At 35.6% G+C, this 72,089-nt stretch overlaps 1 protein-coding gene across 1 annotated transcript; it reads right to left on the minus strand.

Moving 5' to 3' along the window:
- Positions 1 to 18,362: 18,362 nt before the first annotated feature.
- Positions 18,363 to 43,753, minus strand: LOC121212288 (uncharacterized). Its single transcript, XM_041084741.1, has 4 exons — positions 43,500 to 43,753; positions 43,154 to 43,346; positions 42,004 to 42,113; positions 18,363 to 18,513 (listed from the first exon to the last, which is right to left on the minus strand). Exons 1-4 carry the CDS (start codon positions 43,751 to 43,753, stop codon positions 18,363 to 18,365), a joined length of 708 nt encoding a protein of 235 aa, XP_040940675.1.
- Between the last annotated feature and the right edge of the window lie 28,336 nt (positions 43,754 to 72,089).

A 72,089-nucleotide genomic window follows, 5' to 3' on the forward strand; every position in this document is an offset into this window, starting at 1 on the left:
GCCACGATATCTATAAAACAGTTGAAAGACACACAATGTAAGCTTTTAAAAGCTTAGTAAGCCTTATATAAATAAACTTATCACATAACACAATTATAAACCAAGCCAATCATGTAATTCATGGCCAAAATACTATCACTTACTACATAGTTCATATACAATTCACATAATCCTAATTCATTCGGTCATATAACATATTTTCTCATGCTTATTTCATATATCATCACTTACACATGTACTTACCTTTTACTCTCAAACATAATATAAATTTCAAACGTACTTGATTCGGATACACATTTCATATATTCATTCTTTTCTCGGAATGCCCATTGAACCCTTCAGAATCATAAGGATATGCGGATAAGTCAAAAAGCTCGTACAATGCCAACATCCTAGACGTGGTGTTACATGTAATAAAAAACGATGCCACTGTCCCAGACAGGGTCTTACATGAAATCAAATACGATGCCGATATCCTAGACATAGTCTTACACGTAATCATAAGTCGATGGCAACGTCCCAGATGTGGTCCTACAAGAAATCACATATCGGATCCTATGTCATAACATATGTATCCTAACTATTCCTATGGTTCGTACGGGGCTTTTTGAACATCGAAACACTGCTGATGCTTTCACAATTCCACATATTCATCTTCTATGTCATTCATTTCATTTCAAGAGCATATAAGCATTGATAATTCAATTCAAAATACATTTATTTGTATATCGACTTACCTCGTACGGAAATGAACAGAAACAAGCGACTATTCAACGACTTTCGTTTTCCTCCGATCTAATTCTGTTTTCTTTAATTCTTGATCTAAACCAATTCAAATTTAACTTATTCAAACTCACATTCATTCAAATCAATCCAAAAATACATATTTAGGGCATTTTACAAATTAGCCCTCACATTTTCACATTTTGACATTTTAGTCCCTAATTCATAAAATCACAAAATACACCAAATTTCCATATACACTTGCTTAGCCGAATATACATGGTGTTCATATAAGTCCATATATTTCATTTATTTCACATTTTAGTCCCTCAAAATCTCATTTTTACAATTTAGCCCAAATTACTCAAATTCATCAAAAATTCAAAGACAAAATATATTAACCCAACACATATCTTTTATTTACTATAATCAAACTTCATAAAACTCATAATTTCATCAATGACTCAACTAAAAATCATCAACAAAATTAGAAATTAAAACTTGGGCTTGATAGATTACTAAGCAACTATCACAAAAACGTAGAAATTATAAAGAAAAGGAACAAAACTCAACCTTAATCAAAGAAATCAATAGCTGAACCCTAGCTTGTATTTTTCTTTCTTTTTCTTTGTGTTTTTCGACAAGGATGAGTATAAAATGAACTAATTTCATGTTTTGTTTAATTTAATTAACATAATAAGCCATTTACTAAATTAGCCTTATTATTTTCATTATAATTCCACTAGCTAATGTCCATCCATGTCATTTCATGAATTCAATGGTCCATTTACAACATAAAGACCTCACATTTAAAAAGATACATCAAATAGGCACTTTAACAAATAGTAAAAAACTTAGATTGAGGCAAGAACAAAGTACTTGATTAGTTGGCTAGTTTCGTTGTTCTACGACCGAGGTAAGTTCGTAGGTGTTAATTTCAATATAAATGAATGTTATATGCTTTGATATTGCATAAAATGTGTTTATGAGATTGCATATAAGGTTTGAATTGTGAATACGACTATACGAAAGTGTTCGACGGTGAAATCGACAAGCGAAACTTCTCAGTTAAACTTTAAGTACAGTGATGATGATAATGTAATGTCATTAAGTAAATTTACAGGCTTCAGGCCATGATATCTGCACTTCGTGTGCGAATAATACCTTGATTTGGCTACGGGCAATGATATAGGTATTATGAGAGGATTTATCTTGATTTGGTTACGGGCCATGGTATAGGTACTTTGGGATAAGTTAATAATACCTTGATTTGGCTACGGGCAATGATATAGGTATTATGAGAGGATTTACTTTGATTTGGTTACAGGCCATGGTATAGGTACTTTGGGATAAGTTACCTTGATTTGGCTACGGGCCATGGTATAGTTGCTTATCGAATGTGATTCTTGAGTATCTGATCTCTATCCCTAATGGTTCAGCAGATAAATGAATGTCATGGTTGAGAAAGAGGTTAGTACGAGATAATACGGGTATGTACGGAACTTACTCAATTACTACATTGAGAAAGTTTAAGGAAATGGTATTTAATTATGTTTGAGACATGAATAAGGTTTGTATTATTGTAAAGATGATATAGTAATGTGTTATTTGTCTATGTTTTATAGATAATCAAAGCTAGCTCAGACTTGGGGATCGTCAGGAAACGTTGTCACACTATCTATCATTTGTTGGTACTTTTGAAGCTTGTATTTATGGTATATGGCATGTATAAGCTAGTGTCATTTTGATGTATTTTAGCTATGATATTAGACATGAGATCTGGTTTGAAAGTTAGTGTAAATTTTGGTTGGTAAGTGCTATATATATATGTGTGTGATGCCTATGATGCCTTATATGTTGGCTTATTTGATGTGATTATGTGTTGGTTATCTTGGTTAATTGTTAATTGATGTGTTAATGCTTTTGGATTTAGATAAATTGTGATAGTTTTGGTTTGATTAAATGGCATATTTTTGTTGCTTAAAGATATATTGAAATGATGCTATTTTTGGTTGATTTATGTGTTTGAGATTAGGGTGGCAAATTGGCTTTACAAATGGCCTATTTTTGTCCACATGGGTAGAGACACGGGCAAGTGTCTCAGTCGTGTACGACACACGATCATGTTACACTGTCGTGTGTCCCTTGCGATAGTCCTATAATTTAAAGTCAGTCTCCAGCACAGCCTAGACACACGGGCATGTCTGATGGCCATGTAAGGCACACAGCCATGGCACATGGGCGTGTGTGGCCATTTTGAAGGGTACATGGGCTAGACACACGGGCGTGTGGTTAGCCGTGTTGATAAACTGTAATTTATACATATTTTTATCCCACGCTTAGCACATTTATGGATGGTTTCTCCTTAGATTTGGTGAATTCGATGCTCCTAATCCTTTAATTTCATGTTTTATACTTAGGTGAGCATAGGAAGTAAAAAGAGCAAGAAATGGGCCGAAAACGGAGAAAATGGACCCGCATGGGAAATCGACATGGCCTGGACCTCCTCACACGGGCGTGTCACACGGCTATGTCTATTTGGCAGGATCGAAGCATGACTTACATGGGTAGACTACACGCTCGTGCCTATTCAATAGCCTTCACCACGGGCGTGTCCCTGCCGAGCCCAAGTTTAGTCCTATTCGGAGAAGGCCACTTTTGAGGGCTCTTAGGCATTTTACAGCCTATTTAAACACTAGAGGAGGCACTTAGAAAGGGGACGGGGAGTAGAAGCAAGGAATTACTTAAGGGAAGCCGATTGGTCCATCTCAGAAGCTGGATTCATCGTCAAGACTGAAGATCTCCCTTCAATTTCCATTCAGGGGTTTTGGATTTTCTTTATGTTTTGTTATCTTTATTCTTTTGAGATGTTTTCTTTCTTAGTTATGAACTAAACCCCCTAAATACCTAAGGGGAATGAAACCTAAGACAGATCTTTTTATTATTATATGAATTGTGTGATAAATATTTGACTTGTTCTCAATTATGTGTTCTTAATTCTTTTTTAATATTCCAGTATATTGATTCAAGTTAATGCTCTTATTCAGAGGAGGAATAGACCCTGTTTAAGAGTAAATTTTTCATAATTAAGCGGAGTTGACTGCACGCCTAGAGATAGGGTGATAAGATTTTTCCGAATTAGGGTGAAACCTAATAAGGGGATCCATAGATCGAGTTAATGCAACACTAGGGTGTTAATTAGAAAGAGATTTCAATTAATCAACCTAGGGTTAGACGTTTTTAGTCTCGAGAGAGATAATAATATAAATTAGGGATTTCTACGGATCAAGTCAAATGAATAAATCATTTGATTCAGAGTCAAATAACAAGTGAAGTCTAGGTGGATTTTTCCTTGGGTATTGTCTTAATCAATTGAGTTCTCCCAAAAACTTTTCCCAATTTTCTCTTTGTGCATCCTTAGTTTAGTTAATTAGTTTAGATAAAAAAAACCCTTAATTTTAGGCTAGATAATAAAAAAGAAGTAATTACTAGTACTCTTGGTTCCTTTGGGTTGAACAATCCAGTCTTGCTAAAGCTATACTACTGTTCGATTGGTACACTTGCCTTCATCGTGATAATAGTTAGTTTTAAGAACGATTAATTATAAATTTTTAAAACCTATCGCGAATATCACGTATCATGTTTTTGGCACCGTTGCCAGGGAACTAGGATATTAGGAACACTCGATTTTTATTACTTTAGCCATTCTACTTTATTTGCAATTTAAATTTTTATTTTCTTTCCTAATTTTTCTTTTATTTGTTCCTGGCAGGTTTTTATAGTGTATGACTAGAAGAAACCCATCAGGACCATTACTATTTGATAGTGAGATCGATCGCACAGTTTGTAGATACCGAAGAGAAATAAGGTGAAGCTTAAGATACACAGAGGAAGTGCAAGAGGAGATACTTCAACCACAACCAAGGAGATTTCTGAAAACCAGGAAAATCTGCTACCTTTTGCGATTGCCGCTGATCCAGTAAATTAGAATCCTGCTCCACGTACTATGTATGATTATGCTAAACCTTCTTTAACAGGAACTGAATCGAGCATAGTTAAGCCTGCTGTTGCTGCAAATAATTTTGAACTGAAACCTAACACAATTCAAATGATCCGACAGCTTGTTCAGTTTGATAGTTTGCAGGACGAGGATCCCAACGCTCACTTGGCAAATTTCTTAGAGTTTTGCGACACTTTTAAAATCAATGGCATTTCTGATGATGCCATTCACCTTCGGTCATTTCCCTTTTCATTGAGGAATAAGGCTAAACAATGGTTGAACTCGTTACCATGAGGGTCAATCACTACTTGGGAACAAATGGCCAAAAATTTTTTATTAAAATATTTTCCACCGGCTAAAACAGCCAAATTATGTAATGATATCTGCTCTTTTGTATAGATGGATTTAAAAACACTCTACGATGCATGGGAGAGATACAAGTTCAAATGTTTCACAATGGGTTACCACTCTGGCTACAGGTTCAAACGTTTCACAATGGCCTGGATCCTTCGACTTGACAGATGATTGACGCTGCCGCTAGTGGAACTATCAATAATAAGACACCTGAGGATGCTTATGAATTTATAGAAAAGATGTCAGTGAATAATTATTAGTGGCAAGTCATGAGGATAAAGCCAACGAAAACAGTCGGCATTTTTAACATCGATTGGGTCAGCATGCTCTTTAATCAGGTTGAACTTTTGAATAGAAAAATTGAAGGTTTTCTTGGTTCTTCACAGGTTCACCCAGTAATGCAGTGCGAAGTAAGTGGAGGTGGATCAAGCAATTCAAAATACGCACCTGATAAACCATAATTTATACATATTTTTACCCTATGTTTAATGTATTTTATGGATGATTTCTTATTAGAATTGGTGAATTCGATGCTCCTAAAGCTTTAATTTAATGTTTTATACTTAGGAGACCATAGGAGATCGAAAGGAAAGAGAAACGGGCCAAAAATAGAGAAAATGGGCCAAAGTACGAAATTAACACGGCCTTGTCCTCCTCACACGGGCATACCACATAGCTGTGTCAATTTGGCAGGCTCGAACACGGCCTGAAGTAGTCGAACACGGGCGTGTACCACGGGCGTGTCCTTGACAAGCCCAAGTTAAGTCCAAGAAAAGGCCACTTTTAAAGGCTTCTACGCATTCTAAATCCTATAAATAAACTCTAGAAGAGGAGAAAAAGGAGACGGAGAACGGGGAGTAAGGAATTACTCCAAGAAAGCCTATTGATCCATCTCGGAAGCCGGATTCATCATCATGATTGAAGATCTCTCCTCAATTTTCCTTCAGGAGTTTTGAGTTTTCTTTATGTTTTGTATTCTTTATTCTTTTGAGATGTTTTCTTATTTAGTTATGAACTAAAACCCCTAAATACCTAAGGGGAATGAAACCTAAGACGAATCTTTTATTATTTTCTAAATCGTATGATAAATATTTAACTTCTTCTTAATTATGTGTTCTTAATTCTTGTTTTGATATCCCATGATACTGATTCAAGAAACGCTCTTATTCAGAGGAGGAATAGACCCTATCTAAGAGTACAATTGTCATAATTAAGCGGAGTTGATTGCGCGCCTAGAAATAGGGTGACAAGATTTTTTCGGATTAGGGTGAAACCTAATAAGGGGATCCATAAATCGAGTTAATGCAACCCTAGAGTGTTAATTAGAGAAAAGTTATTCAATCTAGGGATTAGACGTTATTTGTCTTGAATAGGGATAATAACATAACTTAGGGATCTCTACGAAACAAGTTGAATGAATAAATCGTCCGATTCGGAGCCAGAATAACAAGTAAAGTCTAGGTGGATTTTTCCTTAGGTATTGTCTTAAGTCAATCGATTTTTCCAAAAAATAATTTCCCAATTCTTTTCTCTTTCCGTTCTTAGTTTAGATAATTAGTTAATTAAAACAAAACCCCATCATTCTTAGGCTAATAATAAAATGATAGTCATTGCTAGTACTTTTAGTTCCTTTGGGTTCGACAATCCGATCTTGCTAAAACTATACTACTGTTCGATAGGTACACTTGCCTACATCACGATAATAGTTAGTTCAAGAACGAGTAATTATAAATATTTAAAACATATCATGAAATAATGCGATCAAGTTTTTGGTGCCTTTGTCGGGGAACTGAAGTATTAGGAACGCTTAATTTTTATTGCTTTAGCCATTTATTTTTCTTGCAATTTAATTTATTATTATTATTTATTAACCTACTCTTTCTTTCTCTTGGCAGGTTTTCATAGTTTATAACTAGAAGAAACCGTCAGGGCCACTACTTTTTGATGAAGAAATTGATCGCATAGTTCGTAAAAACCAAAGGGAAATAAGGCGAAGCTTAAGATACACAGAGAACGAGCAAGAAGACGATACTCAACCCCCAACCGAAGAGATGGCTGAAAACCAAGGCAATCAGCTACCTCCTGCAATTGTGGTTAATCAAAATCCTGCTCTATGCACTATGTATGATTATGCTAAACCTTCTTTAACAGGAACTGAATCTATCATAGTTAGACCTACTGTAGCTGCAAATACTTTTGAATTAAAACCTAACACTCTTCAGATGAGACAACAATTTGTTCAGTTTGATGGTTGCAGGATGAAGATCCCAACGCTCACTTAGCAAACATTCTGGAATTTTGCGATACATTTAAAATCAATGGCGTTTCTGATGATGCCATTCATCTTTGGTTGTTTCCCTTTTCATTGAGGAACAAAGATAAACAGTGGTTGAACTCGTTACCACGAGGTTCAATTACTACTTGGGAACAAATGACCGAAAATTTTTACTAAAATATTTTTCCCCAGCTAAAATGGCTAAATTATGCAATGATATCTCTTCTTTTGTGTAGATGGATTTAGAAACACTCTACGATACATGGGAGAGATACAAGGACCTTCTGAGAAGGTACCCTCACCATGGGTTACCACTTTGGCTCCAAGTACAAACATTCTGCAATGGTCTGAATCCTTCGACTTGGCAAATGGTTGACACAGCTGCTGACGGAACCATCAACAACAAAATACCGGAAGATGCCTATGAATTTATAGAGGAGATGTCATTGAATAACTATCAGTGGTAAGTCATGAGCATAAAGCTAACGAAAACAGCCAGCGTTTATAACGTCGATTCAGTCACCATGCTCCCTAATCAGGTAGAACTTTTGAATAAGAAAGTTGATAGTTTTATTAGTTCTTCACAGGTTCACCTAGTAATGCAGTGCGAAGCAAGTGGAGATGGAACAAATCATTCAGAATACCAACCTTATGGCTACAACATGGATAACGAGCAATTAAACTACATGTGTAATAATCCTCGACCCCAAAACAATCCATATAGTAACACTTATAATGCAGGTTGGAGGAACCACCCAAATTTCTCGTGAGGCGGTCAAGGAAATCAAGGACCACAACATCCTCCGGGCTATCAACTACCACCCTACCAATAGGAAAAGAAGCCAAACCTTGAAGAGATGCTCTCAAAGTTTATATCAGTGTCGAAAACTCATTTTCAGAACATTGAGACAGCACTTAAAAATCAACAAGCATCGATCCAAGGTCTCGAAACTCAAATAGGCCAGCTTTCCAAATTGATCTCTAAACAACCACAAGGTAGTTTGCCAAGTAATACCGAACCTAACCTAATGGAACAACTCAACGCAATCAATATTCAAGATGACGAAGGAGCCGTTGAGCCTGATCCAAAACCGAGGTAAGAAACTGTGGTAAGTAAAGGTCAAGGTGAGGTATATCAAAATACAAATAAACAGTGACTGTCGAATATAAACATCGTGTGCCATACCCCAACGTGACAAGGAAAGACCGCTGACATGAACAATTTGGTAAATTCCTTAAACTTGTTAAAAAATTACATATTAACTTACAATTTATTGAAGCTCTATCGCAGATGCCAAACGCAATGAAATTTTTAAAGGAGCTTTTAGCAAATAAGCAAAAGTTGGACGAGGCGTCACATGTGGAGCTGAACGCAGTCTGCTCAGCCATTTTCCAAAATAAACTACCCAACAAACTAAAAGACCCAGGGAGTTTTACGATTCCTTGTTTAATTGGTAGTTTAGATGTTAATCATGCATTAGCTGATCTAGGGGCTAGTATGAACGTCATGCCTTACAAAACGTTTAAGCAACTAGGTCTCAGGAAACCCAAACAGACTAGGATGTGCATTCAATTAGCAGATAAAACTATAAGATTCCCTAGAGGTATTATTGAAGATGTGCTGTTAAAATTGATAAATTTATATTTCCCGTTAATTTTATTATTCTAGATATAGAAGAGGATAACAGCACTCCCTTAATTCTAGGAAGGCCCTTTTTAGCAACTGCTAAAACCATCATTGATGTTGGCACAGGTGAACTTACACTACGAGTGGGAGACGAAACAATCACCCTTCAAGCTCGCAATTCTGGCAACACATTAGGAATTGAAGGTGATCATTTAAATCATTCTACTAAAACTAACCACATGATACAACCCACTTTGCAGGAGATAAGTCTGAAGGAAGTACACGAGTCATTCTCAAGTAAAGGACCTGTTGAAGTACACGAGTCATTCTCAAGTAAAGGACCTGTTCATAAAGATCAAAGACTACAAATCGAGGAACTCGATGAATGGCGGATGCACAAACCAAGAACACCCGACAAACTGAAACTACGCCAAAACATGCTCGATACCTCTCAAAATCAACTTAAGGTTGGTGATAAGGTCTTATTAGATGCCGCAGATCCCCACATTGTCACTACCACACCGAATGAGGAAATCCCTCTTACGGTACTCAGTATTTTTCCGTTCAGTATGGTGGAGGTGAGTCATCCCAAGTTCGGCACTTTTAAGGTAAACAACACCCGATTAAAACCTTATTTTGATGAGATTGATAGCAGGAATGAGGAGTATAAACTCCTCGAACCACCATGATCATATAACAGAGAGGTGAGTCGAGCTTATACTATAAATAAGCGCTTCTCGAAAGGCAACCCGAGCACTAACAATATTAATTTCTTTAAATTTTGGTATTTGACTCCTAACTTACTAATAGAAATCTTGAATACAGGTATTTTCACAGAGACACGGCCAAGCGCACAGCCGTGCTTAAGGCCGTGTGAAAACAGGGCAAAAGATTTCCCCAACACGGGCTACGATTAAATGCAACGACCGTGTGATATGGCCGTGGTCGAGTATGCCAAAACAACACGGGCGTGCGACACTCCCGTGTGGAAGAACCATGGGTGAACCGTTTAAAACAACACGGGTGTGCTATACGCCCGTGTGGAACACCCGTGGTCGAACCTGTTAAATTAACACGGGCGTGGAGCTTGCATACACGGGCATGGGAGAAGCAAACGAAGCTAGACACAGTTATGCAACACGGCCATGTTCACCAACATGCCCGAGGCACACGGACGTGTGTTAAATTTCAAATACGCCAAAATAGGAAAAACGCGAAACACACAGGGTGAAATTGGGGCACACGGGCACGTGCCATAGCCATGTGTCCCAAAATCTATAAATAGGCGGTACTATTCACTTTCTTCTCCATTCAAAAACCCTAACCCTAGCCGCTGCTACTCCACACGGCCTCCCTGCCACGCCCGTGCACTGCTTCTCACTCCATTTTTGATGCCCAATCTCTCTCCCTTAGCATTTGTTCACTCTTTTCACATCCATTCTACTTATTTTTAATGCTTATTCTTAAAATAATTGTTACTTTTATCATACTATGTTCATTTTGTTCATTATTTCTTGCATTATTCGATTATTTGTCATGCATTTTATGTTAATGTAGGTTGTTAGGAAAGCTTCATTCCTTTGTCATTCATATGCCATTATTATGCCCATCCTCATGCCCTTACAATGTCACGAAATTATGCTATCAAAAAGAATTTTTTTGGTTGAGTTTGGTTCATATTTTGGCTAAAATTAGTAGTTTAAATTCATGGCTTTCCAAATTCATGTATTTACTATTATTCCTCTTTACAAATTATAGGTATACGATGTCGTCTTCACGAGGAAAAAAAACCACTGTCCCCGCTTCAAAGAAGAGGAAGGGAGCATCATCTTCCACGGATCCAACCGCAGAAATTCGTCACCCTCTCCTGCAGTTTCCCCGAGGGCCCCAAGAAGAGCTTTTCCAAATACTTCGGGCCCGACCCTTAATTACGGGCTACTGCATCAACTGGGCTACCATAGAACAAGTCCAAATGGCTGACGCGATTTGGGCTCTCCTAACCACTGACCCTTGGGAGCTGTTCTTCGGGATTATCGAGCCGACATACCTCGATCTCACGATGGAACTATGCTCAACGTTCCATCTCCAGACCGTAATGACAAGGTATGATGATCTCGACAAGGTCCAGTTTTGCCTAGGCGGATTAATCCGTCAGCTAAGCGTCCTAAAGTTTGGTGCTACACTAGGCTTATACACAGAGGAGTTCGGGGAGGAGAATGAACTACATACTCTCAGTCGCCACATACATGTCTCTCCCTTGAAGTGGTGGCACATGTTAGCCCCTAGGACGGCCTCCTACAATCCTAGCCACTCCAAGGCATCAGTCTCCCACCATCCCTAAGGTACTTACACGCTATTTTAGCTCACACGATTTTAGGGAGGCGAGAGAGCACTGGCGTCATCAACACCCACGACGTCTACTTCTTATGGTGCATGTCGCAGGGGCACGTCATCAACCTTGCTTATTTCATTGCGCTTACGATTCAGCACCAGACAGAGTGGCAACAAAAGGGGGTCATCTCCATTGGCCCTTACGTAGCTCGGCTGGTGCAACACTTTGGGCTCTTCAACACCGCGACCCAAGAATCATCCCTCACCCTGATCGGCCAGATGTCTCCACAAGACATCTTGAGCATGCTTAGCATGAGGATGATCGAGAGGCGCCAAGGAACCTACCCTCCCCAGTATCGTCTCACCCAGTCTACCAAGGAGGAGGCCTACGAGGACATTCCTGATGATGTCCCCCCACAGCACGAGGACCCACTGACTCAGCCACTACCACCCTCTCATCAAGTTCATGCGACAGCTTCATATGCTGACATCTCTGAACACCTTACCCAATTTGAGCAGCAGTGTTTTCAACGATTTGACAACATTGATGCTACTCTTCAGCAGATTTGTCAGCACCTCCACATCCATCGCCAGTCCCACCTCGCGAACCATCCAGCGATGAAGATGTTTAAAAATACTTATTTATTATTTTATGTTTTTAATTTTTATTGAAACTACTTTTTATTTTTATTAGATTTTAGAAATTTTATTTTTAATTATTAATTTTAGTTATTTCTTTTTAAGTAATTATTCTTCCTAATATCTCCTAAAAAGTTCCTAATTTTATCACAGTTATATAGAGCTCTTAAGCTCATCATCACATAGGAACTAAAAACTCCACCGGGAAAGGTTCTCCACGACTGCCATGTCCAGATTGACCACGACCATAGCTACCATTAGATGTAATATTCTTTTGGCACAGGACTTATGGACTAATGAAACTCTACGATCGCCGGAGTATCCTCCTCCACTCTCGAACCGATTACTCTCCAAAACTCTAGTTCGAGGAATTCATCATACAGGAAGTTTCACTTCTCTCCCTTTCTTAATTTTATATTCTCATATCTATCTTAGTACATTGAGGGCAATGTACATCTTAAGTGTGGGGAGAGGGGAATTCATTTCATTATCTGAAAAATCCCTGAATACTCTCCTTGTTCTCTTGAAAAACTCTCATATCATATTTAGGATAAATTTTAATTGAATTATGATTTTGATCAATATATCTTGAATTAAAACATAGAGATTTATGCATTTATTGTTTAAACTTTAAGACATTAGAGAATCAAGCATGATAAGTTGATTTTTAAGAATTTAAAATTATAGGTTGTTTCCCCAAGTCTAGGTATTTCTTTGAATTGGAATTTATGAGTCTAAACATCAAAAAGCCATAATTTTTGTGAGATTTTTGAGCCTTTTGAGCATCTATTAATTCTTTCATGCTCACTTTTATTATTGCTTTGAGTGCGTCAGTATTGAACTGTTATTCTAGAACTTGCTTGATTATGCATTTCGAGACCACACCATTTGATTTGATATATCAAAATGATTAAGGCACTTAGGATTAACCCACTCATGCCATGAAAAGCCTACCTCCACAATTAACCATTAGTAAACCTCCTTGAGCCTAACAAGCCATTTCTTGTATTACCCTTAATATTGACCCTTAACCCATTATTGTTGAAATCCCCTAAATTTAATCCCTATTTTTGTCGAGATTTGAGTTGAAGAAATTGCTTAGCTATGTCTTGTTTGTAATAAGTTAGTCTACGATTATTAACTTGTTCTTAAAAAAATAAAAATAAAAACAAAAAAAAACTATGTATATATATTAGTAATTCCATATTCTGAGAAAAAGCTCTGTTGTACGCAAGTGAACATTAACTCTTTTTCTAGTTAGGCAATTTTTTAATTCAATCTCAATTCTAACCCTTTCTTTCAGCTTGTGCCCACACCCCCCTAACCAAACCTCATCACAACCCTCTAAAGACCTTTTAATTGATGTATCATCTTAAATTATAGTGGTGGAGATTTGATTTTCATGCAAGCCTATGGTAATGACTTTCATTATTGACTATTGAGTGCTTTATTTACTGTCCTTAAACACCTCGAGTGATTAGAGTGAATCTTTAGTAAGGATGTGAAACTCTGTGATATTCTGAATCAAAAGTAATTACTTAAGTGCAGAGAGACACCTATGTTTACATGACTAAATACTCAACTTGGAATGTTTGAAACTTTTATGTTCTTTTAGTTGAATTCTCAATGTATGATTACCTATGGATTATTTTGAGATATTACCGATAAGAATTATAGGTTGAGGAGAATTTATTGTCATTATGAATTGAGAATTTTGCTTGAGGACAAGCAAATGCTTAAGTGTGGGGGTATTTGATAAATCGTAACTTATACATATTTTTACCCCATGTAATGCCTTTTATGGGTGATTTCTCGTTAGAATTGGTGAATTCGATGCTCCTAATGCTTTAGTTTCATGTTTTATACTTAGGAGAGCATAAGAGAGCGAAAGGAACGAGAAATGGGCCAAAAACGGAGAAAATGGGCCAAAGTACGAAATCAACACGGCCTGGACCTCCTCACACGGGCATACCACACGGCCGTGTCAATTTGGCAGGCTCGAACACATCCTGAAGTAATCGAACATGGGCTTGTACCACGGGCGTGTCCCTACCGAGCCCAAGTTAAGTCCAATTCGGAAAAGGCCACTTTTAAGGGCTTCTAGGCATTCCAAAGCCTATAAATACACCCTAGAAGAGGAGAAAAAAGAGACGGAGAAGGGGGAGTAAGGAATTACTCCAAGAAAGCCGATTGATTCATCTCGGAAACCGGATTCATCATCAAGACTGAAGATCTCTCCTCAATTTCCCTTCAAGAGTTTTGTGTTTTCTTTATGTTTTTCATTCTTTATTCTTCTAAGATGTTTTCTTATTTAGTTATGAACTAAAACCCTTAAATACCTAAGGGGAATGAAACCTAAGACGAATCTTGTTATTATTTTCTGAATCGTATGATAAATATTTAACTTCTTCTTAATTATGTGTTCTTAATTCTTTTTTTGATACCTCAAGATTCTAATTCAAGACACGCTCTTATTCAGAGGAGGAATAAACCCTGTCTAAGAGTACAATTGTCATAATTAAGCGGAGTTGATTGCGCGCCTAGAAATAGGGTGACAAGATTTTGCTGGATTAGGGTGAAACCTAATAAGGGGGTCCATATATCGAGTTAATGCAACCCTAGAGTGTTAATTAGAGAAAAGTCTCAGTTATTCAATCTAGGGATTAGACATTATTAGTCTTGAATAGGGATAATAACATAACTTAGGGATCTCTACTGAACAAGTTGAATGAATAAATCGTCCGATTCGGAGCCAGAATAACAAGTAAAGTCTAGGTGAATTTTTCCTTAGGTATTGTCTTAAGTCAATCGATTTTTCCCAAAAGCAATTCCTCAATTCTTTTCTCTGTGCGTTCTTAGTTTAGATAATTAGTTAATTAAAACAAAACCCCATTATTCTTAGGCTAGATAATAAAAAAACAGTCATTACTAGTACTTTTACTTCCTTTGGGTTCGACAATCTGGTCTTGCTAAAACTATACTACTGTTCAATAGGTACACTTGCCTACATCACGATAACATTAGTTCAAGAATGAGTAATTATAAATATTTAAAACCTATCACGAAATAACGCGATCACCACTCTATGGCCGCAACAAGGAGAACGAGCAATTAAATTACATGGGTAATAATACTCGATCTTAAAATAATCTTATAGTAATACTTATAATGGAGGTTGGAGGAACCACCCAAATTTCTCATTAGGAGGCCAAGGGAATCAGAGACCACCACCTCTAGGCTTCTAACAACCACCCTAGCAACAAGAGAAAAAGCCGAACCTTGAGGAGATGCTAACAAAATTCATCTCAGTGTTAGAAACTCATTTTTAGAATACCGAGATAGCACTTAAGAATCAACAAGCATCGATCCAAGGGCTCAAAACTCAGATAGGTCAGCTTGCTAAATTGATATCTGAATGACCATAAGGTAGCCTGCTGAATAACACTGAATCTAACCTAAGGGAGCAACTCAATGGAATTACCATTCAAGATGAGGAAGGGTTAGTTGCACCTGAACTAGAACCGAGGCAAGAAACTATGGTAAGTAAAGGTAAAGGTGAGGTGGACCACAATGACCAGAAACTGGTAAGTAAGGATTTCAAACCTCGTGTGTCATATCCCAACGCGATAAGGAAATACTGCACAAATGAACAATGCGGTAAATTTCTTAAATTATTAAAGAAGTTACATATTAACTTACCGTTTATTAAAGCTCTTTCGCAGATGCCAAACGTAGTCAAATTCCTAAAGGAACTTTTAACAAATAAGCAGAAGTTGGATGAGGCGTCGCATGTGGAGCTAAACGCGGTTTGCTCAGCCATGCTGCAGAATAAGCTGGCCAACAAATTAAAAAATCTAGGGAGTTTTACAATTCCCTATTTAATTGGTTGCCTAGATGTTAATAATGCTTTGGCTAATTTAGGGGCTAGTATCAATGTTATGCCTTACAAAATGTTTAAGCAACTAGGTCTTGGGAAACCCAAACAAACTAGGATGAGTATTCAATTAGCCGATAAAACAATCAGATTTTCTAGGGGGATTATTGAAGATGTACTCGTTAAAATTGACAAATTTATATTCCCAGTTGATTTCGTTGTTCTAGACATAGAGGAGGATAGTAACGTTCCTTTAATTTTAGGGAGGCCCTTTTTAGCAACTGCCAAAACAATAATTGATGTTGGCACAGGTGAACTCACACTTCGTGTGGGAGACGAAACAATCACCCTTTAAGCTCGTAATACGAGTAACACATCAAAACTGGAAGGTGGTTGTATAAATCATTCTACTAAAACTGACCATGTGGTGCAACCTATTTCGTAGGAAATAAGTTCGAAGAACCTACATGAGCCATATTCAAGCAACAACAAACGACCTATCTATGAAGAACGAAGGCTACAAATTGAGAAACTAGATGAATGGTGGACACATAAACCGAGGACACATGATAAACCAAAACCACGCCATGATGAGCTCATTGTCGTACCAAATCAACTTAAGGTTGGAGACAAGGTACTACTAGATGCAGCAGACCCTCGCATTGCCACTTCTGAACCTAACAGAGCAATCCCTCTTACGATACTCAGTATTTTCCCGTATGGTACAGTCAAGGTAATTCATCCCAAATTCAGCACTTTTAATGTAAATAGTACTCGTCTTAAACCTTGTGTTGATAAAATTGATAGCAGGGATGAGGAGTGTAAACTCCTCGCACCACCATGACCATGCACCGGAAAGGTAAAGTCGAGCTTAGACTATAAATAAGCGTTTCTCGGGAGGCAACCCGAGCAATAACGATTATAACTTCTTTAAAAATTTTAGTTTTAACATCTAATCACTAACCGAGTTATTGAAACACAGGTTCTCTAATCCACACGGTAGGGCACACGGGCGTGCCTTAGGCCGTGTGAAAATAGGGCAAAATTTTTCCTTAGCACGGGATGCGATAAGTGGCCACGGTTGTGCGACGTGGCCGTGGGTGAGTTTGTCAAACTTGCACACCCGTGTCTAGGAACCGTGGTTGAAACATAGAATTTAGCACGGTCACGTAACACACCCGTGCCCACCACCTGTGCTCAAGATTGATAAAACAACATGGGCATGCACATTGGAACATGAGCATGGGAGAAGCAAATGAAGTAGGACACGATCGTCTGACACGGCCGTGGGCACCAACACACCTAAAGAGCCTGGGTGTGTGCGAGTCTCCAACGTGCCTAAATTTAAAAAATTGCGAAACACACAAGCAAAAATTAGGGCACACGGGCGTGCCCCATGGCCGTGTGCCCCAAAATCTATATAAACCCCTCACTATTCATCATCCTCTTCCTCAAAATCCCTAACCCTATCCGCTGTAACTTCATACGCCCTCCTGCCACGCCCGTGCGCCGACTACAACACCACTTTCAGACACTCTAAACTCCTCCCTCCATCAACATACTGCGTTTGTTCACTCTTTCCTCTCTATTTTCTTCATCTCTTTAATGATTTTTCTAGTTTTCTTTGGCTGATTTCTAGTGTTCATAGTTCCCACTATAATCATACTTATGTTTTTCCATTTTATTGAAAGGTTTCTGGAACATTTATTCTTTCTTGTGTTTCCATAGCATCTAATTCATTCATTCCATGTTGAAAAATAATCATGCTTTTGTTATGACATTTCCTATAAACTTATATCATCTAAATTGAACTAATTTCGACTAAGTATTGTTCAGTTGGTTGGATTAGTTAGTTTAACTATATTCATAATTGCTTCTTGAATTCGCTAGTTCATGTTACCTTCTTCATGTTTTCATTAAAGATATCATATCGAATCATGGTAAAAAAACTATAGTCCCCGCCTCAAAGAAAAAGAAAGGACCAGTATCCCCTTTTGGTCCCACTGCCGAAATTAGACATCCATTCCTCCAGTTTTCCTTGGGCCCCAAAAAGGAACTATTTCAGATATTACAAGCCCGACCCCTAGGTGTGGGCCGCTGCATTGACTGGGCCGCACTCGAACAAATTCAGATGGTTGACATGATTCGAACCCTCCTGACCCTCCTGACGATTGAACCGCGGGGGCTCTTCTTTGAGATTATCGAGCAGACATACCTCGAGCTCACGATGGAACTCTGCTCAACCTTTCATCTTCAAGTCGTCATGACAAACTTCGACGATCCTGGAACGGACCAGTTTTGCCTTGGTGGTCTAGTGCGCCAGTTGAGCGTACTGGAGTTTGGAATTGCACTAGGGTTGTACACAGAGGAGTTCATGGACGACTACGAACTTGACACCCTCCATTACCATATCCATTATTCTCCCTCAAAGTGCTGGAAGGACCTTGTCCCTGTCTCGGCCACCTATGATCCTAGCCGCTCTAAGGTGTCGACCCTCGCCCCATCCCTGTGATACCTACACGCCATCTTGGCCCACACTCTAACAGGACAGTGAGAGATCACCGGCATCGTCAACACTCACAACACCTATTTCTTGTGGAGCAAGGCGAACGGGCACGTCTTCGACCTTGCCTACTTCATTGCCCTCGCCATTTACCATTAGACGGAGCGACATAGGAGAGGAGTCATCTCTATCAAGCCCTATATGACTCAATTGGCTCAATACTTTGGGCTCCTCAACACAGTGGCACAATCATCCTCCCTCACTCTGATCTGTCAGATGTCCCAACAGGGCATCTCGAGCATGCTACATATGAGAATGATCGAGAAACGACATGGCACCCACCCTCCTTAGTACCGCTTCATCCAGTCCATTGAGGAGGAGGACTCAGAAGACATTACTGATGATGTCCCTCCACGCCATGACAACCCACCGTCTTAGCCACCACCCATCCATCGTCCATTTTATGCGGCGGTTTTATACTCTGACATCTCTGAGTGTCTTACTCGATTTGAGCAGCAGTATTTTCAGCGTTTTGATCACATTGATGCTACTCTTCATCAGATTTGTCAGCACCTTCACATCTAATTGCCACCACCACCTCGTGAACCATCCAGCGGTGACGATGTTTAAAAAGTTTTTATTTATTATTTTTATTTTCACTTTTATCTTTATTTATCTTCTTTAAGTACTTTTTATTTCATTTTCCTTTAATTTTAGTTTAATTTTAGTTTTTACAATTTTTATTTTCGGCTATTTCATGACGAGTAATTATGCTTCCTTATTTTTCCTAAAGAGTTCTTGATTTTATCACAGTCATAAAGAGCTCCAAAGCTCATCATCAAATAGGAACTAAAAACTCCACTGGCAAAGGTTTTCCACGATGCCATGTCCTGCTCGAGCACAACCATAGCTACTACTAGATATAATACTCTTTTGGCACAGGACTTATGGACTAATGAACCTCTACCACCACCGGAGTATCCTACTCCACTCTCATCATTGCCTTGGTCGATTATTGTCCATAACTCCAATTCAAGGAGTTCACTCATCATTCAGGAAGTTTCATTTCCCTCCCTATCTTATGATTATATATATATTTTCCAATATATCTATCTTTGTACATTGAGGGCAATGTACATCTTAAGTGTGGGGGGTATTTTATATCATTATCAGAAATCCCTGAATTTTGTCTTATTCTCAAGTGAATCACTCATATCACTATTAGAATGAATTTTAATTAATTTATGATTTTTATTGATATGTCTTGAATTAAAACATAGGCATTTATGCATTGATTGTTTAAACTTTAAGACATTAGGGAATCAAGCATGATAAGTTGATTTTTTCAAAAAAAAAATCTTTTAAGTTACTTCTCTAAGTTTAGGTATTATCTTGAGTTGAAATTCACAAGTTTAAACATCAAAAAGCCATAATTTTTTTAAGATCTTGAGCCTTTAGAGTATATTTTTTTTTCTTTCATGCTCACTTTTATTATGAGTGTGTCAGTATTGATTTGTTATTCTAGAACTTGCTTGATTATGCATGTCAAGAGCACACCGTTTGATTTGATATGTCGAGATGATAAAGGCACTTAAGTTTAAGCCACTCACTCTACAAAAGCCTACCTTCATAATTAACCCTTAGTGATCTCCTTTGAATTTAACAAACCATCAATTGATTTACCCTCAATATTAACCCAAAACCCATTATTGTTGAAATCCCCTAATTTGATCCCTATTTTTTTGTCGAGATTTAATTTGAACTAATTGCTTAGCTATGTTTTATTCTTCGTTGCAACAATTAAGTTCTATGTTATTTGTTCTTAAAAAAAATCCTTACACACATATTAGTAGTAATTTGTTTTTTTTAGCTTGAGTGTTAATTCCATATTCTAAGAAGAAGCTTACTTGTATTCAATTAATAATTAGTTATTTTTCTAGTTAGGTGATTTCTTCAATTCAACATCGATTCTAACCTTTTCCTTTAGCTTATGACCACACCCTTTAACCAAAGCCACGTTACAATCCTCTAAAGACCTTTTTGATTGATGTATCATCTCAATATATAGTGGTGGAGATTTGATTTTCATGCAAGCCTATGGTAATAACTTTTCATATTGACTAATGAGTGCTTCATTTGATGTCCTTAAACACCTCGAGTGATTTGAGTGAATCTTTAGTGAGGATGTTAAACTCTGTGATATTTTGATCAAAGGTGATTACTTAGATGAGGGGGGACACCTATGTTTTCATGATAAAATGCTCAACTTGGAATGTTTGAAACTTTGATGTACTTTTAGTTAAATTTTCAATGTATGATTACTTATGGATTATGTTGAGATATTATTGATAAGGATTATAAATTGAGAAGAATTTATTTTAATTGTGAGTTGAGGATTTTGCTTGAGGACAAGCAAATGCTTAAGTGTGGGGGTATTTGATAAACCGTAATTTATACATATTTTTATCCCATGCTTAGCACATTTATGGATGGTTTCTCCTTAGATTTGGTGAATTCGATGCTCCTAATCCTTTAATTACATGTTTTATACTTAGGTGAGCATAGGAGAGTAAAAAGAGCGAGAAACGGGCCGAAAACGGAGAAAATGGACCCATATGGGAAATCAACACAGCCTAGACTTCCTCACACGAGTGTGTCACATGGCCGTGTCCATTTGGCAGGATCGAAGCATGACTTACACGGGTAGACTACACATCCGTGCCTATTTAACAGCCTTGACCACGGGCTGGAGTAATCACACACGGGCGTGTCTCTACCGAGCCCAAGTATAGCCCTATTCGGAAAAGGCCACTTTTGAAGGCTCTTAGGCATTCTAAAGCCTATTTAAACACCGGAGGAGGTACTTAGAATGGGGACGGGGAGTAAGAAGTAAGGAATTACTCAAGGGAAGCCGGTTGGTCCATCTCAAAAGCCAAATTCATCATCAAGACTAAAGATCTCCCTTCAATTTCCATTCAAGGGTTTTGGGTTTTCTTTATGTTTTGTTATCTTTATTCTTTTGAGATGTTTTCTTTCTTAGTTATGAACTAAAACCCCTAAATACCTAAGGGGAATGAAACCTAAGACAGATCTTGTTATTATTATCTGAATTGTGTGATAAATATTTGACTTGTTCTTAATTATGTTTTCTTAATTCTTGTTTTAATATTCCAGGATATTGATTCAAGTTAATGCTCTTATTCAGAGGAGGAATAGACCCTGTTTAAGAGTAAATTTTTCATAATTAAGTAGAGTTGATTGCACGCCTAGAGATAGGGTGATAAGATTTTGCTGGATTAGGGTGAAACCTAATAAGGGGATCCATAGATAGAGTTAATGCAACACTAGGGCATTAATTAGAAATAGATTTCAATTAATCAACCTAGGGTTAGACGTTATTAGTCTCGAGAGAGATAATAATATAACTTAGGGATTTCTAAGGATCAAGTCAAATGAATAAATTATCTGTTTTAGAGTCAAATAACAAGTGAAGTCTAGGTGGATTTTTCCTTGGGTATTGTCTTAATCAATCGAGTTCTCCCAAAAGCTTTTCCTAATTTTCTCTCTCTGCATCCTTAGTTTAGTTAATTAGTTTAGATAAAAAAACCCCTTAATTTTAGGCTAGATAATAAAAAGGAAGTAATTTACTAGTACTCTTGGTTCTTTTGGGTTCAACAATCCGGTCTTGCTAATGCTATACTACTGTTTGATAGGTACACTTGCCTTCATCGTGATAATATTTAGTTTCAAGAATGATTAATTATAAATTTTTAAAACCTATTGCGAATATCACGTATCATGTGTGACCCAAGTTAGTTTCGACCACAACCAAGGCACATGGGCATGTCTCCAACTGTGTGGTACAAGTCAGTATGTATGCCTTGTTTTTAGACGACTTGTGGCATGGGCATGTTTTGTGACCGTGTGAGGCATATGGCCTGCTCACATGGGCGTGTGATCCATATATGTTTGAAAATTTTTTAAGTTTCTTAAAGTTTGCAAATATTATCGATTTAGTCTCGAACCACTTCTAAGCATGTTTTAAGGTCTCGTAGAGCCTTATAAGGGACATTGAGATTATATTTGATTGATATGTATGAGAAAAAGTATGTTTGATGTTGTGATGTATGGTAATACCTCATAACACTATTCCGGCGACGAATACGGGTTAGGGGTGTTACAATTATATTATCATTTAAATTCATAATTACCAAATTAGCCTTTTTAATTTCATTTAAAATCCACTAACCTTAGGTTTTTATGTCCATCCATAATTTCAATGGTTTATTATCAACATAAGGACCCCACATTAAAAGAACACATCAATTCAGCACATAATCAATTAAACCATAACTTTTACATTTTACGCGATTAAGTCCTTTTATTTAATCGAGCACACAAACAATAAAATTTTCACATGAAACTTTCACACATATCAATTCACATACTATAAACACCAAAAATATTTTTTAAAATATTTTTTAACTCGGATTTGTGGTCCCAAAATCACTATTCCAATTAGAGTTTAAATCGGGCTGTTACATATTCAATCTATCTTTTATTGTTTAATCTTGGGGTTTGAATGTTTCTCAACATAGAGGTGTTATTGTAGTCACAAAACTAGAATGTGTAGTGACAGTTTGAGCCAACAAGCATTAAAACAAAAGTTGAGTGTATATTAGAGGAATTTAGTCCACTTTTTCTTAATAGTGTCATGTTGCCATCATCGGAAGGTGGGGTTAATGTGCATGTTTAAGTCTTAGATTAAATAGAGGAGTGATGCTTGGTAAGATGTACATTGAAATTTATTGCCTTGACAATCACCTATCCTTTTATACCTTGTGGGCACTTAGTATTCTGCTAAAGATTCATGTTGGAGATCCCAGTTTATCATTATCATATTTTATTTTATTGTTTTCAAGTTATGCTTCGACAACTATCCTCACAATTTATCTCATTTCTATCTAGTTGTTGCACCAATATTAATAGAAAAAAGACAACCATCCCTGTGGGATCGATATCTGATAGACTCACATCTTTCTACTAACTTGCATCGACAGTGTATAATTGCACATTATTACTGTGACATTAAACAGCCGATCACATCACTAAGCCTATCCCGGTCTGAACTGTAAGGTCAAGAGATAAGTAGTTGTTTCCAACTAGTAGGTTAGTTAGAAGACGAGAGGTAATAACTAAGTTGACTACTAGCTGATTGAATAGAGCCCTGAAGTAAGTATTCTATTTACTCTAGTGAAAGATTCATAATCCTATTATTTTTATTATTTAATACTTTTTGAATCTTTTACTTTTATTCAATTCTTTTGCATGATTCATCGTATTATGGTTTTGAATCAATATTATTTGGAAAGTTAATATTGATCTAATCAAGCCTCCTTTGTGTACGATCCTCGAAATACTTCTGTGTTCTTTTGTAACAATCTATATTACAACCTAACCCGTATGCTTGTAGACACCACTTGATTCCATATAATTCATAGCAATATTTTTTTACTTTTAACATTAGAGGCAATCAAGTTGTTAGTGCTATGGTTGGGGAGGCTTCACAATTAGATTAGTTTTTAGTTTACGTGCCTTAGTAAGATAAGTAGGAAATTTCAAAGTCATAGATACAATTTTATTTGTTATTTATTTATTTATTTATTTTACTAACCTATCTTTATTTTTCTTCATGGATCACAGTGTATGACTCTGAGTAGGGGCACCCTATAGAGCCAGCATAAAATCTAGAAAGAATTATCCGTCATAACTGTAGTAAAATAACCTACCTACTAAAGTTTGATTACGCACTACTGAATCTAGATGTTGTACGAGGTAGTATCGAAAGGTTGGCAATAAATGTAAACAATTTTGAAATTAATTCAGCCATGATTCAGAATAATTTGTAATTTCGTGGGATGATGATGGCGGATTTAAACCAACATTTAAAATGATTAATCCAACTTAACGATACATTTAAGTTCAATCGGGTCACCAATGATGCTCTACGTCTTATGTTGTTCCCATTTTCATTGGTTGGTAATGTTTTTTCTTGGTTAGATTTGCAAGCTCCATGTTCAATTACAACATGGGACAAGCTTGCAAAAAAGTTCTTACACAAATTCTTTCCTATCAGTAAGACTATCTACTTGAGGCGTGAGATCACAAAATTCCGGTAGATAGAAAGGGAAAATTTATATGACATATGAGAACACTTTAAACTAGTACTGAAGAAGTGTCCCCATCACAATATGCAGGAATGGCTGCAAATGCAAATTTTCTATAATGGTCTAGATGGTAATCTAAAGTCTAGGTTGGATGGATCATTAGGAGGGGACTTCATGAATAACAATTACGAGTGAGCCTGTCAGTTGATTAAGGATATGGCTATGAACTCGTACATGTGGCCCAATGGGAGGTTTACTTATAGCCAAAAACCATATATTGCTAATGTTGTCCATGAACTGGACAAATATAAGAAAAATTTGGAAAAGCTTAACCGGTTGGAGACTACATCCACTAGACTAGGAGTACAGACTAGGAGTACATGAACCAACTCGCACTTATAGCCAATATTTTGTGAGCCAGTCTGAGGAAGCGAATTATGTGAGGAACAGGGGTGGAAATCCTTATTCCAATACTTATAATCTCAGATGAAAGGATCACCCATGTCTGAGATGGGGTGGAAATCAATGAGGGGGTAACTCGAGTCAAAACCGACAAAATCCAATTTACCAATCTCCTTATATGCAAAGCACTCAAGAAAGGGCTATAAGAGCTGACCATGTTGTACGTTGTCAAAGATTAGATCGGATAGAAGGGGAGATGTAGCCAATGTGTGTCGTAGGGTTTCCATGTTGCAACACCAACAATAATTGCTGAAAAATTTAAAAGCCCAATCGCGACACGGGGTCCCCCTTGTTGCAGCACTGGAGACAGTGGCGACAAATTAGATTTTTTAAGGGTGTGATACGACACCAAACTCCGATGTCACAGTAAGAGTAGTCTACCAGTTGTGTCTTGACATGGCACCCCTGTGTTATTGTTAGAAAATATCCAAATTGAAAATGATTTTCTTGCATAACAGGAAATTAAAATTTTGAAAATCAACACGGTTCATGTAATATCCTGATTTTGGGCCTAGTCGGAATAGCGATTTCGTTACCACAAAATTTGAGATAGAAATAATTATTTTATGATTATTTTGAGGTCTACGATATGATTGCATGATTGTGTGAAAATTTCGTGAAGAAATTTTATGCATAAAGTGCTTAAATTGAAATTAGGGACTAAATCGAATAATTTGTAAAACTTGCATTCTAGAAGTTTCTAGTATGAAATTGTTTTGAAATATTAATTAGGAGGTCTTAAATAGCAATTTTACCAATTTCTAAGTCTATGGACAAAAATTGGACATGGATGGAATTTTTGGAAAGTTTAGTAGTAAGGGCATTTTGGTCATTTAGGGGTAAAATGAATTAAAAACAAAATTAAAAGCCAATTTTTGTCCATCTTCTTCATTAGGCCGAAATTTCAAGGGTTCTCCATAGCTAGGGTTTGTTTCAAGCTTCCAAGCTCCATAGTAAGTGATTCCAAGCCCCGTTTTTAATGTTCTTTACGTTTTTAGAATCCCGGAAGCTCGATTAAGCTTATGCTAGCAATAATTCAACCTAGGGTTTATATTTGGAAAAATACCCATAGGTGAAATTTGTGTATTTTGATGTTTTATGATAGAATATGGGGTTTTAAATTATGTTAGACAACTTGTGCTACTCTGTTTTTAGTGAAAACGAGTAAAAGGGCTTAATCGGTAAAAATACCTAATAGTCACAAGTATATGTTAGAGAGAGAATTTGATGTTGCCATAGAAGGGAAAAGTGATCAGCATGTTATAAAACATAAGAATAAGGAATAAAGTTTAATTCCCGAGCCTAGGGGCAAAAGTGTAATTATGCAAAAGTTTAGGGGCAAAAGTGTAATTTTTTTAAAGTTCATATTAAATGTTGTTTTGATAAATGTATGTATTAAATAAGATTAATTTGGTATTATAGATCAAGAAAAACGAGATTCAACTCGTGATCGAGGAAAAGGAAAGATTGTGGACTAAATTGCAAAATCTTTATATTTTGGTACCAAGGTAAGTTCATGTGTAAATAATGTAGCATAAATGTTATTTTTAAGTTATTAATGTTAATTATATGATATGCTGATTTTTAATCGTGAAATATTATGCTTTGTGGTTAATGTTGAGTAATATGCAAATTATGTTTACTACTTGATAAACATGAATTGCTACTGAGTATCGGTTCTGATATTCCATGGAAGACGGCAAATGTGAGATCGAGGGAAAAAGTCCGTTTGAACCTTAGGAATTGATTAGGATACAAGTGACATGCCACTAGGATGGTTGAGCATCCGAACTCGTTGAGTTGAGTCCGAGTTCACTTATGGATGCAAATGTCTGAACTCGTTGAGTTGAGTCCGAGTTCGTGAGATGTAACTAGGCATCCGAACTCGTTGAGTTGAGTCCGAGTTCATTTATGGATGCGAACGCCCGAGCTCGTTGAGTTGAGTCCGAGTTCACTTAGGGGCGGGTTACATGATTTCTTGATTACATATGTGGCACTTATGTGCAAATTATCCATGTATCCGAGTTATATTCCGATGTGTTCAACGGGTGAAATTTCTAGTGAAATGAAAGAACACTTAAGATGCAAGCGACGTTTTGGTAAGTGTTGTGAAATGGACACTTTGGACAGGTATGTTCTTAACCTTCGGGTTGATAATAGATACAACAACGATAAGGTAGTAAGATGATGAATGATGTTTAGAAATATGATATATGTTTTGGTGATACCCAGCTAAAGTTGTTTGGTATATTTGTATTGTTATGTTACTTGTTATTTACATATGAACTTACTAAGCATTTATGCTTACTCCCTCCTCTTTATTTACTGTAGTTTTGAACAAGCTAGCTCGGGAATCGGGACGGGTCGAAGGTTCGATCACACTATCCAAAGGACTTTCATCTGGGTAAATGGCTTGTAAAACTTAAGTATGGCATGTATAGCAATATATTTATTTTGTGTAAATAATTTTATGATATGGCCATGATTGGTTGAGAAAATGTTTGATATTGATAAGTCATGGTGATGGTTAAATTTAGATCATGTTTGATATCATGGAAGTTTAATAGGTTATCTAGTTCATAACAACTCATGAAAAGATGAAATTTGCCTTAAAACAGAATATTGCTGCAGCAATGACATGAATTCAAAAAATCACTAAAAATAGTATAAATGGAATTAAATGATGAGCAAGTTATGAAATTGAAGCTTAATGAGTCTATTTTCATATGGATAAAAAAACAGGCATATAAATTATACTTTATGAGATATTTGAAACCTTGTGAAACAGGGCCAGAGTGATTTCTAGAATGCAAGTTTTACAAATTATTCGATTTAGTCCCTAATTTCAATTTAAGCACTTTATGCATAAAATTTCTTCACGAAATTTTCACACAATCATGCAATCATATCATAGACCTCAAAATAATCATAAAATAATTATTTCTATCTCAGATTTTGTGGTAACGAAACCGCTATTCCGACTAGGCCCAAAATCAGGATATTACAACTCATGATATTTAGAGTAAGAAATCCTAGACTAAAATCGTAGTTGTGTTTTTGGATAAGTGAATCATTGATTTTTTTGGCTTTAAACCGAACAATCTTCTCCGATATACTCATACCAAAAACTGCTTCGAGTGCGGTTCGAACAAATCGAATCAAAACACAGGACTAGAAATAATTTTCTTTTCCTTTAGGGGTGAAAACGAAAATCCTCTCTTCTTTAATTAGAATCTGATAGAATTGTTATTCTAGAAAAATATATTTAATAGTTAAGAATAAATTCTCTCTATTTTTTGGCAAAGTTAACAATCTCTCAAAGTTGTGTTAATAACCTTACTGGTGCCATCTATTTATAAAAAGAGAAGGTAGAACACTTATTGAATTGTAGGAGTAGGGTGGACGACATCCCCTAGTATTCATACTAGGGTTGTTGGCTCTTCATATTCCATGAGGGGATTTTGGGCCTTTCTCACATTGGATCCAATTCCAAGTATTTCCTGGACTTTTCGACCCAGTAATTTGTAATTTGATCCAACCTAATTTTATTTTTCTATTTACCAAAATAAACTTAAATATATTTATATTAAATGATTTTCTCATCCCAATTTTACCCTGGTAAAATCTATGAAAAAATTTATTTAATATTTCAGAATTCAACTCGTTCACTATGATCGAATGGTTTATTTTCATTTTCGGGCTTTAAAATAGCTAGAAAAACATAAACTCATTTTCGTGATCATTTTTAAATAATTCATCTACATTTTCAAATGAATAATTTCTCATTTTAATTTCCAATTCCATTTTGAGAAAACTACATTCATTTTCAAATGATTCCATTTCTACATTGTATTCCATTTCTCTACTTCTATTTATTCCGTTCATTTGGATTCAAACACGCAATTCATTTATGCTTTCAATGAGTTAGGGGAGGGATCGATTGGACATATGCAATTAAGGCTTAAATAATTTATAATTAAGTTCCAGCTTTTTGCCTATTAATTATAAACTCATTTAGTCACGAAGTCATTCCACTATAGTATTATGATTGAGCTTTCCCTAACGACATACCATTACGAAAGCATCTACTTAGTGCTCGTCCAGTGACCCTGTCATAAGTGTCTTACCCTCATAGGATATCCTTAATCTCTTTGGGATAGTATCCACTCTCCCAATATGATCCTACTTTATCTCTTGGTAGCCATTACATCTTCCTTTATAAAAGGTCAATTACTATCAACTAGTAATCAAGTCATTCATCACAAAGACAAATGACCTGTGACCATGTTTATTTTTTATAAACCATGTAATGCCAATGAGAGGATATCATTTACCCATGTCTCAGGCTATGAATTCCATTATTGTGAATGATATTGCATACTATAGAAGTCGTACACCAAACGCATTAGTTGTCGATTCCTTTCCTATTCAAACGTAAACTTTTACTTACATAAAAGTGTATGAGTCATGTATACATAGTCTGTCATCCACTCATGATTCAAATATGCCACACTATGATAGTCAAAAGTGAATAAATCCATAAACAAATTCAATACCTATTCATCTTGGGTCCTATCCGATGTACTATCAGTCTAGTTAGTCACATTTATGTTTCTATTTTTTGGGAGTCATCTGCTTCGATTAGAGGTGTCAATGGGTTGGGTTGGGCCCAACAAAATTTTTAGGCTCGTGCTCGAGAAATGAGCCTAAAATTTTACCCAAGCCTGGCCTAGATTAAAATGCCAAAACTTGGAACCGGTCTGGCTTGCCCCGTATTAATTTATATATATTTCTAAAATATAATACACAAAAATACTAAAAAAAATATTAAAATTAATGTTTCCCAAAAAATTAAAAATAAATTTAAAAAAATATGTATACTTAAATAACACTAAGATAGGTGCATCTTAACAAGCAAATGCCTCTAAAATAGTAACAAAATTAGCAATAAAATAAGAGTTATACAATATCCAAATAATAACAAAAATGTAGTAGCAACATAATTGTGAAATGATAGCAAAATAGTGTAAAAAACAAGAAATAATAATAAATAGTAGTTTTCTTTTTGCATATTTGGGTCGAGCCGGGCTCGGACCAAAAAAACTTACCTGAGGCTCAAGATTTTTTAAACGGGCCTTATTTTTTTCCAAGCCCATTTTTTGGGCCTATATTTTTACCCAAACTCTCCACTTTTTGGGCGAGCAGACCGAGCCATGGCAGGTCTAGCTTCGATTCCCAAGACAAAACGTCTCCCTGATCGGACTTGATAGACGGCATATTAGTCTTTCAATTGGTTTGCTTATTTTCAATTAAACTAAGGACATGTTTAGGTTTGTCTACTAATACAAGTTGTATTTCTGTATTACGACATAACCACGTAAAATCACTTAGTATTAGTTTAAGCATTAGATAACCAGTGACCAACATTTCCTTTCAATTTTGCTTTGTGTGAAAACCATGTGAGGACAATATACAAAGCATTAATGTAATTCACGAATAATTTTATTAACCAATCTATTCGAAAAATTAAAAGTGTACTTAAATGAAAATACTACACATAGGGCACCAGATTAATAGTTGCGACATCGTAGCGAAAATTTACAGCTTTTTACCCGACTCATGCTGCAACCCATCGGGTTCTAACTTATATTTACCTCGAATAAACCCTAAATACACTCCTTATATAACTTAAATTAGTCCCATTAACCTTTAAATATATTTTAAAACCTTCTAAACACTCTTAAGCTATCATCTAACCTATTTTCTTTCAAGAATTTTTCCCTTCTTCCTTTGGTTGCAATTTTTCATTTTGTTCTTTCTTTTCAACTTATTTTTCATGTACAATACGAGTGAAATCCACTAGAAACAACAACATAAATGATCAAAAATAAAATCCATATCGAGGTTAAGGGTTCCTAACATAATCTTTACAAGTTAGTAACTATTATTTATTAATATTTACAAGTCCATTACAATATTATATTGAACTCTGATCTAATAATTTTGGTTATTTGGAAAGTTAGTCAAGGTACAAGTGTATCAGTTCAAAAGTTAGTGGTTTTGGAAATTGAGGTATTGGGAACTCGTTTTCATAAATCAAGGTCATATATATTTTCATAAATATTTACAAATTTTTTATATAGGCGAATTAAATTTTGGATAGGTAATTTTTTCTGAATTAGTAACTAATTAAGGTATAAGTACAAAATCATAAAAACTGTAAAAGTTAAACGCTATAGAGTTTTATTAGTTAAAATTCTTAATTAGTAAGTGTTTAAGGGTTTAAGTGGAAAATTACCCATTTTAATTATTAAGTACGATTGGTGCATGGCTTTTAATAAAATTATGTTAAAATTATATTATAATTATAATTAAAAATAATAAAACATAAAATAAACTTGAAAAAGGCCATCTTTTTCATTTCTTCTTCTTTCTAGCCGAAATAGCCATTGGAGAAAGCTTGGTGAATGTAATAGCCCATTTTCAGTTAAATCGGAACACTGGTTTTAAGACCACAAATTCGAGCAAGAAAAAAAATTTATTTTTATATTTTTGCATTGTTAGTATTTTGATAGGAATGTCATAAGAAAATTTTGATAAGTAAATTTTATCGATTTTGTGCTTAATTACGGATAGGACCAAATTGCATAAAATGTAAAAGTTGATTCTAGTAGCTAGAAGGATCAAATATCTATGGAATTCAAAACTTGAGGTCCTTATATTGTAATTAGACCATTAAAGAAAAGTTAGTAAATATTTTTTTATGATTCATCCATGGAAAAATTAGAAAAGGTTAAGGACTAAATTGGAAACTAAAATAATTAAAAGATGATAAATTAATAAATAAGAAATATCATAATATTATTATCATCTTCATCCCCAAAATACATGGAAACCCTAGGGGAGAGAGAAGAAACTAATCAAGTTTAAATGGGTAAGTATTCTTGTCCCGTTTTTAATAATTTTTATATTTTTTATTTCGGGATAACCTAATCTAACTAAATTGGTGATCAATTTGAAAAATTATCAAAGTATAGAATTTTTTCCATGGATGAATAAGTTGAAAATTTGAAATTTATGGTAGAAAATGAAAGGTTGTTGATAGATAAACAACTTATACAAAGTAAATTTTGATTAAATTATGATTTAGGGATTAAATTGTAAAGTTATGAAAATTGAAGAAAAAATCTAAATTTTATAGAATATATGTTCTGTAAATTTTATATTGAAAGTTTGGTTAAGCTTGGAATAAGGAGTAAATTGCATGAATTTCATTTTCTGAGCCTAGGGACGAAATTGGAATTATGGAAAGTTTAGGGGAAAAATAGTAAATTTGCCTAAGATGTAAATTGAGTTCAATAGAATATGAAATGTGAGAAGTTGATGATTAAATTAATTTATATAGATCCGGATAACACAAATTCAAAACTAGATCGAGGAAAAGAGAAAGTTTCAGAATAGTAGATTTTCTTGTACGAATTATTATTGAGGTAAGTTCGTGTAACTTATTTATGTATATTAACATGTTTGAGTTGAATGTTAGATTTAATTTGAATGAAGTAAATGTTTATTTGATTAAATAAATGTTATAAATATATGAATGGTCATAAGATAAAAAAGGTTATTAAAATGTTAAGTTCCATTTGAATAATGAAAATTGATGGATACATGTGATTTCCCGTATATGAATGTGAATATGTATTTGTTGCAGAAGAGATTTAGCTAGGACGAGTAATCCCGATATAGCTTCTCGAGCATCCTGTTATATAGTTCCTGCGAGCATCCTGATCGGTAGTGATTTAGTGTTGCACACTACTACAGCTCTTTGTGAGCGTCTTGATACATGTTTCGATCGATTGTGATCCTGCATATAATGCAGAAACAAATGCAACTCTTCATGAGTGCCCTATTAAGCTCACTTGAACTCTCTATTACCTTATCTGAAACTCTTTGATATTATCTATTTGGAGATATCTGAAAGGCTCTATGAGCTTTCTAAGTAAAAACTCTTATAAGTTTCCTGATTAGCTTGGATAAGTGTCTTGTTATATGATTAAATGGCTTGTTTGAGCATCCTGATATGTAGCTCGAAAGTATGCTCCCTGAAAAAGAATTGACAATTTATAGATATGTACACCTTGAGTGTACTATTTAAGTATCCATCGATATTTCAATAATTCAATAGACAAAACTCTTAACTTGAGAAAATGATGAAATAAATAGAAATATGTCCTAAATATTTTTGAATTATTTGATGAAGGATTATATGATGAGCTCATCTATGTTTATTTGATGTATAAATATATTATATGGCTAACTTTTTTGATTGAGTATATGTGTTTAGGTAAACTTGTCAAAATGATGAAAGCATGTTAGTTGTATGCTTAATATAATTAAATATAAATGGTAAGTTTTAATTCCTGTTATATGAACTTACTAAGCATATAATGCTTACTAGGTTTTATTTTCTCTGTTTTATGGTGCTCAGAAGCTCGTGAAGGTTGGAGATCGGTTGGAGCATCATCACACTATCCACTAACTTGTTTTGGTATAAATAGTAAACTTATTTTGGTATAATGGCATGTATAGGTAACTTGGCCTTTGATGGCATATGAATGTAGTTTGTAAACTAGCTATTGGAATGGCTAGTAATGGTTTGTTTGGTATAATAATAAGGTTATATTAAGACAAATACCTATGTGTTAAGTTTATTAAATATGGTTGATCAAGTTATGTTTAACATATAAGTTAAAAAAAGGTAAGATTATAATCATGATTGCATATGATAAAATATCATATTAGATGTTTGGATTGGCTGGTATATACTTGTAAGTGTTGGTGTAGGTTATTGACAAATTTGGGTAAGAAATAAAGCTAGGAAATGGCTTTATTTTGTCCATGTGGGTAGACACACGGGAGTGTGTCTTGACCATGTGTGACACATGGCCTGGTACATAGGCGTGTGGTTTGGCCATGTGTCCCCTACGTCTTAAAATTAAGAAACAAAATGCTCATAATTGAGCACATCGGCAAAGACACGGGCATGTGTTTCAGCTGTGTGTGCTACACAGCCTTAAACACGGGTACGTGTCTTGGCTGTGTGAACCTTGCACCTAAATTTTGAAAATTAAATTGACACATGGCCTACTCATACGGGTGTGTGGCTGGCCCATGTGGCACAAGCCAGAGATTTACACGAGGTCTAACATGGCCTGCAACACTGGCATGTCTTAGGGCCACACGGGTGTGGCGTGTGTGCCTTGCATCTAGGAAAATTTTTAAAATTTTGCAAAAAATTCTCTGAGTTTCTGAGGTTTAAATATGATTATATGCATGTGTTAAAGTTTCATAAAGAAATTCTAAGTATAAGGTGTCCAATTGGAAATTAGGGACTAAATTGAATAAGTTGCAAAATTTGTGTTCTAGAAGCAATTTGTATGAAATTGCTTTAGATTATTAATTAGGAGGTCTTAAAAAACAATTTTCTCAATTTCTAAGTTTTTTGGACAAAAATGGGCTTGTATGGAAAAATTTGAAGGAAATGCTTTAAGGGCATTTTGGTCATTTGGTTTATAAATGAAATAAAATGGGAAAATAAGCCAAAAAATAGCTCATTTTATCCATGTTGCTACCGAAAATTAGGGTTCTCCATAGCTAGGGTTTTTAAGCTTTCCAAGCTCAATAGTAAGTGCTCCCAAGCCTCGTTTTTAATGTTCTTTGTATTTTTGAAATCCCGGTAACTTGCTCTCTCTATTTCTACCCATATTTCATGCTAGGGCTCATGTTTAGAAATTTACCCATGCATGAGAAGTTTATGTTTTTTATGATTTATGGAGGGATATGCGAGTTTAAAGGATGGTAAATAACTTTTACTAAGTAGTTTTTCATGGAAAGGGCTTTAGGGACTATTTTGTAAAAGTTGTAGAAAAGGGTAGGAAAATATGAAATGAAGGAAAAATGTGGGCTATTATGAACATGAAAAATGTTTGGTTAGGCTTGGGTAACCAAGAAATCCCATACATTGCATTTTTCGAGCCTAGGGACTAAATTGTAAATATATGAAAGTAAAGGGGTAAAATAGTAATTTTACTCAAGTATGAATTTTGGGGTCATTTTGAGTAATGTATGTATTAAACAAGCTAAATTTGGTATTATAGATCAAGAAAATCGAGATACAGGCCTTGATTGGGGAAATAGCAAGGTTTACGAGGTTTAGGCTCGATTTCTAATATTTTGTACCGAGGTAAGTACATATGCAAATAAATACATTAATTATTGTTATTAAATGATTTATTGATATATGTATGCTTAATATGCTTATTTGGCTATGTTGACAATATAACATGTTTTGATGTTTTGCTATGATTATGAGACATTGGTCATGTGAAAGAAACCATTATTTGAGTACGTTCGGTAAAGGTCTGGAAGTCTAAAATCCCGTTTGAGCCTTAGGAAATAGTTGAGGATACAAGTGACATGTCAGTAGGATAGTCATGTGTGTTTTGAGCTCATTTAATATGTGATACATGCTAGGGTCCAGGTGCTGGGTATTCTGAGTTGTGTTCGGATACTCTCTTAGCTCTTTGAGTAGCCCTATTGTGTGCGGCATGTGATTCTGTGATATGAGGCACTTCAGTGCACTTTCTGTCAGGTAGCCAACGCTACATTCAGGCATTTCGGTGCATTCCTTCTGTGTGTCTAAATCATATTAAAAGTGTTCAACGGATAATGTAATATGAATTCCAAAAGTAAAATTTAAGTAGGCTATGTGTGTGTAGGATGGCACAGGTATGTAATAAAACCCTATGAGGACTTAGTATATGAAAATATATGTATTTGGATAAGCATGTGTAACGCCCCAATTTTCGGGTTTTTTGTGTTTCTGTGATTTTTAAAATTTGTGTGTGTTCTGGTTGGTTAATATATATATTTTAGTAGGTTAGTGGGCCTTTGGAAGGCCTAAACTTAAGTTAAATCCGTGGTAGTCTTCGGAATTTTAATTTTATGAACAGGTGATGCAATTGGCGTTTGGGCGTTTAAGAGTAAAGGGGTAAAATATGAGACAAAAAGGAGTGTGGTGTAGTGGCAAGGTGGCGCCACTTAGGGGACAAGGAAGTGACGCCATAGAGGAAGCAAGGGGTCCAAGGTTCAAGTCTTGGCTCATGCAATATATTTTGGTTTTTCTTTTCAATAAATTTGGAAGCAAGTAGGTGCGCTTTAAAGTTTAATGTGTTGGACTTATGACACAAATGAGTTGATGGCCTAGTGGTGGTGGCGTGAGTTGGCATGTGAGAGGACTTTAGCTCGAATCCCTTGGCACGCAAAGGTTGATTATTTAACTATGTTGGGACGGCAAGAGTTGGTGTTGGTTTTAAACTCTGGTGATGGAGGGATCCCACATCGGGAAGCTAACATAAGAGTAGATGGAGAGCTGGCTTTAAATAGAGCAAACCATGAGGAGAGTAGGCATACCCTTCTTGGCTGATCCCTTTCGCTTTGTGACGTGTTCGTTTCGGTTGGGTGTCAGCTAAGAGTGTTTGGAGCACGGATTAACTACAGTCTCCTAACAGGTGTGTATTTCTCATTACTCTAGCAGTAGGATGGCTATTTCGGGCCGCAATGGGCTGAAATGGGCCATGTGGTCCCAATGGATCCGTAGGCCCAAGTGGATAAGTTGTAGAATTACTAAAATATCCCTGTAGGGTAGGACTACCGATTTACCCCTAAAGGGTAAAATGACTATTTTGCTCCTCGTGCGTAAATGACTAACTTGTGTGGTGATTGGGTTAGTTGACGTGGATTTATGTTAGTTATCGTTAATTCGTAAGTCTAATGTGTTAATGATCGATTGTAGGATTATCGCGTGGGAGATATCGTCATCAATCGTTATCAACCAGGTGTGTAAACAACACCCTCCCTTAGACTGAATCGGTAAAAGTCGAAATACCAAAACATTGGTATTTTGTGAACTCGCAAGCGTGTGAGCGCTCGTGAGACAGTTGTTAATGAATATGGTGCATTTGGATAATTAGAGTGCAGAGTGTGCATTTTCGTGCACAACGGTATTTTTGGGCTTAATGGGCCGAAAACTAGCCAATCGACCAACGGGCCCACTTTGGTAAAAAGACGAGGTAAGTACTTCTGATTACTTGGTAAACGTTAGAATGAGCATGAAACCTTAGCAATAGGTAATAATTACTGAAATACCCTTATGCATGTAAAATTACGATTTTACCCCTAGGGTTATTTTTTTCTGAAAAGCATGATGTTTTGTTTCTATATACTTATGCCATGACATATTATTTCTGTTGCATGGGACATGGGTTTATATTGATGGAGGAAGCGTTCTGGAAGCCTTGCTGCAATCTTGTGGCCTCGCCACATATATCTGTTCTGGTGACTTCGTCACAATATCTGGCAGCCTCGCTGCAATCTGGTGGCTTTGCCACATATATATATATCTGTTCTGGTGGCCTAGCCATAATATCTGTATATGGTGACTTTGCCACAATATCTGGCAGCCTCACTGCAATTTCTGTGGTGTGTAGTGGTTGGGTGGGTCGAGTAGTCTCCCCACATGGTGTAGGGCTGGTATGGGGGTGTTATGGATGGCTCTGGGTTGGGATTTCTGCATTCATGATATATTTGTTCTGTATCTGCTATGGGCCTATGGGTTTCATTCTGATATCTGTACTGGGCCAAGGCCTAGATAAGTCTGACTCTGAGGTTTGATCTATTTTGGGCTATGGTTGGGTTATGTTACACACTGAGTTTACTGAACTCACCTTTTATTTTCATCTCTGCAGGAAATCCCCAACCATAGTGGGCTTGGAGCCGTGAGGGATTCGGAGTGGCCACATCATCTGCAAAGTTGGTTTTTCTAAGTTAGTTTTTTTTATTATTTTTATATTCTAATTTAATTTTGGGTTTGTAATAAGGCTGCTATTTAAATTTCTTTTTCTGCTATGGTTTTATTTTCTGATTATATTTATACTATGTCAAAACTGCTAGTGTTAGGCTGCACAGGTTTTCAAAATTAATAAACGTTTCCAAGACTCAACAAGCACAACAAATGGATAGCCTAAAGATTGATAAACTGGCTTTTCATTCAACCGCTGTTTTTACAAAGACCACCCCAATCACTTAAACCAACGAATGCATACAAGTCGTAAGTCCATGTGACACGTCAGATCTGGCCATAACGTCTGGGCCGGGTTTGGGGTGTTACAGCATGTGAATATGAATAGGGAAAGTAATTATATATATGTCTTAATGAAAAGTATCATAATGGATAAACAATTATGCTTGGATATTTAACAGTTGGAAAATCTAGATTATTTGTATGTGTACTTACTAAGCTTTATAGCTTACCCTCCTCTCTTTTCCCTTCTCTGTAGATACGTCAAGCTAGCGCGAAGGATCGGGGGACGTCGAATCTCGAATCACACTATCTTCAAGAAATTTGGGTATAAAAAGGGTTAATTATTTTGGTCATGGCATGTATAGGAAACTTGTCTATTTTGTGTATATGTGTCATGTTGAAGTAGCCAAGTATAATGGCTCATTTAGGCATTGATTATTTTGTATGTGGCCATGTGATTTGGTCCATATTAATAGTTGGGATGTATCCCTGAGTTTATCTTTACATGCGTACTAAGATGTGTATGTGTTGGTTTGATCGATGACTATTCAATTGGTAGTATGTGGTTGCATGATTTAGCACACATAATGGAATGATAATGAGTATGGTAAACCATGAAATTGGTGTGGAATGACTAAAAGATAAGTTTGTGTGAATACTAATGGTCTAGTATGTAAAAGGAGTCATAGTGATGCTATAATGTTGCATGTTTGACTGTCCAAATATATCATGGGATATGCCATTGAACATATGGGAGTGTATGATTGTTTAAGGGTGACCAATGGCTTAGAGAGTAGCCTCCAAATGGTCCACACGGGTAGACACACGGGTAAGTGTCTAAGCTATGTGTGACACATGGTCAGCCCCATGGCCGTGCCGTTCGGCCGTGTGTCCCCTGCACCTTGAATTTTAGGTTAACATGCATGGTAGTAAACACACTGGCAGAGACACAGCCGTGTGTCTCAATCGTTTGGGTGTCCGATTAAATAAAATGACTTAATCACGTAAAAAGAAAATTTGATGGTTTATAATATAAGGGCCAAATTGTTAGTGGCTTTTTAAATTGAAGTATTTAAGTTGTAATTAGCCATTTGACTACTAGTTGGACAGTGGTAAGTATATACCATATGGTTTTATAATATTTTATTAAAGATATATATATGTGTGTAAATTAAATATTATTTTTTATTAAAGTATAATATATATTATAAGGCAAAAACGTGAAAGCCATATCATGTGCATTAGCTTATTGTTTGGATGGTAAAGGATATATATATTATATGATTTTATTATTATTTCAGCAAGGGCATATGTGAAAACTAAAACTTATAAGCTTTATAATACAAAATGTATTATAAAGTAAAATATGAGTGCGCATATATTTTATTTCACCTATGCCGAAACCAAAGAAAAGAAAAAGAAATAAGGGAAGCTTAGGTTCGGCCAACTCCCAAGCTCAAATCCAAGGTTCTTTCTTCATCGGTTTTTGATAATTTTTACGTTTTTGAGATCGTTACTTCGAGTATTTCAAAACCCATGCTTAAATTTTGAATTTTGATGAATATTTTGAGCTATGCCATTGATGGAAGCTTGTGATTTTTATGGTTTGATGGTGAAATATAAAAGATAAGGGTTGGGTTAACATATTTTGTATTGGAATTTTTTGATGGTTTTGAGTAATTAGGACTTAATTGCAAAAATAAAAATTTGAGGGACTAAAATATGAAATTGATGAAATAGATGGACTTGTATGGGTATGGGTAAAATTCGGCCCAACATGGGTATATTGAAATTTTGTATATTTTGTGTTTTGTGTAATAGGGACTAAATTGTAAAAAGTGTAAATGTCAATGGTAAAATAGTAATTTGCCCATTTATGTGTTTTTAGATTAAATTGAATGAAAATATGTTTGAATACGCTTAATTTGAATATGTTTAGATCATGAATCAAAGAAATCGGATTTAGATCGGGGGAAAACGAAAGTTGTCGACTAACTGTTCTGTTCCGTTTTACATTGCCCGAGGCAAGCTTATACGCAAATAGACGTTGTATATTTTAATTATATGTGAATTATATATGCTGAAATGGAATAAGTATATATATGTGTATAAATTAGTCGAATGTGTACAAGCTTGACAGCTATGTTTATGAATTCGTCTAGACCGAATTACAATTTTCGAAAGTCCCGTATGAACCTTAGGAATAGTTAGTGTAACACCCCACACCCGGCCCAGACGCTATGGCCGAATCTGGTGTGTCACATTGAAGTGTTTTAGCGAAAACCATGTTTTCATTGAAAATCCTTCTTAAATTGAAAGAATCCCTAATTAACTTTTAGGAAAAAAACACCTCTCAGTTGCGAAAACCTCGTTTAAAACATTTGATTTAAGAAAACTTAATATTTAAGAATTTAATTGTGGAAACGTAGAAACACACTATAATTTAGAAAACCCATGTTCAACTTCTTGTAATTACATTGAAAATTAATAACAATAATTCAAGTAATAATAGCATAATGAAAATCTTATTACAATCTGGTCTAAAACGTACTTAAAAAGAAATAAAAACTTAAATGCTAAAAAAAAACCCAAGAACAAAACATCTTGCTTGCTGGCCACCCAGAGTCCCTCCAAACATTGAACCTTCTACTGAGCATCACCTGAAAATAAAATAAAAGAGGGGGTGAGTTTTCGTAAACTTAGTGTGTACAATCCTCGGCAAAAACAAGCATTCAAAATAAAAAAAATCATTCATCAATCATGCAATGCAATCCCATCTAAATTATCCATCCGCTACACACCAGCTTCGTCCCTTGTCACACCATGTGGGGATATAAATATCGACCCACCCAACCCACACACCATGGTAGCCTAGTTGTGGAACTACCTTCATTTACATATTGGGCTTTAAAAGCCGTCGGTGGATACACGATTGTCAAGCAACCATGCGATCCTCATATACTTCCTCCATTCCATAATTCCCACCCATATGCAACCTAAGCAGAATATCATATGTATGCATGTCACATCCATAAAACATACATTCAGCACCTAAGGGTAATTCGGTCATTTTTTTGCCCTTAAGGGCGTTTCGGTAATTTTTCCTTAATTATGGTTTTCACCTACCTTGGACCGTTAACAAGTCCCGCGAGCTAAGATGAACGAATACTATGCACCAGGTAGGATTCCAGAGAAGAGGAGGTGGGTCATTAAGACCGCTTAAGTACCAAGCTCTCTATAGATCCAATTCTAGACATGCATATACCTGTTGCCACACCTTAACCCCTTTGACCTATCCACGGTCACAATATATGAATTAAATCTTATGTGCATATCATATACTAGGCCTATAACCCCTTACAAAGCCCAAACAATTTCACATACCTGTATCTGGCCCATTAAGCCCAATCATATTCATATAGCCCATTAGGCCCAAATCACCTGTATATGGCCCATTAGGCCCAAATCACATTTATATGGCCCGTTAGGCCCGGTCACATTCATATTCATTCTCACATACAAGTTCCTATCACATAGCATCAACATTCAGTTTTTGCCTATTATGGGCCCAACAGCCCATTGGGCCCGTTTAGCCCATTTTGACCCATATGGCTAAATCACAACCCAAGTCCATGGAATCGCCCGTGGGCCTCAGGCAATCTATCGATCTCCCCATTACGAGTGTTTGCGCACTCGCAAGACTACCGTAGCCAAACTTTCGGCCTTTCGGCATTTCGGCTTTTCAGCTTTTTCCGATACATAATGTGTGTGCAGTGTATTTACACACCTGGTCAGGAAACGTGATGCGATCTCCTTAGCCCAAACCTAAAATCAATATCACTCAAAGATTAATCACATGTACTTATCGATTACTTTACCAAAAGCCGGAACCTCACCTTAACCTTACCTGAACGCCAAGCCTTTACTAGCTTTTACTTTGATCACTAAACACGCATATTTCTCTGATCTGAAGAGCAAATCGGCAGGAATCCAAAACCGAGATCTAACACTAATTCCCTACCAAAGTCAATTAGAAAGAAGTGAGGGACTGAATACTCGATACTATCAAAAACCGATTGGGAGAGCGAACACTTACACTAGAATTGACTAGGTAGAAAGAGTAGTGGTAGCACCAAGGGTTTTTGGCTCTTAGAGATTTGAATGGCAACAATTGATTACTCAGTACCAAAGAAGAGAGGAAGAAGAATCGGCTAAAGTAAAGAAAATATTGAGTAGTGGAGGGATAAGAATTCGGCACAAAGAAAGAAAAGAAAAAAAAGGGTTTTCGGCTTTTTAGAGAAAAGGGTTTTCGGCACAAAGTGAAGGGAAATTCGTCATTATCTTTTCAACCCTCCCATTCGGCACCTATTTATAGCTCTATAGCCGAATTCTTCAAGCCCAAGTTCCCAATTCGACTTCACTTACTCCTCACTTCTCATCTCCTCGTTTTTCTCCCTGATAACCCCTTGATCCTTTCCTTAATTTTCTCTTCTGAACACTCCCCTTGGAGTCCATCTTCACGCCACTTCCATCCTTCTAGAAGGCCAAAATTAAACTCTAAAAATACTAAGCTAGGATTCGTACCTTGGACCCCATTGCTATCTACTAACGCCACCTCACTACACCTTATGTGGTGTCACTTAGCCACTCCACCACAGGCTCCTTTTGTGTCCAATTGTTTCTTCATTTATTCAAAAGCCCACCTATTTGTCAGCCCTGAATTTTTTAGTGATTAAATTATAATTTCTTGTACCCCTTAATTCAAACTCAACCTTAGCTAAAACCTACTAAAATTATACTTGGATAAGAATATTAAACACAATTTTTATCAAAATCGAAAATAAAGAAAATTCAAGATTTCGGGATTTTTGGATTTCGAGATTTTTGGGGCGTTACAACTCCACCCCTTATAAGAAATTTCGTCCTCGAAATTCACCTGATTCAAACACTTGAGGATGTTGACGTCGCATCGCTTCCTCAGGTTCCCAAGTAGCCTCCTCAACCTTATGATTACGCCAAAGCACTTTGACTAATGGAACGGACTTCCTTCTCAGTACCTTAACATCACGACCAATTATTTGTATGGGCTCTTCCTCGAAAGTTACGTATGGTCTAACCTCGATTTCTTTAATCGCCACGACATGGGAAGGATCTGAGTGATACCGTCTCAGCATAGAAGCATGGAACACATCATGGATCTGGCCTAGTTCAGGAGGTAATTCTAGCTGATAAGCGACTGGCCAAATCTGCCTTGCAACCCAATATGGCCCAATGAACCTTGGGCTTAGCTTTACTTTACATCCAAACCTTAACACCTTCTTCCACAGAGAGACCTTAAGAAAAACTGAGTCTCCCACGGCATACTCTATCTCTCGACGCTTAAGGTCAGCATACTACTTCTACCTATCCGATGCCTCCTTCAAACGATCCGGAATCAATTTTACGTTATCCTCAGTATCGGCTACTAACTCAAGGCCCAAAACTCTCCGTTCGCCCAACTCCGTCCAACATGTTGGAGTTCGACACCTTTGCCCATACAGTGCCTCGTATGGAGCCATCCCAATGCTTGATTGATAACTATTATTGTACGCAAATCCGGCTAACGGTAAATAGTCCTCCCAGCTACCTCGGAACTCAATCACGCATCCCCTCAACATATCTTCCAATACTTGGATCACCCTTTCTGACTGTCCATCAGTTTGAGGGTGGAAAGCCGTACTGAAATTCAACCTAGTACCCAATGCCTCATGCAGCTTCTTCTAAAATCTAGAAGTGAAACGTGGGTCCCTATCAGATATTATGGAGGCTGGCACTCCATGCAATCTTACAATCTCTGCCACGTACAACCTAGCCAGCTTTTGCAACGAGTAATCGGTGCGAACCGGTACAAAATGGGTAGACTTGGTTAATCGATCCACTATAACCCATATCGAGTCTTTCTTAGCAGGCGTCAAGGGTAGCTCACTAACAAAGTCCATAGTGATCCTTTCCCACTTCCAGAGTGGAATCTTTACTAGCTAAAGCAATCCCAAAGGCAACTGATGTTCCACTTTCACCTTTTGACAAACCAAGCATTTACCCACGAACTCCATAACCTCGCGCTTAAGTCTAGGCCACCAATAAAGCTCACGTAAATTCTAATACATCTTGTTTTCGCCAGGATGCATTGCATAGAGACCACTATGTGCTTCCCGTAGAACAGACTGCCTTAGATCATCGTCCTTTGGTATACATAATCTCCTACGGAAACACAATACTCTTTCACTATTTATTCGAAAGTCCAACGTCTCTCCACTCTCCATTCTCCACTAATTGGTTACTCCTTATCTGCTCAACCCACACCGGCTTTACTTGAAGCTCAGCTAACAAGCTACCTTCATCCAACAAACTTAAACGGGCGAGCATAGCTCTCAAGTTTGTATTAGCCCTACGACTCAACGTGTCGGCTACCACATTTGCTTTGCCAGGGTGGTATTCAATCGTACAATCATAATCCTTCAATAATTCCACCCACCTACATTGCCTAAGGTTTAGCTCCTTTTGGGTAAGGAGGTACTTCAAACTCTTGTGGTCTGAATAAATTATGCACTTCTCCCCGTACAAGTAATGCCTCCATATTTTAAGTGCGAACACCACCGCAACTAGCTCCAAAATCATGGGTTGGGTAATTCACCTCATGAGTCTTAAGTTGTCGTGACGCATATGCAACCACCATTCCTTCTTGCATCAATACGCAACCTAAGCCTACATGCGACGCGTCACTATAAATCGTAAACTCCTTCCCAGGCACTGGCTAAATCAACACAGAGGCCTCAGTTAAAACTTCCTTGAGTTTTCCAAATTTCTCTTGCTACTTATCTATCCAAACAAACGGTACCCCCTTCCTTAACAACTTAGTTAAAGGTGCAGCAATTATCGAAAAGCCCTCGACAAACCGTGTATAGTATCCTGCAAAGCCCTGAGAACTTTAAATTTCTGATACCGACTTGGGTGTTTTCCAGTCTAACATTGCTTCAATTTTTCGAGGATCCACGTTAATCCCCTCGGCTGATACCACTTGTCCTAGAAAAGTAACCTCCCTTAGCCAAAATTCACACTTATTAAATTTGGCGTATAGCTGCTTCTCCCTCAAAGTCTGCAACACAATCCTTAAGTGTGCATCATGCTCATCCTTATCGTTTGAGTACACTAAAATGTCATCTATAAAGACTACCATGAACCGATCCAAGTAGGGTTGAAAGACCTGATTCATGAGATCCATGAAAGCGGCAGGTCCGTTCGTCAGCCCAAATGGCATTACTAAGAACTCGTAGTGCCTATAACTAGTTCTGAAAGCCGTCTTATGAACATCTGCCCCCTTCACTCTTAATTGGTGATATCCCGAACGCAGCTCAATCTTCAAGAAAATAGAAGCTCCTCTAAACTAATCGAAAATATCATCAATTCTCGGTAGAAGGCACTTGTTTTTAACAGTTAACTTGTTTAACTGTCGATAATCGATGTACATTTGTAAGGTTCCATCCTTATTCTTCATGAATAACATCGGTTCTCCCCATGGGGACACACTTGGTCAGATGGATCCTCGATCCAACAATTCCTAAATCTGTGCCTTAAGTTCCACCAACTCTTTTGGTGCCATCCAATAAGGAGCGATAGGCACCGGTGTCATCCCAGGTAACAACTCGATTCTAAATTCTACTTCCCTGCTGGGTGGCAACCCTGGCAGCTCCTCAGGAAAGACATCCAAAAATTCCCTAAATGTTCTCAACTCCTTAATAGTAAGGCTCTTTGCCTCCGTATCACTAATATAAGCCAAAAAGGCTTTGCATCCCTTTTGTACTAACTTTTCAGCCCTTAATGTCGAAATCACGTTCGACAGGTAGTTCTGGCGTTCACCAAACACAACCACTTCCTTATCCTCTGCCATTCTTAACACCATTCGCTTTGCAGTGCAAGCCAAAGTGGCTCGATGCTTCACTAGCCAATCCATACCTAAGATTAAGTCGAATTCGCTAAATGGCAATTCCAACAAATATGCTTAAAAGGTAACCTTTTGGACTACTAAGGGTACCTCCCTAAACAACTTATTCACTCCTACTGACTGCCCTAATGGACTTATCACAGTTATCTCATTCACAATAATCTCAAACATATCATACAAAGACTTAGTCTTATTGCATGCAACATATGAATGCATTGATCCAATATCAATCAAGGTTGTGTAAGGTAACTCATATACAAGAAACATACCCGTTATCACATCTGAGGCATCCCCTTCTTCTTGGTGACGAGCAGCATAAACCAAAGCTGGCTGTCGCACCTCAGCATGGCCCGTATTTCCTCCTAGTGCTCTACGTCCACATCCATAGCCGTTACCGCCCCTAGCCTGTCCACGACCCCTTGGTGGAAACTGTCCACCCCTTGATGGCTGAGCACCTCCTTGACCCACTACTGGCTCTTGACCTAGCGTTCGAGGGCAATCCTTGATCCTATGCTCCATAGACCCACAAGTGAAACAAGCTCCCATTCTCCTCCAACACTCGCCTTCATGCCTTCTCCCACAATCACCACAAGGTGGCACCCTTGGATTAGTAGCAGGGGGCCCTACTCTAATTGGCCAATTATTTCTAGCCCTAGTCTTAGGCCTTTGTCCAACACCCGGGGTCTCAGCCTTGCTCTTATTCTTACCCCTTTCCTTCTCCCGGTTTAGGTGCTCAGTGCGCTTTACCTCCTCTGCTATTTTTGCTTTCTCCACCAACTCTGAGAAAACTCATTCCCTTTGTAGAGCTATCAGTACCCTAAGGCTATCTCTAAGCCTATCCTCAAACCTAACGCAACGCCCATACTCCATTGCCACCATTACCCTTACATGCCTACTAAGGCGTAGAAACTCTGCCTCATACTCTACCACCGATTTGTTTCCTTGGGCCAAGTTCAGGAACTCCTTCCTCCTAGCATCCACATAGCTTACACCCATATACTTCCCTTGGAATGCAGCTTTGAAAAACTCCCAAGTGACTCGCTCCTGTTGGGTGCCCTCTTTCACTATCAACCACCACTGGTAGGCTTCCTCCCTGAGCAATGACACCGCTCCTTTCAACTTTTGCTCAGGTGAGCAGTCCAAATCCTCCATTATCCTTTCAGTGGCCTCCAACCAATATTCTGCCACATTAGGAGCCACGCTAGCCACGCCCTTAAAGATCTCAGCCCCGTTCGATCGAAGTCGTTCTAGAATGGACCCCTGATTTTCGTTGCCATTATTGGGCCCAGCGACCCTTTCCAAAATCCTCAGCACTGCCTGTGACAATGCATCTTCTCTCGCGGCCCGATCATACTGTCTATTCTCAGCCACAGGTGAGCCCGGAGCCTCTTCTACTCCAACATCGGGCATATGGCCCGATGCTGACGATTTAGCTCTAGCACTTCCGTGGCCTCGGCCACGACCCCTTGTACCTCTTCTAGCACTCATCGTCAATTTGTGTATTATCTGGATTAAAATTTTATGAATTTTTAGTTAGTTTAATACTAACACCGATGTTTTATGAAAATATTTAAAGAGAAGATCGTTTTCGAAAATCCTCTACAATTTCCATATCCTACGGGCTTTAGTTCCATTCTAAAAATCATCTAAAGTAGCCCTCTAACTATCTACTATATAACAATTTAGATAAATAAAAGTACTTACTTGGTTCGACGTCAGAGACTCAGTGTGCTGCTCAACAAGATTTTCCATTTCCATAATAGTGTGATCCAATTTTTTTTAAACAGAAAAAGAAACCAAATAGTAATAAGGCCCACTTCACAGCCCGAGTTTTACAACCTGGGCTCTGATACCACCAAATGTAACACCCCACACCCGGCCCAGACGCTATGGCCGAATCTGGTGTGTCACATTGAAGTCTTTTACCGAAAATCATGTTTCCATTGAAAACCCTTCTTAAATTGGAAGAATCCCTGATTAACATTTAGGGAAAAAAATACCTTTCAGTTGTGAAAACCTTGTTTAAAATATTTGATTTAAGAAAACTTAATATTTAAGAATTTAATTGCGGGAACGTAGAAACACACTATAATTTAGAAAACCCATGTTCAACTTCTTATAATTACAGTGAAAATTAATAACAATAATTCAAGTAAGAATAAAATAATGAAAACCTTATTACAATCTGGTCTAAAACAACATAAAAAGAAATAAAAACATAAATACTAAAAAAAACACCCAAGTCCAAAACATCTTGCTAGCTGGCCACCCAGAGTCCCTCCAAACATCGAACCTTCTACTAAGCATCACTTGAAAATAAAATGAAAGAGGGGGTGAGTTTTCGTAAACTCAGTGTGTTCAACCCTCGGTAAAAACAAGCATTCAAAATAAAAAAAACATTATTCATCAATCATGCGATGCAATCGCATCCAAATTATCCATCCGCTACACACCAGCTTCGTCCCCCATCACACCATGTTAGGATATAAATATCGACCCACCCAACCCACACACCATGGTAGCCCAGTTGCGGAACTACCTTTATTTACATATTGGGCTTTAAAAGCCGTCGGTGGATCCACAATTGTCAAGCAACCATGCGATCCTCATATACTTCCTCGTTCCATAATTCCCACCCATATGCAACCTAAGCAGAATATCATATGTATGTATGTCACATCCATAAAACTTAAATTCAGCACCTAGGGGTAATTCAGTCATTTTTTTGCCCTTAGGGGCATTTCAGTAATTTTTCCTTAATTATGGTTTTCACTTACCTTGGCCCGTTAACAAGTCCCGCGAGCTAAGATGAACGAATACTATGCACCAGGTAGGATTCCAGAGAAGGGAGGTGGGTCATTAAGACCGCTTAAGTACCAAGCTTTCCCTAGATCCAATCCTAGACATGCATATACCCGTTGCCACACCTTAACCCTTTTGACCTATCCACGGTTGCAATATATTAATTAAATCTTATTTGGATATCATATACTAGGCCTATAACCCCTTACAAAGCCCAAACAATTTCACATACCTGTATCTGGCCCACTAAGCCCAATCATATTCATTGGTCCATTAGGCCAAAATCACCTATATATGGCCTATTAGGCCCAAACCACATTCATATGGCCCGTTAGGCCCAGTCACATTCATATTCATGCTCATATACAAGTTCCTATCACATAGCATCAACATTCAATTTTTGCCTATTATGGGCCCAACAGCCCATCGGGCCCATTTAGCCTATTCCGACCCATATGGCCAAATCACAACCCAAGTCCACAAAATCACCCGTGGGCCTCAGGCAACCTATCGGTCTCCCCTTACGAGTGTTTGCACACTCGTAAGACTACCGTAGCCAAACTTTCAGCTTTTCGGCATTTCAGCTTTTCGACTTTTCAGCATTTCAATTTTTGTCGATGCATAATGTGTTTGTAGTGTATGTACACACCTAGTAAGCAAGCGTGATGCGATCTCCTTATCCCAAACCTACAATCGATATCACTCAAAGATTAATCACATGTACTTATCGATTACTTTACCAAAAGCCGGAATCTCACCTTAACCTTACCTGAATGCCAAGCCTTTACTAGCTTTTACTTTGATCACTAAACACGCGTATTTCTTAGATCTGAAGAGTAAATCGATAGGAATCCAAAATTGAGATCTGACACTAATTCCCTACCAAAGTCGATTAGAAAGAAGTGAGGGACTGAATACTCGATACTTATCAAAAACCGATTGGGAGAGCAAACACTTACACTAGAATTGACTCGGTAGAAAGAGTAGTGGCAGCACCAAGGGTATTCGGCTCTTAGAGATTTGAATGGAAACAATTGATTACTCAGCACCAAAGAAGAGAGGAAGAAGAATCGGCTAAATCAAAGAAAATATTGAGTAGAGGAGAGATAAGAATTCGGCACAAAGAAAGAAAAGAAAAAAAAGCGTTTTCGGCTCTTTAGAGAAAAGGGTTTCTGGGAAAAAGTGAAGGGAAATTCGTCATTAACTTTTCAACCCTCCCATTCGGCACCTATTTATAGCCCTATAGCCGAATTCTTCAAGCCCAAGTTCCCAATTCGGCTCCACTTACTCATCACTTCTCATCTCCTCATTTTTCTCCCTGATAACCCCTTGATCCTTTCCTTAATTTTCTCTTCTGAACACTCCCCTTGGAGTCCATCTTCATGCCACTTCCATCCATCTAGAAGGCCAAAATTAAACTCTAAAAATACTAAGCTAGGATTCGAACCTTGGACCCCCTTGCTAGCTACTAAAGCCACCTCACTACACCTTATGTGGCGTCACTTAGCCACTCCACCACAGGCTACTTTTGTGTCCAATTATTTCTTTATTTATTCAAAAGCCTACCTATTTTTCAGCTCTGATTCCTTTAATAATTAAATTATAATTTCTTCTATTAAATTATAATTTCTTCTACCCCTTAATTCAAACTCAACCTTAGCTAAGACCTACTAAAATTATCGCTTGGATAAGAATATTAAACACAATTTTTATCAAAATAAAAAATAAAGAAACTTTGAGATTTCGGGATTTTTGGATTTCGGGATTTTTGGATTTTGAAAATTTTGGGGCGTTACAGTTAGGATACATATGTCATGACATAGGATTCCAATATATATGTACAAGTAAGACCACGACATCGATATGTGACTCCAATATATGTATGCAAGTAAGACCCTGTCTGGGACAGTGGCATCGATTTGTGGTTACATGTAAGACCACCTCTGGGACGTTGGCATTGTACAATATATGTGATTATCCTAGTGTCCTATCCATTTTCGAATGGTTCATCGGGCAAAGATAAGTTGTGATCGAACTTGTAAGGCGAGCTTAATGAACAGGTATGCGCTAGTTGATTTCCTATTTGAAAATAAGGTAAATTGGACATTGGATATGTGATACAAATTATATAAGTTGCTAATGTGAATATATGTACATTGGAAAAGTATATTCGGCCATAAGTAATGTGTATGCATGTGATATTATATTTTGATTCATGATTATACGTATATGAGCGAAAATATATGTATCCTGTTAAATGTGGATTTGATGTATAGTATGTGCTTCATAAATGTATTTTACGATTGTGGAAATATACATGAAAATTGAAAACGTGATTTGGTTTTGTTGTAACGAATTATATTATTTGGTTGTCTACTTAAAACAAGGTAAGTATGTGACTTGAAACTTGTTTACAACTATGTATGATACAAATAAGGATTTCATGTGAACTTGATAAGAACATTCGGCCTTTGATATTTAGATATATGTAAATATGATTATGCATATTCTATTCGGATAAATAAAAAGTATGTGTACTTCATGTTTTATTATGATTCTCAAGCTTATTTATATGAACATATGTGTAAATGGTTATTTATTGACTTATTAGCTTTGAAAGTTGAATGACATTGCTTAATTTGTTCATGTGGGTATTCGACCTTGTGAATGTTATGGAATAAGTGTCAGTTATGTACATATGTGGTTATTGAATAATCTGCCATTTATCTAATATATGTACATGAAATTATTTTGTGATATGTGAGCTTATGTAATTGCGCGTATGTGAACTAAATTTATAAGGACTATTTGACTTTGAAAGTTAAATGATAATAGGTTAATTTGACTATATGAGTATTCAACCAAGGTGAAGTTAATAAATGAATGTGTATACCTATATGAATATATATTTAAAATATGAGCTTATAAATGTTGGGATCTAAATGTGTTATGATAATACAGTTTGATTTAGTTTAATTAAGCTGATAATTTTATTGAGTTGTTTATTTGCTTATGACTTACTAAGCTATGATAGCTTACTCTGTGTTTCCATATTTACTTGGTTTTATAGATTTTGAATTTTAGTTACGAATTTGGGAATCGTCAGAGGAGCTTATCACGCTATCGAAGACAAAATTGTGTTTTGGAACCATGGCATGCATAGGCTAGCGTATGTTTTGGATATGTTGGAAGTTATGTAAATGAGCCATGTGAAAATGGCTTAAATTTCCTTACTTAAATATGAATCTGTTTGGTTGTGGCTTAAGTCCATTTTGATTATTATGTTATGAATTTGGGATGGATAGTTTTTGTGATATCTATATTGTACGTTGAAGTAGTTGATCACTGGGTTGTGCATATAGTTGGTTTGGTTATAGATTATGTATAGGTAAAAAAATATGTATATGTGAGAAAACGGGGTTCTTATAATTGCTTAGTGTTATCATATGAATGGAATTTATAAAATACTCAGCTATCCTTCGGGGTGGTTAAGGTCGATGTTAGTACATGTGCTATAAGCTATGTTTAGTACTTGGAAAATGGTATACTAATTTTGGCTCAGTACCGAAGTGAAACAATTAAGTTAATACGCATGTATTTGAATGAATTTTAAATGCTTAATTTTGGTAAGGATAGCTATATAATGTTTTGACCAAATAGTTACAAGTTGAATTTGGATTTATTAGTTTAGGTTACTTTGTGGTTCGACAATTGCAAATAAAATAGGATATAAAATATGTTTTAAAATGTACTTGGTTATGCTTATAATAATTTAACTTGATATTTAGCTATTGCTATAGCAATGTATGGATTCAGTAAAGGTACTTAGATACGGTCATTATTAGTCAAACTAAAAGTGCATAATTTGGAGTAGTTCCTTAAGACACTTTGTAAACCAAAATATAACATAGGCGTATGTCTTGTGCATATATGATGTATGCTTGAATGACTCTTATTTAATAAAAAAAACAAATGCAATTACTTGTGAACTTGTTTGTTCAAATTATATTATAGTCACAAAGCTTAGTAACTTTAAATTACTGGCCTAAAACGTGCATAAACAATTTACAACATTTGGTATTTTGTTTTATTTCTGTAAGTATTCGAATGCTATTTAAGCTTTGAGTACATGATTTGATTAATGTATTGAATAAATAATTATGACTTGAGTCTCAAGACATGTGCATTGACTTGTAAGTGTGACGTATGTTTAATATAGATTTAATCGAATTTCAGCATATGACTCGAATAATTAAAGTGACTTATCCTTTATGTTAAGTTTTAAATAATCATATGTTGCACGTATGTATACAAGCACTCGAATGTAGCTTAAGAGAATGTATAGATTTATCAAAGATGTGTCTTTTTTGGTAATGCTTCGTAACCCTAAATTTGACAACAGATACGGGTTAAAGGTGTTACATTTTATTGGTATCAGAGTTATGGTTTAGTCGGTTCTAGTAGTACTACCATTGCATATGTGATTCTAGCTATACATGCCATATTTATCCTGTGATAGTGTGATATCTTCTGACTCTAAAAAAATTATTTTGATGAGACAGATAAGTTTTTCAACCGAGCTAATTTTGATAGTACAGAATGTGTACTCAAATGTTTGAATGAAAATGTGTTGGTGATGAGTTGAAACTCCTAAAGGTACGGATCAAAGAGTATGATATATATTGATATTAATAAGTGTTGTAATTATTCGAGCATGTAGATTATGATATTTGAGTTATGATTGCCATCTGAAACGTTTTGATTGTGAATTAATGATTTGAGTTGGTATAAATTAAGTACTGAGAACAAAAGTGATTAAAAATAAATGTTTATTAAATGTTCAAATAATGTGAAATTATTAATGAATTGACCATTTGTGAAAGTGTGTGTTATGTGTATTTATGTGTAAGTTAAATTTAAGGCTTTGTTACCCTCACCCCCTATTAGTGAAATGTTACTGTAAAACCTGTAAGATTATGGTTGAATAAGCCCACGAGGGTGAAGTTATAGAAGTCTGTGTTTGGAAGATCCAATTGTAGTAAAAAAAAGGTGAATGGATCAGCAAATGAAGATAGTATTAAAAGAGACATCGAATAGTTATAAGGATTATTTAGATTATGTGGCGTTACTGTTAAGGAAGAAGCTATCTCCGATCAAATGACTTGTTTAGGTATGATATCTAAAGAAAATATTCGTTGAAAGCCTTTCTGAATTGCCTTCTGTTAGTGAAGGGATAGTATGAAAATCTCTGATGGCAAAATTATATAGTTAAAATAATGTTGAATTGTATTGATGGCTGAGTGTGGTGGTTATAATCGGGCAGTTATTATGTTCTCTTTTGAGTATTCCATGTGTACATTTATTCTTAGAAGTATCAGTGATTGTTTGATATCATAAGGAATTCTTATAATATGGGAATATTAACTAAACATATTTATAGACGAAAGCATCGTTGATCTGTTTGGGTTATGTTCGACATTGTTCTGTTTTCTCTGATATTTATTCTATTATGTGGATATTAAAATCAACGGTAAAATCTGTACAATGTTAATATTCTATTTCTACTGAATATGGTTATGTTAAAAATATGCAAGGACTATATTACTCTTGTTACTGTGGATTCTGATATTTATGGGTGATATTGTTCTTTCTGGACATTTTCTGAGATATCGTCGGAACTGATATCATTCTTTATGGGTTGTAATTTCTTGGTAATCTGGGTAGCTTCAGACATTAAAATTTTGCTATTTCGGTCTTCTTATAACCCTATGTGGTTATCTGTAAGAGACTTCTTTCTGACCAAATTGGCTATTTCTGTTATAATTATCATTTCTGTTCTGAAAATTTGAGAAGTACTGTAGCATTGTTATTAGAGTTATAAAAGTTGTGTTTCTGCATTGGTTGTTGTCCAAATCTTATATGGTTTTCTTCTGGGTTCTAATACTTCGTTAACAATTGGAATGTTATCTATTATTTTGGTACGATGCCAGTTTCATTATGATATTATGATTTCTATTGGATGATTGTGACTTCTGTATAATGGTATATTTTAGTTATTTCTTAAACGGAAAGAAATAATTTCTTCGAAAAGACTGATCCAGTGGTTAGTCTGACCTGAATTGTTTAATTTAAAAGAAGATTGGATTATATGTATTTGAATCTATTCACCGAACTGGTAATAAATTTTGAATGTATATGTGTGATCTGAGGAGTAGTCTGGAAGGAGAATGTGTATTCCTGAGGATTTGATACAGAACTATGTTTACCGGAACAATTTTATCTGAGAAATGTTGAGGTAAAATTAAAGTTAGATTGATTTATGAAGTATCCCTTATTATGCGAAAATATTGTTAATCAAAACATCAGCTCTGGCTCAGCTTAAGTCAAAAAAAAAGGAGAGAGAGATAAGCGATATATTTGATGGTTTGATTATACCCGAGTTAAAAGTAAGACTATTATATATCCAACAGTTTTGTGAGACTCAGAAAGTAGATAATGGATTGTTAGTAAGACAAGGTAAAAGTAATTTAAATGTTGACTCAGAGTTCTAGATTGATGCTGAAGATTGTCTGAGGTTCAGAATTGAATATGTGTTCCAAGGAATTTAGAGTAGATTCCAATGATTTTGAATGAAACTCATAGCAGTCGGTTATCTGTTCATCCAAGTAGTACGAAGACGTATAATGATCTGAAATAGTTTTATTAGTGGTGTGGTACGAAATGAGACATCTCCGGCTTTGTTTTGAAATGTTTAGTCTGTCAGCAAGTAAAAGCCAAGCATCATGTACCTATCGGATTGCTTCAACCGATTGTGATACCTATGTGGAAATGAGATAGAGACATGAGAGGTTTGCATTCGGATTTCCGTTGACATCAAGCAAGAAAGATGCAATCTGGGTTATTGTGGATAGATTGACTAAAGCGGCTTATATTGTTCCGATAGAGTCTAAGGTTTATTGGACCGTATGAGATTGTAGAGCTTATAAGGATGCCAGCTGAGTTAGAAAAGATCCACAATGTGTTCCATGTTTCGATGCTTTGTAAATATCAATCTGATCCCTCACATGTAATTAGTCCGCCTGAGATTTAGATTAAGTCGGATATGACACATGAGGAAGAATCGATTCGTATCCTGACTCGTGAGGTTAAAGAATTGCGAAATAAGAAAATTTCGTTAGTTTAAGTATTGTGGCATAAACACAGAGTTGAGGAAACAATGTGGGAACAAGAGTATATAATGGAAGAGTGTTTTTCAAACCTATTCATCGATAAGATTTTTGGGGACGAAAATCCCTAAGGGGGGAGAGTTGTAACAGCCTGATTTAGACCATAATCAAAACGGTGGTTTTTGGGACCATGAATCCCAGTCAAAAAAATATTTTAATATTATTTTCTGTGTTTATTATGTGTGAATTCATATCTGTGAAATTTTCGTGATTTAATTTTATCGTTTGGGTGTCCGATTAAATAAAAGGACTTAATCACGTAAAAAGAAAATTTGATGGTTTATAGTATAAGGGCCGAATTGTTAGTGGCTTTTTAAATTGAAGTATTTAAGTTGTAATTAGCCATTTGATTACTAGTGGGACGGTGGTAAGTATATACCATATGGTTTTATAATATTTTATTAAAGATATATATGTGTGTAAATTAAATATTATTTTATATTAAGGTATAATAAATATTATAAGGCATAAACGTGAAAGCCATATCATGTGCATTAGCTTATTGTTTGGATGGTAAACGATATATATATTATATGATTTTATTATTATTTCAGTAAGGGCATATGTGAAAACTAAAAATTATAAGCTTTATAATATAAAATATATTACAAAGTAAAATATGAGTGCGCATATGTTTTATTTCACCTATGCCGAAACAAAAGAAAAGAAAAAGGAATAAAGGAAGTTTAGGTTTGGCCAACTCCCAAGCTCAAATCCAAGGTTCGTTCTTTGTCAGTTTTTGATAATTTTTACGTTTTTGAGATCATTGCTTCGAGTACTTCAAAACCCATGCTTAAATTTTGAATTTTGATGAGTATTTTGAGTTATGCCATTGATGGAAGCTTGTGATTTTTATGGTTTGATGGTGAAATATGATAGATAGGTGTTGGGTTAACATATTTTGTATTGGAATTTTTGATGGTTTTGAGTAATTAGGACTTAATTGCAAAAATAAAAATTTGAGGGACTAAAATATGAAATTGATGAAATATATGGACTTGTATGTGTATGGGTAAAATTCGACTCAACATGGGTATATTGAAATTTTGTATATTTTGTGTTTTGTGTATAGGGACTAAATTGTAAAAAGTGTAAATGTTAGGGGTAAAATGGTAATTTGCCCATTTATGTGTTTTTAGACTAAATTGAATAATTTTTTTTTGAATAAGCTTAATATGAATATGTTTAGATCATGAATCAAAGAAATCAGATTTAGATCAGGGGAAAACAAAAGTTGTCGACTAGCTGTTCTGTTTCGTTTGACATTGTCCGAGGCAATTTTATAAGCAAATAGACGTTGTATAATTTAATTATATGTGAATTATATATGCTGAAATGGAATAAGCATATATATGTATAAATTAGTCAAATGTGTACAAGCTTGACAGCTATGTTTATGAATTTGTCTCGACCGAATTACAATGTTTGAAAGTCCCGTATGAACCATAGGAATAGTTAGGATGCATATGTCATGACATAGGATTCCGATATATGTGTGCGAGTAAGACCATGGCATCGATATGTGACTCCAATATATGTGTGCGAGTAAGACCCTGTTTGGGAAGTGGCATCGATTTGTGGTTACATGTAAGACCACGTCTGGGACGTTGGCATTGTACGATATATGTGATTATTGGAGTGTCTTATCCGTTTCCGAATGGTTCATCAGGCAAAGATAAGTTGTGATCGGATTTGTAAGACGAGCTTAATGAATAAGTATGACCTAGTTAATTTCCTATTTGAAAATAAGGTAAATTGGTCATTGGATATGTGATACAAATTATATAAGTTACTAATGTGAATATATGTACATTGGTGAAGTATATTCGACCATATGTGATGTGTATGCATGTGATATTATATTTTGATTCATGATTATACGTATATGAGCAAAAATATATGTATTCTGTTAAATGTGGATTTGATGTATTGTATGTGCTTGATAAATGTATTTTATGATTGTGGAAATCTACATGAATATTGAAAACATGATTTGATTTTGTTGTAACGAATTGAATCAGTTGGTTGTCTACTTAAAACAAGGTAGGTATGTAACTTGAAACTTGTTTAGAACTATGTGTGATACAAATAAGGATTTCATGTGAACTTGGTAAGAACATTCGGCCTTTGATATTTAGATATATGTAAATATGATTATGCATATTCTATTCGGATAAATAAAAAGTATATGTACTTCATGTTTTATTATGATTCTCAAGCTTATTTATATGAACATATGTATAAATGGTTATATATTGACTTATTAGCTTTGAAAGTTGAATAACATTGGTTAATTTGTTCATGTGGGTATTCGGCCTTGTGAATGTTATGGAATAAGTTTCAATTATGTACATATGTGGTTATTGATTAATCGACCATTTATCTAATATATGTACATGAAATTATTTTGTGATATGTGAGCTTATGTAATTGCGCGTATGTGAACTAAATTTATAAGGACTATTTGACTTTGAAAGTTAAATGATAATAGGTTAATTTGGCTATATGAGTATTCAGCCAAGGTGATGTTAATAAATGAATATGTATACCTATATGAATATGTATTTAAAATATGAGCTTATAAGTATTGGGAACTAAATATGTTATGATAATACAGCTTGATTTAGTTTAATTAAGCTGATAATTTTATTGAGTTTTTTATTTCCTTATGACTTACTAAGCTATGATAGCTTACTCTATGTTTCCATATTTACTCGGTTTTATAGATTTTGAATTCAAGTTACGAATCCAGGAATCGTCAGAGGAGCTTACCATGCTATCGACTGTCTTCGATATTATATAAATTGCGTTTTGGAACTATGGCATGTATAGGCTAGCATATGTTTTGGATAGGTTGGAAGTTATGTAAATGAGCCATGCAAAAATGGCTTACATTTCCTTACTTAAATATGACTTTGTTTGGTTGTGGCTTAAGTTCAATTTTTTATTATGTTATGAATTTGGGATGGATAGTTTTTATGATATCTATATTGTATGTTGAAGTAGTTGATCATTGGGTTGTGCATATAGTTGATTTGGTTATAGATTATGTATAGGTAAAAAAATATGTATATGTGAGAAAACGGGGTTCCTATAATTGCTTAGTGTTATTATATGAATGGAATTCATAAAATACTCAGCTATGCTTCGGGGTGGTTAAGGTCGATGTTAGTACATGTGCTATAAGCTATGTTTAGTACTTGGAAAATGGTATACTAATTTTGGCTCAGTACCAAAGTGAAACAATTAAGTTAAATACGCATGTATTTGAATGAATTTTAAATGCTTAGTTTTGGTAAGGATAGCTATTTAATGTTTTGACCTAATAGTTACAAGTTGGATATGTTATTTGGATTTTTTAGTTTAGGTTACTTTGTGGTTTGGCAATTGCAAATAAAATATGATATAAAATATGTTTTAAAATGTATTCGGTTCTGCTTATAATAATTTAACTTGATATTTAGCTATTGTTATAGCAATGTATGGATTCAGTAAAGGTACTTAGATACGGTCATTATTAGTCAAACTAAAATAATTTGGAGTAGTTCCTTGAGACGCTTTGTAAACCAAAATATAACATAGGCATATGTCTTATGCATATATGATGTATGCTTGAATGACTCATATTTAATAAAAAAAAACAAATGCAATTACTTGTGAACTTGTTTGTTTAAATTATATTATAGTCACAAAGCTTAGTAACTTTAAATTGCTGGCCTAAAACGTGCATAAACAATTTTGTTTTATTTCTGTAAGTGTTCGAATGCTATTTAAGCTTTGAGTATATGATTTGATTAATGAATTGATTAAATAATTATGACTTGAGTCCCAAGACATGTGCATTGACTTGTAAGTGTGACGTATGTTTAATATAGATTTAATCGAATTTCAACATATGACTCATGTAATTAAAGTGACTTATATTTTATGTTAAGTTTTAAATAATCATATGTTGCACGTATATATATATAAGCACTCGAATGTAACTTAAGAGAATGTATAAATTTATGAAAGATGTGTATTTTTTGGTAATGCTTTGTGACGCCAAATTCGATAAAGGATACGAGTTAAAGGTGTTACATTTTATTGGTATCAGAGCTATGGTTTAGTCGGTTCTAGTAGTACTACCATAGCGTATGTGAGTCTAGCTATACATGCCATATTTATGCTTCGATAGTGTGATATCTTTTGACTCTGACAAAAATTGTTTTGATGAGGTAGATAAGTTTTTCAACCGTGCTAATTTTGATAATACGGAATGTGTACTCAAATGTTTGAATGAAAATGTGTTGGTGATGAGTTGAAACTCCTAAAGGTACGGATCAAAAAGTATGATATATATTGATATTAATAAGTGTTATAATTATACGAGCATGTAGATTATGATATTTGAGTTATGATTGCCATCTGAAATGTTTTGATTGTGAATTAATGATTTGAGTTGGTATAAATTAAGTACTGAGAAAAAAAGTGATTAAAAATATATGTTTATTAAATGTTCAAATAATGTGAAATTATTAATGAATTGACCATTTGTGAAAATGTGCGTTATGTGTATTTATGTGTAAGTTAAATTTAAGGCTTTCTTACCATCACCCCCTATTAGTGAAATGTTACTGTGAAACCTATAAGATTAAGGTTGAATAAGCCCACGAGGGTGAAGTTACAGAAGTCTGTGTTTGGAAGACCCAAATTGTAGTTTAAAAAAAAAAGGTGAATGAATCAGCAAATGAAGACAGTATTAAAAGAGACACCGGATAGTTCTGAAGATTATTCAGATTATGTGGCGTTACGGTTAAGGAAGAAGCTATCTCCGATCAAATGACTTGTTTAGGTATGATATCTAAAGAAAATATTAGTTAAAAACCTTTCTGAATTGATTTCTGTTAGTGAAGGGATAGTATGAAAATTTCTGATGGCAGAATTATATAGTTAAAATAATTTTGAATTGTATTGATGGCTGAGTATGGTGGTTATAATCAGGCAGTTATTATGATCTCTTTTGAGTATTCCATGTGTACATTTATTCTTAGAAGTATCAGTGATTATTTGTTATCATAAAGAATTCTTATAATATGGGAATATTAACTAAACATACTTATAGACGGAAGCATCGTTGATCTATTTGGGTTATGTTCTACATTGTTCTGTCTTTTTCTGACATTTATTCTATTATGTGGATATTAAAATCAAGGGTAAAATCTGTACAATGTTAATATTCTACTTCTATTGAATATGGTTATGTTAAAAATATGCAAGGACTATATTGCTCCTGTTACTGTGGATTCTAATATTTATGGGTGATATTGTTCTTTCTAGACATTTTTTGAGATATCATCGGAACTGATATCATTCTTTATGGGTTGTAATTTCTTGGTAATTTGGATAGCTTCAGACATTAAAATTTCGCTATTCCGGTCTTCCTATAACCCTGTGTGATTATCTGTAAGAGACTTCTTTCTGACCGAATTGGCTATTTCTGTTATAATTATAATTTCTTTTCTGAAAATTTGAGAAGTACTGTAGCATTGTTATTAGAGTTATAAAAGTTGTGTTTCTGCACTGGTTGCTGTCCAAATCTTATATGGTTTTCTTCTAGGTTCTAATACTTCGTTAACAACTGGAATGTTATCTATTATTTTGGTACGACGCCAGTTTCATTATGATATTACGATTTCTATTGGATGATTGTGACTTCTGTATAATGGTATATTTTAGTTATTTCTTAAATGGAAAGAAATAATTTCTTCGAAAAGACTGATCCAGTGGTTAGTCTGACCTGAATTGTTTGATTTAAAAGAAGATTGGATTATATGTGTTTGAATCTATTCACCAGATTGGTAATAAATTTTGAATGTATATGTGTGACCTGAGGAGTAGTCTGGAAGGAGAATGTGTATTCCTGAGGATTTGATACAGAACTATGTTTACCGGAACAATTTTATCTGAGAAATGTTGAGGTAAAATTAAAGTTAGTTTGATTTATGAAGTATCCCTTATTATGCGAAAATATTGTTAATCGAAACATCAGCTCTAGTTCAGCTTAAGTCAAAAAAAAGGAGAGAGAGATAAGCGATATATTTTATGGTTTGATTATAGCCGAGTTAAAAGTAAGATTATTATATATCCAACAGTTTTGTGAGACTCAGAAAGTAGATAACGGATTGTTAGTAAGACAAGGTAAATGTGATTTAAAGGTTGACTCAGAGTTCTAGATTGATGCTGAAGATTGTCTGAGGTTCAGAATTGAATATGTGTTCCAAGGAATTTACATTGTCCGAGGCAAGTTTATTGTAACACCCTGATTTTCAGATTTATTCGCGGTTTTCAATATTTTGTGAAGATTTTAAAATTTTGTATTTGGATGTGAAATTAATATCTTGAGTAGGTAAATGGGCTTATAGAAGGCCCATGTGTTGGCCAAAACCCGGTTGAATTTTTGAATTTTGGACTTAAAAGGTTAGGGGTTCTGGCTAAGTGGCCTTAAGTGGAGTGATGGGTAAATTGCATCACAAAAAGAGCCTTGGTAAAGTGGCCAGGGTGACGCCACTAGGCTCCTAAAAAGGTGGCGTGTGGAGCTTTGAGGGAGGCATGGGATCGATTCCCTGTGTTGACAAATAGATGCATTTATTTTTAAGTGCAGGAGGGGTAGTGTTGGAGTCCAGGTGGATTCTGCTAAAGGAGAGTTTGGATCAGTCCAAACGCTTGGATTAAGGAGTGATAAGGGGAGAGATTTAAGGGATTTGGAGAGAGGCTATGAGTTGGCCGAATTAAGGGAATTGAAGAGGGAAAATTCGGCAGAGGGTTTAGGTAAAATTTCGGCACCTAGGGCTTTGTGAGGTGCCGTTTTCTTCTACTCAGGCACCACAAGGGTTTCTTTCTCTCTCTTCTTCCTCTCTAGCCGAAACTACCACCTCCCCTATTATTGTTTTTCTATTTTTCTTCTTCAAAACCATTCATCAAACCCGCTATTCATCAGCACCTTTGCCGAAGTCGCAAAAGCCGAAATCCTGTGATCACTGCTTGTCCCGATTTCTTCAAAGCCAGGTCCTTCTATATTCTTTTGTTTTTATTAATCCACGATTATCTTTTCTTAATCCTAGATACCTGACGGCAATTTTACTTCAAGGTTATAGTTCCATATTATCATCTCCTTCATCACCCAAAAGCCGAAAAACCATAGATTTGGGGGGCTTATAGCCGAAACTTCTTCAACCCTTGGATTCGGGTTTTACCATTGCTCTAAAGATAAATCTGCACCAGATTGCGTGGAGATCAAAAAGGAGTAAGGGGTAAGTGTTCATCATCTCAGATCTGGTCATATTTTACAAAGTTAGGAAAAGCCGAAGTCCCTAAAATCTAGGGAGGCTGTCGATTTGGGCATGTGGCTCTAAGGGTTTTTAACTGACGTTTTCTGTCAATGATTAGTGTCTTCTTAAGTGTTGGATTGAAAGCATGGATCATTGGAACAATCGGATTCGGAGCTAGCTACCGATTTTGGCAAAAAGGTAAGGTTTCAAAGGCTTTTAGGGACATGGTTCGACCATGGATAAGTAGGTTGTGGGTTTAGTGATTATGGTTTGTAAATAAGAACTGTGCTAATCAATTGTAGGACATCGGAAGAGATCTCAGTAGCAGTTGTCGCGAATCAGGTGTGTACCGAACACCCTTTCTTAGTTCAATTCGGCAAAAGCTGAAATGCCGAAATTCCGGCATTTCATAGGCTTGTGAGTATGCGAATGCTCTCAATACATAGAGTAATTGTTAGATCTAGCATCGCAAAGTGGTAAGTAAGTTCGTGTGACATTTTAGCGTACTTCGAAAAAAGGGGCCAGATGGGCCAAAACTGGGCCCAATGGGCTTACGGACCAATATGGGTAAGATATGGGCAAATTAGCCTGTTAGTTAGATGGTGGAACCAAATTGCATAAAACTGCTAAAAATTACTGAAATAACGTGTGTAGTTGCGTAAGTACGAAATTACCCCTAAAGAGCATAATTACCAAAATACCCCTAGGGTTCAAATTGGCTAAACTGCATGAATGATTAATACTGTATTTTACATGATATGCTTTTATTAATATCTGTTGCATGGGATTGGGGTATTGATGGAGGAAGTATTGAAAGTGGTTCATCCACGTACTGGAGGCTTTGCCTCAACTTACTGATATTTGGGCAGCGTTGCTGCAACTGTGGATGGCTGGGTGGGTTGAGATATTCCCCACATGGAGTGTAGGGCTGGTACGGGGCAGTGTAGGGGTTGGTGGGTTGAGTAGTCTCCCCAGTTGGGTTTGCATGCATTACTACTATTGTTACTTATGTTACTGTACTGGGCCTATGGGCCACACTGTTATGTTAAAAAGGGCTAAGGCCTTGCTACTGTATTCTGAAAAGGGCTTCGGTCCACTGTGTACTGTTATCTGAATAGGGCTTAGGCCCAATGGGCTCGAGCTAATTTGGGCTTTGGATGGGTTTCTGTATACACTGAGTTTTCCCAAACTCACCCCTTCCTCTTCCATCCTTGCAGGTGAGCCCTAGTTGGTGGACTTGGAGCTGGGCGGGATTCAGAGTGGCCATGAAGATTGATTGCCGATTTTAAATAAGTTTAGCATTTAATTTGGATTATTTTTATTATGCTTAAAGTTGTAATAAGGCCGCTCTTTTTAATTAATTTTATTTTGGGGATTATTAAACTGGTTAGCACTAGGGTTCGTTTTATAAAATCTACTCGTTTTTAAAAAGATCACGATGACGCGGAAAGTTTCCGCAAAGTAAATGTTTTTCCAAGAAAATAAATATTTTAAGCAAACGTTTTTCAACCTTAATCATTTTCTTAAGATGGACATAACCAAACGGTTTTCTCAAATTATACGAGATGTTAGAGTGTGGCAATGGCGGTGTGCATGTCTAGGATTGGATCCGAAGGGAGCTTGGTACTTAAGTAGTCCGACGGACTCACCTCCTCTTCTTCCTGGTTTCCTACCTGGTGCACAGCTTCCGTTCACTTTAACCTAGTTTCAAAAGTGTCTTATACAACACCAACTAAGTTTTCCAAACTAAGTAATACGGAATGTTTTGAAGGCATCGATGTGGCGCATCAGATTCAGTCATAACGTCTAGGTCGGGTTTGGGGTGTTACATTTATAAGCAAATAGACGTTGTATAATTTAATTATATGTGAATTATATATGCTGAAATGGAATAAGAGTATATATGTATAAATTAGTCAAATGTGTACAAGCTTGACAGCTATGTTTATGAATTCGTCTCGACCGAATTACAACGTTCGAAAGTCCCATATGAACCTTAGGAATAGTTAGGATGCATATGTCATGACATAGGATTCCGATATATGTGTGCGAGTAAGACCATGGCATCGATATGTGACTCCAATATATGTGTGCGAGTAAGACCCTGTCTGGGACAATGGCATCGATTTGTGGTTACTTGTAAGACCACGTCTGGGACGTTGGCATTGTATGATATATGTGATTATTGGAGTGTCTTATCCATTTCCGAATGGTTCATCGGGCAAAGATAAGTTGTGATCGAACTTGTAATATGAGCTTAATGAACAAGTATGAGCTAGTTGATTTCCTATTTGAAAATAAGGTAAATTGGTCATTGGATATGTGATACAAATTATATAAGTTGCTAATGTGAATATATGTACATTGGTGAAGTATATTCGACCATATGTGATGTGTATGCATGTGATATTATATTTTGATTCATGATTATACGAATATGAGCAAAAATATATGTATTCTATTAAATGTGGATTTGATGTATAATATGTGCTTGATAAATGTATTTTATGATTGTGCAAATGTACATGAATATTGAAAACATGATTTGATTTTGTTGTAACGAATTGAAATAGTTGGTTGTCTACTTAAAACAAGGTAAGTATGTGACTTGAAACTTGTTTAAAACTATGTGTGATACAAATAAGGATTTCATGTGAACTTGGTAAGAACATTCAGCCTTTTATATTTAGATATATGTAAATATGATTATGCATATTCTATTCGAATAAATAAAAAGTATATGTACTTCATGTTTTATTATGATTCTCAAGCTTATTTATATGAACATATGTATAAATGGTTATATGTGGGTATTCGGCCTTGTGAATGTTATGGAATAAGTTTCAATTATGTACATATGTGGTTATTAAATAATGGGCCATTTATCTAATATATGTACATGAAATTATTTTGTGATATGTGAGCTTACGTAATTGCGCGTATGTGAACTAAATTTATAAGGACTATTTGACTTTGAAAGTTAAATGATAATAGGTTAATTTGGCTATATGAGTATTCAGCCAAGGTGACGTTAATAAATGAATATGTATACCTATATGAATATGTATTTAAAATATGAGCTTATAAGTGTTGGGATCTAAATGTGTTATGATAATACAGTTTGATTTAGTTTAATTAAGCTGATAATTTTATTGAGTTTTTTATTTCCTTATGACTTACTAAGCTACGATACCTTACTGTATGTTTCCATATTTACTCGGTTTTATAGATTTTGAATTCAAGTTACGAATCCAGGAATCGTCAGAGGAGCTTACCATGCTATCGACTGTCTTCGATATTATATAAATTGCGTTTTGGAACTATGGCATGTATAGGCTAGCATATGTTTTGGATAGGTTGGAAGTTATGTAAATGAACCATGCAAAAATGGCTTACATTTCCTTACTTAAATATGACTTTGTTTGGTTGTGGCTTAAGTCCAATTTTTTTATTATGTTATGAATTTGGGATGGATAGTTTTTATGATATCTATATTGTATGTTGAAGTAGTTGATCATTGGGTTGTGCATATAGTTGATTTGGTTATAGATTATGTATAGGTAAAAAAATATGTATATGTGAGAAAACGGGGTTCCTATAATTGCTTAGTGTTATTATATGAATGGAATTCATAAAATACTCAGCTATGCTTCGGGGTGGTTAAGGTCGATGTTAGTACATGTGCTATAAGCTATGTTTAGTACTTGGAAATGGTATACTAATTTTGGCTCAGTACCGAAGTGAAACAATTAAGTTAAATACGCATGTATTTGAATGAATTTTAAATGCTTAATTTTGGTAAGGATTGCTATATAATGTTTTGACCAAATAGTTACAAGTTGGATATGTTATTTGGATTTATAGTTTAGGTTACTTTGTGGTTCGGCAATTGGAAATAAAATAGGATATAAATATGTTTTAAAATGTATTCGGTTATGCTTATAATAATTTAACCTGATATTTAGCTATTGCTATAGCAATGTATGGATTCAGTAAAGGTACTTAGATACGGTCATTATTAGTCAAACTAAAAGTGCATAATTTGGAGTAGTTCCTTAAGACACTTTGTAAACCAAAATATAACATAGGCGTATGTCTTGTGCATATATGATGTATGCTTGAATGAATCTTATTTAATAAAAAAATGCAATTACTTGTGAAGTTGTTTGCTCAAATTATATTATAGTCACAAAGCTTAGCAACTTTAAATTGCTGGCCTAAAACGTGCATAAACAATTTACGACATTTGGTATTTTGTTTTATTTCTGTAGGTGTTAATGCTATTTATGTTTTGAGTACATGATTTGATTAATGTATTGATTAAATAATTATGAATTGAGTCTCAAGACATGTGCATTGACTTGTAAGTGTGACGTATGTTTAATATGGATTTAATCGAATTTCAACATATGACTCGTGTAATTAAAGTGACTTATATTTTATGTTAAGTTTTAAATAATCATATGTTGCACGTATGTATACAAGCACTCGAATGTAACTTAAGAGAACGTGTAAATTTATGAAAGATGTGTCTTTTTCGGTAATGCTTCGTAACCCTAAATTTGACAACGGATACAGGTTAAAGGTGTTACAAATAATACAAGCATCCAACATAACATCAATTTAGTTAGCTATTAAATACCACACCTACTCTTGCAATTATAAATGTCTTGAAATATTGTTCCATAATCAGACCTATCAATGAATCACTTATGTAATATAATCAATTTACTATTTGAATATTAAGTTTCATAACGAACAACCACCTTGATCATAAGACACAAACATTACCCACCTCATATCCTTCAAATTAGTCAACTTGAACTTAACTACCTAACACTTTGATTCATGCAGCATTCCATTTTTTTCTCTTCCTCACAACTATTCCATTTTTTTCTTCCTCACAACTATTAACATGTCAAATTCAGACATATTTAGCATGCCATTCACAAATAAATATTGCTTACAGCATATATCTTACCTTTATGGCTCACAACCTGTTAACCAAAATTAATCTAAACCGTAACTAACATAATTCAAATTCTAGTATAACAACTTAGCAATTTTCACATGGCTCATTATATACAAAACCAAAATCTAATATTTCAAAACACATTTTAGCCTATACATGCCATAATTTAAGTTTAGCTAAAAAGGTACCAAAACAGTAGATAGTGTGATGAACTTTGCTGACAGTCCCCGAGCTTGTAGCTTGATCCAAAAGCTATAAAATAGAAATACACATATACACAAGTAAGCTTTTTATAGCTTAGTAAGTCATAAGCAAATAATCAACCCAAGGATATTATCAACTTAATTTAACTAAACCAAATTATATTATCATAACACATTTTGATTCAAATGCATATAAATTTATATATTATATAGACATATATATATTCATTATAAATATCACCTAACCGAATGTCTATATAGTCAAACTAACATATTAGCATTCAATTTTCCAAAGCCAAATAATCATTACAAATCTAATTCACATACACTCAATTACATAAGTTCATGTGTTACCATATAATTTCAATATATGCATTGATTATGTGACCGAATACATAAATTCCCATACATATAATTAATACTCATTCCAATAATTTTCACAAGGTTGAATACCCATACCTAGTTTACAAATAATCCTCATTTGCAGTACACACAATTTGTAATGAGTATCAATTTACACACTTACCTTATTTTAAATAAACCTCAAGCTAATTCATACCTGGTCATTTAGCTCATATTACACACTCGAATACAACTTATCTTTGCCCAATTAACAAATCAGAATTGGATAGAATACTTGGTTAATCACATAAATCGTACAATGCCAACGTCCCAGACGTGGTCTTACATGTAACCACATATCGATGCCACTGTCCCAGACAAGGTCTTACTCGTAAACACATATCGGAATCACATATTGATGCCATGGTCTTACTCGCACACATATATCGGAATCCTATGTCATGACATATATATCCTAACTATTCCTAAGGTTCATACGGGGCTTTCAGACGTCGTAACTTGGTCGAAACGAACTCGGGTAGTCAAATTTAATCATTTTCGGCCATAGCATATTAAAATTCTACATTTCATAACAGCATATAAATATAACATTTAATTACCAAATAAGTCTTTTTGCTTATAAACTTACCTCAGATGTCGTAAAATGGGACAGGGCTGCTAGTCTACAACTTTAATTTTTCCCCGGTCTAAATCTGACTTCTTTATTTCTTTATCTAAACATATCCAAATTAAGCTCATTCAAACATATTTTCATTCAATTTAATCCAAAAACACATAAATAGAGAAATTACCATTTTACCCCTGACATTTACAATTTTTACAATCTAGTCCCTATTGCACAAAACACAAAATATGTAAAATTTCAAGGTACCCATGTTTGGCCGAATATTCCTAGTGTTCATACAAGACCATATATTTCATTTATTTCACATTTTAGTCCCTCAAATTATTATTTTTGTAATTAAGTCCTAATTACTTAAAATCATCAAAAACTCCAATACAAAATATGTTAATCTAAAACATATCTTTTATTTTTGATCATCAAACAACAAAAATCACAAGCTATCAAAAATGGCACAACTCAAAATATTCATCAAAATAAAAAATTAAAGCTTGGATTTTGAAGTACTCGAAGCAACGATCTCAAAAACATAGAAATTATCAAAAACCGACAAAGAACGAACCTTGATTTTAGCTTGCAAGATGGCCGAACCCTAGTTCTTTTTCTTTTTCTTTGGTTATTTTGATATTCGACTAGTAGAAAGTATGAACACATTATGATTTGTCTTATTATTTTATAATATACTTTATATTATAATATTTTATTACATAAGTTACTATTTTACCCTTACTTATTATTATGTATAAATTACTTACTAATGGCCGAATGTGTCCATACAAGTATGTAAAGGTATATTTGCATTATAGGTGCTTCCATTAATAAAGACAATAGCAATTAAGTACTTTCACATTTAACCACTAAATTTTTATCTTACGCGATTAAGTCCTTTTATTTAATCGGACACCTAAACGACAAAATTAAATCACGAAAATTTCACAGATATAAATTCACACAAAATAAACACAGAAAATAATTTTTATAAATTTTTCTGACTCGAATTCGTGGTCCCAAAACCACCGTTCCGATTAGGGTCTAAATTGGTCTGTTACACAAGGTATGGTCACTACGAATTCCTTGTTATGCCTTTCAAATTGACGAATGCTCCGGCTATGTTTATGGACTTGATGAATAGAATATTTCGTCCGTACTTGGATAAGTTTGTTGTGTTGTTCATAGATGACATTTTGACTTACTCTAGAGATGAGTCGGAATATGCCGAACATCTAAGTATCGTTTTGCAGATTTTAAGGGATAAGCACTTATATGCCAAGTTCAGTAAAAGTGAGTTTTAGCTCCATGAAGTTGGGTTTTTAGGCCACATTGTTTCCAGTGATGGTATTCGGGTTGATCCTAGTAAGATTTCTGCCATTGTTGAATGGAAGCCTCCAAGGAATGTAACCGGAGTTAGGAGCTTTTTGGGCTTAGCCGGTTATTACCGAAGGTTTGTAAAGGGATTTTCTATGATAGCCACCCCTATGAAGAGGCTGCTACAAAAGGATGTTAAGTTCGAGTGGATAGAAAAGTTCCAACAAAGCTTTGAAAAGCTAAAAATGCTATTAACCAAGGCGCTAGTGCTAGTACAACTAGAACCAGGGAAAGAATTTGTAATCTACAGCGATGCGTCCTTGAATGGACTAGGTTGTGTGCTTATGCAAGAAGGAAAGGTTGTAGCCTATGCTTCAAGATAGTTGAAGCCCCATGAGAAGAATTATCCAACTCATGATTTGGAATTGGCCGCCAAAGTGTTTGCCTTGAAGTTTTGGCGTCATTATTTGCTGGGAGAAAAATGCCATGTCTATACCAATCATAAGAGCCTCAAGTATTTGATGACTCAAAATATTTGAATTTAAGGAAACAAAGATGGTTGGAACTGTTGAAATACACACCTGATTGGAGACTGGAGTTAATCCACGCTCCGAGCACTCTTAGTCGACGCCCAACCTAAACGAGCACGCCATAAAGCGAAAGGGATCAGCCAAGAAAGGTACCTTTACTCTCCTCATGGTTCTCTCTATTTAAAGCCAGCTTCCCATCCACTCTTATGTTAGCTTCCCTATGTGGGATCCCTCAAACATCAGAGTTTAAATTCAACACCAACTCTTGCCGCCCCCTATTAGTAAAATAAATGCCCTTTGCTTGCTATGGGATTCGAACCCATGCCTCCCCTCAGATGCTCCACATGCTACTTGCCACTAAACCACAAGGCTTTTTTTGTGTCACAATTTCTCCAACAATATTCTTAAGGCCTACCTACTACACCCAGGGTTTGATTCACCTTAAACCATTTTTTTTGCTAGAGTCCAGGTTTAAACCCAGGACTTTCCAACACTTCTCAACACACTTAACCACTAAAACAAGCCTTCATTAACGAAATTTGCATGCACAACAGAATATTATAAGCTGCCTTCAACCGCTCCCATGCTCAAGGCCCAAAACTTCTAGGCCCAAATTCAGGGTGTTACAACTCTACCTCCCTTAAAGAAATTTCGTCCTCGAAATTTCCATCTAACAGGG

This window comes from Gossypium hirsutum, chromosome A13 (assembly GCF_007990345.1).
Source record: "Gossypium hirsutum isolate 1008001.06 chromosome A13, Gossypium_hirsutum_v2.1, whole genome shotgun sequence".
Classification (NCBI taxonomy): domain Eukaryota; kingdom Viridiplantae; phylum Streptophyta; class Magnoliopsida; order Malvales; family Malvaceae; genus Gossypium; species Gossypium hirsutum.

What these genes read in the sequence shown, in the direction of transcription:
- LOC121212288 (XM_041084741.1), bottom strand. Translation starts at nt 43,753, where the DNA reads ATGTTGAGGGGATGCGTGATTGAGTTCCGAGGTAGCTGGGAGGACTAT. An exon ending in TAATTGGTCGTGATGTTAAG is followed by an intron (nt 42,114 to 43,153) that starts GTACTGAGAAGG and finishes TGACTTTGGTAG; the next exon opens with GGAATTAGTGTTAGATCTCG. An exon ending in AGTAAAGGCTTGGCGTTCAG is followed by an intron (nt 18,514 to 42,003) that starts GTAAGGTTAAGG and finishes AGGGCTTGATAG; the next exon opens with AGATGACTCCTCTCCTATGT.